Source organism: Tiliqua scincoides, chromosome 2, assembly GCF_035046505.1.
Source record: "Tiliqua scincoides isolate rTilSci1 chromosome 2, rTilSci1.hap2, whole genome shotgun sequence".
Lineage (NCBI taxonomy): Eukaryota > Metazoa > Chordata > Lepidosauria > Squamata > Scincidae > Tiliqua > Tiliqua scincoides.
The window spans coordinates 171304-240664 of NC_089822.1; the positions used below are offsets into that span (position 1 = coordinate 171304).

Here is a 69361-nt window from a genome sequence, read left to right on the forward strand (position 1 = left end):
TGTGCTGTGGCCTGCTTTCTCAGGTATGGTTCTGATGGCCTCCTTTTGTCTTGAGCTGGGCTCTGGGTGGTGGTGCCCCCTTCCTTGGCTGGGAGACTCTCATCCGAGTCACCCTTTTTCCTTGGGACCGGAGAACTCCCTCTGGGGATGCTCACCACCTCTCCTCCCTGTGGGTGCTCCGTAGCCAGGACCTGTGGGTTCCCCCTAGCAATGCCTTCTTCCTTGGCCTGGGGGCCGCCATGCTCCACGCTCCACCTCTCCTTGGCTGCTGGGCCCTTGGACGCAGTACCCGCTCCCCCTGCAGCCCCTGGGCGTGCGTCAGTCAAGCTGCTCTTCTTCGCAGCCTCCAGGCTCTCCCCGGCCACAGCCAGGTCATCTTCAGGAGTGGCGCCTGGTCCCCCCTCAGCCTCTGGGCTCTCTCCAGTGGTGCTCAGGTCTGCTTCTGCTGGGAGTCTGTTGCCCACTCCTCTCTCATCCTCTGTGGCTGATGCCCCCTCAGAGGCAGTGCTCGCCTCATCCTGAGCACCCTGTGGGGGTTCTCCGGTCAGCTTCGGCTCCTCCTCTTCCTCCGTGGCCTGAGTGCTCATGCTGGCAACACTCCCTTCCTCCATAGCTGGCGGACTCTCACTGGCCAAGCGCCCACTGTCTGTGGACGGTGTCGTGTCATCTGCTGTGTTCCTTTCTTCTACGAATGGTGGACTTTCCCCCGTGTCTTCTGCTGCCAGGGGGCTCCTCTTGGCAGCCGCTGCCTCTTCCTTTGCCACCTGCGGATGCTTTCCCCTCCCACCTGCTTCTGCCTGGGGGGTGTCAGAGGCATCACTCAGTTCCTGCGTGGCCAGCAGCCTCTCCTCCTCAGCCTGCAGACTGGCACCAGCAAGACCTGCCCTCTTCGTGGCACTTGCCATCTGACTCCCAGCATGTCCTGTGGCCTGTGAACCAGCCAGCCTGGCTGGTGGGACCTCGCCACTCAGGGCTCCTTCCTTGGCCATTTGGAGGCTTTCTGGAAAACCTTCCACAGTGGCCGGTGGGCTCTCACAAGCAAGGGCTGCTTCTGCTGGGGCTTGTGGGCTCAATTCCTGCGACCTGCATGAACTTCTGGGAATGGTGCCTGCATCTTCGGAGTTCTGGGAGCCTCCCTCTGTGAGGGCCGCTGCCTCGGCCAGTGGTGGGCCATCTGTGGCCATGGGCCATCCTGCAGTAGCTTGCAGGGACTCACTGGTGATGTGTTCTGTGGCCCACGGGCTTGCTGGAGCACAGCTTTCCATGGACTGTTGTTCAGAAATGCTCCCCATCTGGGGGGACCACAGGACATTATCCTCAAAATCAGCTTCCTCCTGTATGGCTTCGGGGGTCTCTGTCCCTGTGCTCTTTTCTGGGATCCTGGGAGCAAGACAAACTTCTTCAGTAGCCCACAGCCCTTCGTCAGAGATGCCTGTTTCTTCTGAAGGGGGTGGGCTTTCGGAAGAGGCACCCTCATCCTCTGTGTCCTGCAGGACCCCGTTGGCAGCACTCAGGGTCTCAGCCCCCTGTGTGGTCTTGGCACCAGCACTGACCTCCTCACTGGCATCTTCAGCACCCACTTGCCCCTTGGCCTGTGGGCCCTCTCTGTAGAGGCCTAGCACCTCTTTGGCCAGTGAGCTCCCACCACGGGCACTGGCTTCCTTTGCTGTCCCTGGGCTCTCGCTGGAGAGACCAGTCTCCCTGGAGACCTTCAATCTGCTTGTTGCCTCCGGAGGAGCTGGACAAAACGCTGCCAATGATCTCTGCACAAGCAGCGGCAGTCCCCACTGGTGAAAGATTTTCTTGCATTGGAGGTGGAATTCCAGAACATTCCGGGCCTCATCTTGACAGGTGACACGTCCACTCCCCTGGCCACTTTCAGAAGCCACTGAGGCCGATCTCCCTGTGCAGGCCCTTTCCTCGGAGTGCCCCCTTGCCTCCTGGCTGTCCAGGACTGTCTGTGCTGACCCCATCCCTGTGGTGACAGCACTACTCAGTGGCCAGGCTGGACTGCTGGGGTCGGCTGTGCTCAGGGACTTGCTGTGCAAACCAGGCAGATGCCAGAGGTATGTCAGGTACTTGTGCCTGATGTTCTGCTTGAGCTTCTCTGCCGCCTGCTGCTCCAAGAAGGGCAGGAAGGTGCCTCTGGGCTTCACCACCCTGTGAACAGGGCCATGCTGTGGAAGCTGGTTGGCTGTGGCCTTGTCGCTTCCCACAGTCTCTTGTGACGTTCTCTCAACAAAATGCTTCCGTTTGCTTATCCTGGAAAGGTTCTGGGGATCTGTCACCGAGGTCGGTGGGGCCGACAAGGAAGCCCTACTAGGCAGGCCTTCTGCCTCTGTTGCTGAAAGCAGCCTGGCAGAACTCCTCATGCTCTCTTTTGCAACTGTCACATCCCCTGGCCCTGCCTGGCAGGGAAGCCGCCCTCCAACTGCTGGGTTGGCAGGGGAGAATGCATGCAGCAAGTCGTGGGCTTTCTTGGGGAGCTGCCATTGCCGGCAGAAGATCATCCTCTTCAGGCTGACCTCCAGGTCCTTCCGGGTCAGTGGGGGGAGAAAAGATGGTCCTTCCATATGGATTCTTATTTCCTGGCCTGTCCCTGCCGGTGAAGGAGAGGGCAGTGCATGGGGAGGTGGTGCAAAGGCTTGGAGGGACCTGAACGCAGCTGCAGGAAGGCGCCACTGGTGTTGGAGGCTCTTCTTTGCGATGTGTGCTTCCAGCACCTCCTTCTGGACAAAGGGAATCTCTGCTTCTTGGAAAGGGGCGCTCTGCCGGCCAGCTGGGACTGGGGCATGGACCACCATCTTGGACAAGGGGCCCAAGTACCGGCTGGGCAGACCCCACGGAAAGGCCAAATTTTTGCGCTTCACGTTCCATTCCAACTTCTTCACAGTCTCTGGTGCCAGACAAGTCAGAGGGTCGGCTCTGGTGGGCAGCTGGTTCTGGCCAGCACGGATCACGGTCCAGAGGTGCCCCCCTTCAGAGCCCTTGGCTGTTTGCCAGGACTGTCTCACCAGCCTGGGCTGAGCCTCCAGTTGCATCTCCAGCTGCTTCTTGTGGAGGTGGCCCTGGACGCCCCTCTTCTGGTCTGCAGAGAAGGTCACTCCTCTCCTACTTGGGTCTGTGGGTGCCTCTTCCTCGTTGCCGGCCTCCTCTGGGAGTGCCCCACCCTGGGAACCCTGGGCCCTTGCCAGGGCAGTTGGAGGAAGAAAGGCCTTCGAGGCTCCGAGGACCCTCCCCAGCAGCCCCCACTGCCGTTGCTGCTTCAGCCGCTGCACGTGCCCCTCCAGCTCAGCATGAGTGTCCAAGGGAAGGAACAGCTGTTTTGGCACCTGGATGTGAACCTTCACCTTGGACCTTTGGCGGGTAACCAGTGAAGGAGCCCTGGGCATAAAGCCTGCGAGGGACACCTGGGCCAGGTGGGGAAGCCCCCATGTGGACTGCAGCCGCTTCTTCTTGACATGCAGTTCCAATGCTTCTTGGCCCCCTTCCCTGAGGAATGAGGTCTGCACTTCTAGGCACTCAGTGAAATCGCCTCTTCCTCGACATTCCTGCCCAGGAAGCAGCTGAGGCCGGCCTAGACCGGTGCGCAGCACCCCTCTCCTTTCCCCAAGGTCCTGATCTGCGAAGCCAGCTCCCACAGGCCGCCTTACTGAGGCAGTGCCGATCAAGCCACGCTGCCCAGGCCCCTCAGCTCCCGGTCCTGGGCGCAGCTGCCGAAGGGAGTGCAGCACCTGCTTGGGTAAGCCCCACTGCCTCTGGAGCGTCGTCCTTTGCACATGAAACTCTAAGCGGCTGAGGATACCCTGTGGGAGGAAAGGCAGCTCCTCTCGTAGAATGTGGACGCTGGAAATCTTGGCCTTCTGGGCCCTGGGCGGAAGGGAGTCGCCTTGCATGAAGGCCTGCAGGGACCTCTGGACAAGGGATGGGAGGCCCCACGTGTGCTGGATCCGCTTCTTCTTGACGTGCAGTTCCAAGACATCTCGGCCCCCTTCACCAAGGAATGGGGTCTGCACCTCCAGGCTCTCAGCGTAAGTACCTCTGGCTTTGCAAAATGGGGCACTTGATCGGGGCCCCAATCCAGCAAGAGTGTTCTCATTCTTTGCCCCCAGGCCCCACAGGGAGGCAAAATGGTTGCGCTGCACAGTCAGCTCAATCTGGCCTAGATTTTCTGTGGATGGGATGCTACGAAGTTGCAGGACCCCACTGCCAGAAAGGTTAAGCTTGGGAAGGGGTCTTCCCTCACTGGGAGGAACAGTGTGTGAGGAGATTCTGGCAACAGGTGGGAGAAGCTCCAGCTGGACCTCCATGTATTTCTTGGCAAGGTGTAGCTGCAACTTGGACTCCAGCCCAGGAGGCAGCTGAGGCCGGCCTAGACCGGTGCGCAGCACCCCTCTCCTTTCCCCAAGGTCCTGTTCTGTGAAGGCAGCTCCCACAGGCCGCCTTACTGAGGCACTGGCAAAGTGATTGCAGATCCAGCCACGGTGCCCAGGCCCCTCAGCTCCCGGTCCTGGGCGCAGCTGCCGAAGGGACTGCAGCACCCGCCTGGGCAAGCCCCACTTTCTCTGGAGTGTCGTCTTCTGCACATGAAACTCTAAGCGGCTGAGGACACCCTGTGGGAGGAAAGGCAGCTCCTCTCGTAGAATGTGGATGCTGGAAGTCTTTGTCTTCTGGGTCCTGGGTGGAAGGGAGCCGCCTTGCATGAAGGCCTGCAGGGACCTCTGGACAAGGGATGGGAGGCCCCACGTGTGCTGGATCCACTTCTTCTTGACGTGTAGTTCCAAGACATCTCGGCCTCCTTCACCAAGGAATGGGGTCTGCACCTCCAGGCTCTCAGCGTAAGTGCCTCTGGCTTTGCAAAATGGGGCTCTCGATTGGGGCCCCAATCCCGCAAGAGTGTTCTCATTCTTTGCCCCCAGCTCCCACAGGGAGGCAAAATGGTTGCGCCGCACAGTCAACTCAATCTGGCCTAGATTTTCTGTGGGCGGGATGCTACGAAGTTGCAGGACCCCACTGCCAGAAAGGTTAGGCTTGGGAAGGGGTCTTCCCTCACTGGGAGGAACAGCATGTGAGGAGATTCTGGCAACAGGTGGGAGAAGCTCCAGCTGGACCTCCATGTGTTTCTTGGCAAGGTGTAGCTGCAACTTGGACTCCGGCCCAGGAGGCAGCTGAGGCCGGCCTAGACCGGTGCGCAGCACCCCTCTCCTTTCCCCAAGGTCCTGTTCTGTGAAGGCAGCTCCCACAGGCCGCCTTACTGAGGCACTGGCAAAGTGATTGCAGATCCAGCCACGGTGCCCAGGCCCCTCAGCTCCCGGTCCTGGGCGCAGCTGCCGAAGGGACTGCAGCACCCGCCTGGGCAAGCCCCACTTCCTCTGGAGCGTCGTCTTCTGCACATGAATCTCTAGGCGGCTGAGGACACCCTGTGGGAGGAAAGGCAGCTCCTCTCGTAGAATGTGGACGCTGGAAGTCTTTGTCTTCTGGGCCCTGGGTGGAAGGGAGCCGCATTGCATGAAGGCCTGCAGGGACCTCTGGACAAGGGATGGGAGGCCCCACATGTGCTGGATCCGCTTCTTCTTGACGTGCAGTTCCAAGACATCTCGGCCCCCTTCACCAAGGAATAGGGTCTGCACCTCCAGGCACTCAGTGAAATCGCCTCTTCCTCGACATTCCTGCCCAGGAAGCAGCTGAGGCCGGCCTAGACCGGTGCGCAGCACCCCTCTCCTTTCCCCAAGGTCCTGATCTGCGAAGGCAGCTCCCACAGGCCGCCTTACTGAGGCAGCGCCAGAGTGATTGCAGATCCAGCCATGGTGCCCAGGCCCCTCAGCTCCCGGTCCTGGGTGCAGCTGCCGAAGGGACTGCAGCACCCGCCTGGGCAAGCCCCACTTCCTCTGCAGCGTCGTCTTCTGCACATGAATCTCTAAGCGGCTGAGGACACCCTGTGGGAGGAAAGGCAGCTCCTCTCGTAGAATGTGGACGCTGGATGTCTTCTGGGCCCTGGGCGGAACGGAGCCGCCTTGCATGAAGGCCTGCAGGGACCTCTGGACAAGGGATGGGAGGCCCCACGTGTGCTGAATCCGCTTCTTCTTGACGTGCAGTTCCAAGACATCTCGGCCCCCTTCACCAAGGAATGGGGTCTGCACCTCCAGGCTCTCAGCGTAAGTGCCTCTGGCTTTGCAAAATGGGGCTCTCGATTGGGGCCCCAATCCCGCAAGAGTGTTCTCATTCTTTGCCCCCAGCTCCCACAGGGAGGCAAAATGGTTGCGCCGCACAGTCAACTCAATCTGGCCTAGATTTTCTGTGGGCGGGATGCTACGAAGTTGCAGGACCCCACTGCCAGAAAGGTTAGGCTTGGGAAGGGGTCTTCCCTCACTGGGAGGAACAGCATGTGAGGAGATTCTGGCAACAGGTGGGAGAAGCTCCAGCTGGACCTCCATGTGTTTCTTGGCAAGGTGTAGCTGCAACTTGGACTCCGGCCCAGGAGGCAGCTGAGGCCGGCCTAGACCGGTGCACAGCACCCCTCTCCTTTCCCCAAGGTCCTGTTCTGTGAAGGCAGCTCCCACAGCCCGCCTTACTGAGGCACTGGCAAAGTGATTGCAGATCCAGCCACGGTGCCCAGGCCCCTCAGCTCCCGGTCCTGGGCGCAGCTGCCGAAGGGACTGCAGCACCCGCCTGGGCAAGCCCCACTTCCTCTGCAGCGTCGTCTTCTGCACATGAATCTCTAAGCGGCTGAGGACACCCTGTGGGAGGAAAGGCAGCTCCTCTCGTAGAATGTGGACGCTGGAAGTCTTTGTCTTCTGGGCCCTGGGTGGAAGGGAGCCGCATTGCATGAAAGCCTGCAGGGACCTCTGGACAAGGGATGGGAGGCCCCACATGTGCTGGATCCGCTTCTTCTTGACGTGCAGTTCCAAGACATCTCGGCCCCCTTCACCAAGGAATAGGGTCTGCACCTCCAGGCACTCAGTGAAATCACCTCTTCCTCGACATTCCTGCCCAGGAGGCAGCTGAGGCCGGCCTAGACCGGTGCGCAGCACCCCTCTCCTTTCCCCAAGGTCCTGTTCTGTGAAGGCAGCTCCCACAGGCCGCCTTACTGAGGCACTGGCAAAGTGATTGCAGATCCAGCCACGGTGCCCAGGCCCCTCAGCTCCCGGTCCTGGGCGCAGCTGCCGAAGGGACTGCAGCACCCGCCTGGGCAAGCCCCACTTTCTCTGCAGCGTCGTCTTCTGCACATGAATCTCTAAGCGGCTGAGGACACCCTGTGGGAGGAAAGGCAGCTCCTCTCGTAGAATGTGGACGCTGGAAGTCTTCTGGGCCCTGGGCGGAAGGAGACCACCTTGCATGAAGGCCTGCAGGGACCTCTGGACAAGGGATGGGAGGCCCCACGTGTGCTGGATCCGCTTCTTCTTGACGTGCAGTTCCAAGACATCTCGGCCCCCTTCACCAAGGAATGGGGTCTGCACCTCCAGGCTCTCAGCGTAAGTGCCTCTGGCTTTGCAAAATGGGGCTCTCGATTGGGGCCCCAATCCTGCAAGAGTGTTCTCATTCTTTGCCCCCAGCCCCCACAGGGAGGCGAAATGGTTGCGCTGCACAGTCAGCTCAATCTGGCCTAGATTTTCTGTGGGTGGGATGCTACGAAGTTGCAGGACCCCACTGCCAGAAAGGTTAGGCTTGGGAAGCGGTCTTCCCTCACTGGGATGAACTGAGGAGATTCTGGCAACAGGTGGGAGAAGCTCCATCTGGACCTCCATGTGTTTCTTGGCAAGGTGTAGCTGCAACTTGGACTCCGGCCCAGGAGGCAGCTGAGGCCGGCCTAGACCGGTGCGCAGCACCCCTCTCCTTTCCCCAAGGTCCTGTTCTGTGAAGGCAGCTCCCACAGGCCGCCTTACTGAGGCAGTGTCAGAGTGATTGCAGATCCAGCCATGGTGCCCAGGCCCTGGGCGCAGCTGCCGAAGGGACTGCAGCACCCGCCTGGGCAAGCCCCACTTCCTCTGCAGCGTCGTCTTCTGCACATGAATCTCTAAGCGGCTGAGGACACCCTGTGGGAGGAAAGGCAGCTCCTCTCGTAGAATGTGGACGCTGGATGTCTTCTGGGCCCTGGGCGGAAGGGAGCCGCCTTGCATGAAGGCCTGCAGGGACTTCTGGACAAGGGACGGGATGTCCCACACATGCTGGATCCGCTTCTTCTTGACGTGCAGTTCCAAGACATCTCGGCCTTGCTCCTGAAGGAAGGGTGTGTCTGTTTCCACAAACTCCACGTCAGGTTTTCTACCTCTCAGGTGCTCAGAGCATTGCCTGGGAACTGCCTCCCCTGGAGCCTCCACATTACCTGTTCCCAGTCTCCACTGGGATTCCAGGTGGTTGCGCCGAACAGCCACGTCAATCTGACAAGCTTCTCCTGCATGGAAGAGTGCCACGCTGGAACCACGGAGCTGCTGTTGCCTGCAGCCAGGAGGGATCACCTTGGGGAGGGAGCATTCCAAGGAGACAGGCATCTGTCCCCAGGACAGGGTGACTGCAGACGGAAGAGCCTCCATCTTCATCTCCAGGTACTTCTTGGCCAGATGGAGCTGCAGACTGTCCATGGCACTGGGCTCCAATGTGGAGAGACTCCGAGCCCATTGTGGGGCGGCGGCAATCGACACGGCGACTCTCCAGCCCCCTCCGCCTGTGCTCACCACATCAACCGTTGAGTGCTCCAAGAGCCTTCCGTAGTCAAGGCAGCTGTGGGGGCCGTGCCCAGCCCTTTCTGGTGCTGCGAGGCCTGCCCAGGGCGGAGGGCCAAGGAGCTTGAGGGACTGCAGGACTCTCCTGGGCAGCCTCCACTGCCGCTGCAGCCGCATCCTCTGAAGGTGGCTCTCCAAGTGGTTGCAGATGATTTGAGGAAACAGCAGCGGCTCCTGGAGGACAACACGGACATGGACTTCGGCCTGGTGGAGGCTGGCTGGTGCAGGGGCCCTTGACAGGAAGCCATGCAGAGATCTCTGGACGAGGGCAGGGAATCCCCACTCACGCTGCAGCCTCTTCTTGCGCAGGTGCAGTTCCAGATCCTCTCTGGCCTGGGCTGGGAGGAACGAGGCCTGCCCCTCGAGGCCTTCTGCGCCCGCTCCCCCGGACCTGGGGCGCCTGGAGGATGGCCTGGGCCTGACTGTGCACACGGCTTCCGTGTGGCTCCTGCCCAGCCCCCACAAGGCTGCCAGGTGCCTGTGCAGGATAGCCAGCTCCACCTGGTCCACCTCCTCTGGCCGCATGAATGGCAGGAAGCTGCTGCGTGGCTGGGGGGGCTGCCAGCCCAGGGGGACTGGTCTGAGGAAGGGTGGCCTCCGAGGCGGCGGCACACAGTGTCCAGAAAGTCTTGTCACAGTTGGAAGCACCCCCAGGCGCTCGCTCACAGACTTCTTGGTCAGGTGGAGCTGCATCTTTGCCAGGGCGTCGGAGCCAAGACTAGCAAGCAGCCGAGTCCCGCCTGGAGGAGGGGTCCCCGCTGCTCCTGCTTCCTGAGCACCCCACCCCTCCCCAGGCCCAGAGTTGGAGGATGTCCTGCAACCTCTTCCCAGTGCTGGAAAGAGTGGGCTGGCAGCATGTTGTCTGATGGCCGCTGTCCCAGGGGGCTCCAGGGCTGTGGGCCTCCAGGCCTGGAGGATCTTCCTGGGCACACCCCATTGCCGGCACAGCTTCATCCTTTGTAAGTGCTGCTCTAGGTGGCCACGCACACTGGGTGTGAGGAACAGCAGGTCCCCCTGCCTTGGAAGGATGTGGGTGATGCCCTTGCGGAGGGGCTTCAGTGTGGGCACCTCATGCCAGAAGCCAGCAAGGGACCTCTGGACAAGAACCGGCAGGCCCCACTCGTGCTGCATCCTCTTTTTCTGGACATGCAGTTCTAAAATCTGCCTGTCCGGGCCTGAGAGGAATGGTGTCTGTGTCTCCAGGAAGTCAAAGCCAACCCCCCTGTCTCGGTAAGACTGGAGGACTGCCTCGGTCACTGGTGCACCAACTGTGGCCACGAGACGTGGGTCCTGCCTGCACAGCAACGTGCTCTGGCTGCGCTTCAGGGTCCACTTGCCGTTCTCGGTTTGCGCAGGGGAGAGTGAGGAGTCCTGGGCCTGCTCAGGTTCATGGCGGGTCCTGAAACCGGGGCATAGCAGCCTCAGGGACTCAACCACCCTCTGTGGCAAGCCCCACTGGTGCTGCTGCCTCCTCCTCCAGAGATGGTGCTCCAGGAGACTGCAGGTGTGCCCGGAAAGGAACAGCAGCTGCTGGGGAAGAGTGCGCACCTGGGCCTCAGGGCTCTGGGGGGCAAGCAGTGTGGGCGCCCCTTGCGTGATGCACTGGAGGGACTGCTGGACCAAGGCTGGTAAGCCCCACTCATGCTGCAGTCTCTTGCTCTTGGTGTGCAGTTCTAAGGTGGCCCTCTCCTGCCCCGGGAGGAAGGGGGTCTCCATTTCCAAGCAGACAAAGGCAGCCTTCCTGGGTCTGAGAGGCTGCAAGGGCACTTTGGGAATCATGCCACCCAGAGCCGCCACACAGCAGGTGCCCAGGCCCCAGAGCGATGCCAGACGCTTGCGCTGGACAGCCAGCTCTATCTGGTCCAGGGCTTCCGTCCTCTCAAAGGGCAGGAGGCGGCTGCGAGGTTGCAGGGGTCTGTGACCTGGAGGGATCGGTTTGGGCAGGGGGGGCCTCCGGCGAAGTGACGTCTGTTGCCAAGACTGCTTGGCCCAAGCGGGAAAGGTCTGCAGCTGCACCTCCACACACTTCTTCGCCAGGTGCAGCTTGATCTTCTCCAGGGCTCCGGAGTGCCATGTGGTGAGAATCTGTGGCCGACACCCAGGGGAAGCGGCTGTCCTCTGTCTCCGGGCCCCATGCTCTGTGGCAGGAAGGCCCACTGCCTCTGGGCAGAGCAGCCTGAGAGACTCCAAGACTCTCTGGGGCAAGCCCCACCTTTGCTGCAGCTTCAGCTTTTGCACATGGAGCTCCAAACCGCTGTAGGTGTCTGGGGGCAGGAAGGAGGCCTCCTGATGAAGGATGTGCACATGCACCTCAGTCCTCTGCTGAGTCCTCGGCATGGCAGGCACATGCCCCACGAATCCTTGGAGCGACCTCTGGACCAGGAGCGGAAGGCCCCACCCACGATGGGCCTTCTTCCTCCTGACGTGCTGCTCCAGAACTTCTCTGTCCTGGGCCTGGACAAAGGAGAGCGGCACCTCTTGGAACACACAGGCGGTCCTGCTGCGCCTGGCAGGCCGGGGGGGAGAAGCAGGTGCCAGGCCTCCGGAAGCCTCACTGGGCCCTGTCCCTAGGCCCCAGAGGGACGCCAGGCGCCTGCGCAGGACGGCCAGCGTGAGGCAGTCCCTGTCTTCTGTGCGGATGAAAGAGAAGGAGCTCTTCCGTGCTTGCAGGACCCCACGGCCGGGAGGGATCTGCTTGGGGAGAGATGGCTGTGTGCACTGCCCGGGGCGCCCAGCGACACTGGCGGGGCCACCCAGCTGCCCCAGCCTGCTTTCCTGAGTCCTGGGCCCCAGTGGGGGCAGTTTGTGAGCCTTTGGTGAGGCTGTCGGTGCCACCCTGACATGCAGCCGTGCCCCAGGTGTCACCCACGTGCCGCCCACAGCAGGGGGCTCTCTGTGCATGCCCAGGCTATGTTCTGGGCACAGCAGCCTCAAGGAGTCGAGGACCCTCTTGGGCAGGCGCCACCGCTGGTGAGTGACTCTCTTCAGCACGTTCTTCTCCAGCGCCTGCACAGTGGCATCGCGGAGGAAGGGCAGGCCGACCAGGAGAACCATCACCTCCCTGTGCCCCGAGGCCTGCGAGTGGGGGGCAGCTGGGAGCAGGGAGCGCAGGGATCTCTGGACGAGGCGTGGCAGCCCCCAGTTGTGCTGCAGCTGCTTCCTTCTCACGTGCCACTCCAGGTCCTCCAGGGCCTCCTGCTCCAGGAACAGGGTCTCTGCTGCAACGAAGGCCGATGCAGGGGCCTTGCTGGGCCAGGGAGCCGGGGGTGTTTGCACCATGGCAGCCTGCAACGTGCCGGAGAGCGACTCGGGCGCCAGGACTTTGTGAGTGATGCTGAGCTGGATGGTGAAGGGCAGCTCTTGCGCTCGGGGCCGCTGGACTCTCAGCGTGAGAGGGGCAGCTGCGGGGAGGTCGTGTGCCCTGCCCCGATGACTACACTCCAGAGGCAGCCGGGTCACAGGACTGCCTAGTTCCAGGTGGATCTCCAGGGCCTTTCTGACTACATGCCTTTGCAAAGCTGGGTTCTGGCTACAACCTGAGCATGGCCCCCTGGAGACACTTGGCTCCTCCGCCACTGGAGACCTTCCCCTTGCCTGTGGGGGCACCAAGGTGCTCTCGTTGTCTCTGAACCTCCTCGTCACTGGGGGGGAGCATGGCGTGAATATGCGGAGACTCTCCATCACCCGCCTAGGGAGGCCCCAGTGCCTCTCTGCGATCTTACTCCTGAGGTGGGCCTCCAGCTGCTCCTGGACCTCTGGGGCAAGAAAGAGCAGGGAGCCGCTGCAAGGGGATACCTCCGCCTGCCCTGGGAAGCGCAGCGTGGAGACCTGGTGGAGCACTGTGGATGGGGCAGAGAAGAGGAACCGCTGCAAGGAGTGCTGGACAAGCCTGGGGAGGCCCCACTGGTGCTGAACCCTCTTCCAGAGGATGTGGGAGTCCAGGCGCTGCTGCTCACCGGGTGTCAGGAGAGGGCCTTCTGCATGGCTGCCCTCCACAGCTGGACGTGGCTGAGGCGGAGCAGCAGCTAGCAGCACGTGGGCACTGGGTGCGGGCCTGGCCAGGGACCCCTGGGTGTCCAGCGTCGGGAGACCCCATGAGGAGTGGCCGTGTTTGCACGTTCTGTCCACTTCCACACACTCTGCCTTCCAGCGGAGACTCAGGCTTGGCCCACTTTGCTGCTGAGGGCAAGGCCTGTGCCGGTGGGCCAGTGGAGGCAGCGGCCTCTCTGTGGTGACCGTCATCTTCTGGGAGTTCTCCACCAGTTTTGGAAATGCCTCCTGGACGATCTCAAATGACTTTTTCACCACGTGACCCTGGAGCCTGCGCTGCAAATGCGTGTCCCTGACTGCAGAGGCTGGGTGGCGAATGTGGCGGGGGGGCCTTCCTGTCCTCTGACCAACCTTTCCTGAAGCTGAGCCCCCTTTCCTGCCCGCAAAAGAGGGCGCCGGGCCGTTGCTATCCAAGGGCTGAGAGCCTGGCTTCAGGTTCCCGAGGGCCCCTCGTACCTTCCCGGGCAGCCCCCAACGCTTCCGGCGGACTGCCGACTTCACGTGCTGCTCCAGCCTCCTCCTGCCTGCCGCACTGACAAAGGGGAGTGCTTGAGGCCTCGTCACCACCACAGTGTCCCTCCGCGGGGCACCCAGCAAAGCAGAGGCTGGAGCCGGTGGCAAAAAGTCCCAGAGTGATCTGAGGACAGTCAAAGGCAGCCCCATGTGTTGCTGAGCCCTCTTCACAGCCACGTGCCTCTCCAGGGTCTCCTGCGCAGCGTTGGCCATCGAGGGAGTGGCCATCGCAGCAAATCCAGCCCCCAGAAGCTTGCTGGTTCCAGGGGAGGGCCACAGAGGCCCGGGTTTTGTCACAGGTGAGGTTGTGCAGGGGCGGAGGTGCTCTCTTAGCTTTGGAAGAGCACTTGGACCCACGCAGTGCTCCCCTGGGCTCTCGGAAGAGACGACTTGCTCACCTTCGTCTTTGTCTCGCCGGTGAAGGGCACCTTTGCAGCAGAGGGACAGCCCAGGGCCCTTCTGGTAGCAGGTGGATGAATCCGACAGGTCCGAAGAAGGACTGTGGTGGCTGCAGACAATCTCAGGGGTGCTGGAAGAGAATCCGAGGGGCTCTCGCTTGTGGCGACTGCTGCTGGAGGAGCTCCCGCTGCACCCCTTCCCATTGCAGAGGGTCTGGCTGTGGGAACCACGGGGAGCCACCTCGTCACCGCCCCTGCAGGTGGTCTCGGCCTGAGGCTCTGCCTTCTGCTCGTTACCTCCGAGCGGCTGTAGCCCGTTGCTGGGTGAGGGGCCTGCTTCGGGGCCCGGGTGCGACTGGTTGCAATTAGGGGCAGGTTCACTGGAGCTCTGCGGACAGGCAGCCCGGCTTCGCGGGACAGAAACAGCTGGCAGTCTGGAGCACCCCGTAGAAGCGGTGGCCCGGAGGGATGGCCTTGGGGAAGCAGGACACCGAAGGCCCTGCCCCTGGGTGTGCGTCGCCTCCTCCGCCTCCAGAGCAGTCCGGTCACATAAGGCGCAGGCCAAGTCATCACACAGCAGTCTGCGGAAGGAGCTCACCTGACTGGCCCTGTCCTGGGAGCTCTCCAGCCTGGGTCCTCCCCGCTGGACGCTGGCGCCTGCAAGGGAAGGGAACTCCAGTCAGCTCAGGGAGGACGAAGCCTGGCGAGGAACAGGCCTCCGCCCGCCCCGACATTCGGCCACAGGGGTCCCTTGGGTGCAGCACTGCCCACCCAGGCACAACACAGAGGAGGGCGCAATTTAGGACCCTGAGAGCGCTCAGGCAGGCGGTTTGGCTGAGCCCTTTGATGTACTTCCCCCCCCCCGCTTCTCCTTTGCCCCCCAGGCTCTGTCCTCTGCTCCCAATGCTCTCTGAAGCTAAAACTGCTTCAATGCCTTCTGATGGGTGAGGGCGAGATTTTAACCCAAGAAATACCGGGAAGCCTCGTGTCGTGCGTGTGATGCCTGGAAAGCAGCCTGCCAGAGGCAATGCTGGGCAGGTTTCTCCCTCCGTGCAGCTTCCGCCTGCTGTGCCCCATCCTCCCCTGCGACACTGGGCCTGCTGGTCTCCGGCTGGAGCAGCTTCAGCCCCCTCACTCATGGTTCGGAGCATGGAGGGCGTGGAAATGGGAATCAGCGGGCTGGAAACAGAGGAGAGCTGGAGGCAGCCAGCCCTGAGCCCACCAGAGGGCACTGCGGGCGCCCCAGACCGCCTGGAAGTAGGGAGGGCGTCCTGCTCGCTCCACGCCAACCTGAAAACCGCCTCTGTTCCGCTACATGGTGGGGTTTGTGTGCTTCCCAGCTCCCTGCACTGGGTGTGACTAGTGATTGCGCCCAGCTTGGTCCAGCTTCTCCTTTGTGGCCACCCAGCCAGCTTCAGGTATTTTCCACCAGCCTGTTTGTTGTGGCTTTACCCGCTCCCTTCCCCCATGTTCAAAAATGCTTTCCTTTGGGGTACCCTGCACACGCCCCGTCTCATCTGATCTCAGAAGCTAAGCAGGTCAGGCCTGGTTAGTACTTGGATGGGAGACCCCTGGGAATACCGGGTGCTGTCGGCTTATACCAGAGTCTTTCCAGACTGAAGGTTGCCAACCAAAAATTCCTTTGGGATTTTTAACAAACTGCTTCTACTTTGACTCCTTGCCTGCCTGGTCCGTGTTCACTGGTCTTGCAGTGAGTTGTCACATTGGATAGTTCATGGGAGCTACTGGAGTTTAGTTTTAATTAAGAACCCTTAAACGTCTGTGTTCCTCTGGGAGGGTTTTTCTTCCCCCAGACGGCCACCCCCTGGCTGGTCTCCTTAACCTGGGATGGTGGCAACAGAGAGATCTACCAATTCCTCCCCCCCACCCCGTCAGCTGCAGACCAAGTGAAAAGAGAAAGCGGAGAGCAGGAAGGGGTGCGTGTGTGCTGACCACCAGGCACTGCTTGCTCCCTTCAGTCAGTTTGCCTTCTCCAGGGTTCCTCCCTGACAGGGCTTATTGTATTGCATTTTTGATTTGAACAACCCATGCAACGGGGGGGGGGGGTGCGGTGTGTGCAGGAGGGAAGAAGGCTGTGTTGCTGCCGGTTAGCTGGCCACTGGAACTGCTTTGCAGGTCAGCAAGTTGAGCTGGCCCTGCCTCCAGGACTCTTACCTTCCTCCTCCACAGCTGTCTCCTGGGGGCAGCCCCGTTGAGGCTCTGGATGACCCTGCCAGGAAGAGAGTCACAGGCTGAGGACCTGATCAATCTGCTGCCCCTCCATGGAAACGAGTGCACAGCCGCGAAGCCATTTATGATGAATGAGCATCAAATAAAAATCCTTATTCAAAGCAACAACAATCACTGTGAAAAACTCACCAGGTGTTCAATTCCTGAAGAAATGAAAGGGCATCAACTCTGGCATCAGGTGAGTCTTGCAAGATGGGGGGGGGGGGTTCAGTAACAGGCTGCTCTGCCAGGCAAGGCCCCACATGCCATTTCTCCCTGAGAAAAACATCCACAGGGCACCTCGCCGACTAAAGACAAGGTTTTTAAAAATCCTGTAAAAATGGCCAGGAGCCAGGCTGACCGAGCGCAGAACTCAGAAGAATCTGTTGCCAGGGCAAAGACTGCTGCCCGGCCCGGCCCTGCCAAGGCTCAGTGCCCAGAATCACCTCCACCCAACATGTCCATTGGAGAAACCTGGCAGGTCTCCATGGGAAGGAGCTCCATGGCCTGGGCAAGTGCCACTGAAGAGGGCCTCCTCTGGAGATGCCTTCCGTGACCAGGCTGGTCCCTACAGGCGCAGGTGGTCCTCGAGGCCCTGCTGCATTCCCTCCATCCCCTCTCTTGGCACTCAGGACCTGCTGATCTCCTTTGTTAGACCACACGTTCTTTTGCCGGGTGACACACCAAGCCAAGGGTCTCATTTCCCGTGCCAGCAAGTCTTTTCCCCCAGCTCCTCCATCTCTGCAGAGCTGAGCCCTGGGGCTGCCACCTCTCTCCTCCCAAGGGCAGCAGCATCCAGCACAGCACAGCACAGAGGGCTCCCTGCTGGACTTTGCATCTCACTGAGCCGCACCAGCACAAAAAAGCCATCCACCAGGGACAGGGCATCAGATGGCACAACATGTGGTTCTGCTCCAATCAGATCCCCCCTGGGGAGACTTGGGACCTCTGTGGACTTGACAGCATCCCTGCTGCGCCTCTGCTCCATGCTCCCCCTCGCTAGCCCTGACCCAGCAGCCCACATCCTGTGGTGGTCTGGGAGGGCCCTGAGCAGAGTGCCGTGGTCTGGCACAGCCCTGAGGGCTGGCTGGCACTTCAGGCCAGCTGGGCCTGTAACCGCAAGCAGGAGAGGAGGGTGGCAAGAAGGCGGCTGCCTAGGACAGAGGCAGGCTGTGTGTGGATCCACCTGGCCCCCTCCCCATCGTTTCGGAGCCCTGTTGCCAGGGAAGCTTCCCTGCAGGAGACAGGCACCTCAACTCAGCTGCATGGAAAGCTTTCCTGTGCAAGCGCCCTCTGGCCATGTGCCTCCCACTCGCCGACTGTGGCATGGCACATCTGGACAGGTCCAAAGAGTAGGCACTTTTCTGTGCTGGTCGGGCTGGGGGCGTGATGGCCCCACATCAAAGGCTGCAACTGGAACTGGACCAGAGAAGCATCTCCAAAGCAAGACGTTCATGGGCAGCCTCGGGTGGCCCTCCCTGTCTTCCGCTTTCCTCCTCCAGCAGCAGGTGGTTTCCCTGAGCTCCCAGTGAGGCTCAGTGGTTTGTCTGGGTATGCACAGCGGCGTTTGCCAGAGCCCCAAGTTCCAAGCCTGGCTCTGCCTGGCCAGGGCAGCGTCAGCTGCACACAGAAAGCCCAAGAAGGCTGCTGTTCTTCAGAGGACGGGGACGCACCTCCAGCAGAAATGTGGAGGGCCCCAGTGGTGTGCTGCAGACCACGTGCTGGAGCAGTGATTCTCCTCTGCACGAGTGCCTGAGGACAGAACAAAGTGTGGCCTTTATTCTGGTTTAATGAAACCAGGGTGAGGGGATGTGCAGATAGGGTGAGGCTCTGGGTGCAAGACAGTGCGATGAACCCAACCCAAATCATGCGCTCTATGTGAATGCATCCTTCCTTAGTGGCTGCTGCTCTCCCCACATGCACATGCGGAGGGCAGCCAGACCCTCACAAGGAGAATCTAGAACTCACCCTCAGACAGCCCCCCACAGGCTGGGAGAGGTGACCCACTGCTGACGCTGGTGAGTAGAGAGTCCCCAGGCCTTGAGGCGTCACTGAGAAGGGCGAGAGGCTTCTCCAGGCCCTGCTGATCCTCTTGTCCCCCACGCCGCTCAGGACCATGCGGGCAAGGGAGAGAAACAGGCCTATAGCGATGGCCACGTAGACGCCAGAGTAGCCCTCCAAAGTGGGGAAGAAGTGATTAGAAGTCGGTTCCATCTTGTTAACATGGACTGGTGCACTTGTGGCCAAGGCACGATTCTGCAAGACAGTGCCTCTCTCCCTCCCTTCGCCTCGGCGCAGAGCAGCATTCCAAAGAGCATCACAAAGGAACAGTTTTCCCAGCATTTCTAGAATCAACAAAAGAACCTTTGGAACCCTGCTGGGTTCTTCCCAGCCACAGATGCTGCTGCCTCAGATGGTTGGTCTGTGGAACTCCTTGCCGCAACATGTGGTGATGGCATCTGGCCTAATGCCTTTAAAAGTGGATTGGACAAGTTTCTGGAGGAAAAATCCATTACGGGGTACAAGCCATGATGTATATGTGCAACCTCCTGATTTTAGAAATGGACTAGGTCAGATGCAAGGGAGGGCGCCAGGATGCAGGTCTCTTGTTATCTGGTGTGCTCCCTTGGGCATTTGGTGGGCCGCTGTGAGATACAGGAAGCTGGACTAGATGGGCCTATGGCCTGATCCAGTGCGGCTGTTCTTATGTTCTTAAACTACAATTCCCAGGAAGCCTTGCAGGTCTCTTGTTACCTGGTGTGCTCCCTGGGGCATTTGGTGGGCCGCTGTGAGATACAGGAAGCTGGACTAGATGGGCCTCTGGCCTGATCCAGTGCGGCTGTTCTTATGTTCTTAAACTACAATTCCCAGGAAGCCTTGCAGGTCTCTTGTTACCTGGTGTGCTCCCTGGGGCATTTGGTGGGCCGCTGTGAGATACAGGAAGCTGGACTAGATGGGCCTATGGCCTGATCCAGTGGGGCTGTTCTTATGTTCTTAAACTACAATTCCCAGGAAGCCTTGCAGGTCTCTTGTTACCTGGTGTGCTCCCTGGGGCATTTGGTGGGCCGCTGTGAGATACAGGAAGCTGGACTAGGTGGGCCTCTGGCCTGATCCAGTGGGGCTGTTCTTAAGTTCTTAACTACAATTCCCAGGAGGCCTTGCAGGTCTCTTGTTATCTGGGGTGCTCCCTGGGGCATTTGGTGGGCCGCTGTGAGATACAGGAAGCTGGACTGGATGGGCCTATGGCCTGATCCAGTGGGGCTGTTCTTATGTTCTTAACTACAATTCCCAGGAGGCCTTGCAGGTCTCTTGTTATCTGGGGTGCTCCCTGGGGCATTTGGTGGGCCGCTGTGAGATACAGGAAGCTGGACTGGATGGGCCTATGGCCTGATCCAGTGGGGCTGTTCTTATGTTCTTAACTACAATTCCCAGGAGGCCTTGCAGGTCTCTTGTTATCTGGGGTGCTCCCTGGGGCATTTGGTGGGCCACTGTGAGATACGGGAAGCTGGACTAGATTGGCCTGTCGCCTGATCCAGTAGGGCTGTTCTTATGTTCTTAACTACAATTCCCAGGAGGCCTTGCAGGTCTCTTGTTACCTGGTGTGCTCCCTGGGCATTTGGTGGGCCGCTGTGAGATACAGGAAGCTGGACTAGGTGGGCCTTTGGCCTGATCCAGCGGGGCTCTTCTTGTGTTCTTATACCTGCTTGGGCTTCATCTGCAACACACTAGGAAGTGCCAAGCACTCCAGCTCTCTTCAGACTGGTGCAGCCCTGCAGGAGTGCATGTCCCCTGGCTGGGACTCTAAGGCTTTGCACGAGGACAGGAAATCCGAGGTTCTGGACCAACCAAATCAATGTTTGCTGCGGCTACTGGATGAAGCTGTCGGGTGGCACATCATGAGCAGGGCCTAGAAGAGGGGGGTAAAGGGGTAATTTGTACCTGGGCCCAGGGTCTAAAGGGGGCCCAGAAGCCAAAGGAGGGGGCCCAGAAGTTTCCTGGGATCTCACATTTTCCTATCTACTCAGACTGTTGCCTGTATGGGATGCTGGGGACACTACTGGTGCCAAATGGGTGGGTAGACCTGGGCTCCAAAGACTTTTCCAGCTGCTTCTACCCTCCCCTCATCCTGATTCGTCCCTCCCTGCACCTGTTCAGCTTGCCCATCACCACACTCCCCAGCTCTGTTTCACCCCTCCCCTTTTGCAAAGGGGACCAAAAGAAACTTTGTAGCCCCTGATAAAATTCTCAGTGGTTCTGATCATGAGGCCTTGTGCCAGGAGGAGCTGTGGATTTCCACCCAGTCAGTGGCGTAGCTAGCGAGGGGCGGGGGGTGATCCACCACAAATTACCCAACATCACAGATGTTATTAGTAACCCCATCGTGCTATATATCATTGGATGTGAAATTTCCAGCTGAATCCAATGCAAAACTCCAGAGGGAAATATCTCCTTTCCATCAAAAGATATTGGCAAAAAAACAGAAACAAAAAAAAATGCATGGAGCCCTATGGAAAGTGAAACTGAGCCATATTGCGCGTTTAGTCGTGAGAAGGCGAACATGCCTTAGTCCATCGGAAAGGGCAGGCTAAGAGGAATCCAACAACACCAGAGTGGTTTTAATCCAATGAAAGCCGCTCCCCCAAAAACACCCAAGAAGGAAGTCCCTCCTTCCAAGCAGGCGAATGTATTGAGCCCTATGGAAAGCGAAAGTAAGCCACATGGTCATGTTTACTTGTGAGTAAGCAAGCCTGCCTTAGCTACTGGTCAAGTCAGGCAAAGGGGAATGCAAGGCTGGTTGCCTGGTCCCAATCTGATGAAAGTGGAGCTCAACAACTGCTCTAGAAGGCAGCACACCCCCCCCCCCCACCGCAAAAGAATAAAACAGAGGCTTGAGCTGGTAAGGTGGGCACTGGGAAGGGCTGAAGATCTCACTGATTTTTTTTGGGGGGGGGGGTGTTATTGCAGGCAGGTTACAGAGAAAATTCACTTGGTGAAACAGGGTTAGCTTCCCCTTATTTAATTATCTGTTTTTCTTTAATTTTTTTATTTTGCTTGATGATGTCGCTTCCAGCCATGACATTACTTCTGGTGGGTCCTGGACAGATTGTCATTCTAAAAAGTGGGTCCCAGCGTTAAAAGTTTGAGAACCACTGCCTTAACTCAAAACAGGCCAATGAGACATCCTGGGGCGGAGGGGAGATGACACCCTAGTGACCAAAATTCTGGAAATGGTGGCTTTTAGGAATAATACCATCATGTTACATACCATTTGATGCAGAATTTCATCCATTGCTTGTGTGGAAATATTCACTGCATTTATTTTCTGGCCATGATTATTATTGATTCCATGTCATGACTATTACTATCTCTGTCTCACCTACCTCACAGGGTTGTTGCGAGGACAAAATAAGGGGAGGAACCATGTACACCACCCTGAGCTGCTTAGAGGAAGGGTGGTATAAAAATGTGAATAAATAAATTAATAATATAATTAATAATTAATTAATTATATCATATCGTGTGACAAAAATTTAGGGGCCCCAGATGTCAAATGACCTAGTTACGCCTCTGCACCCAGTAGTCAGAGAAATAGGTGGCTGTTCCCACCAGAGCTAGAAGATGAAGGCTGGGTACAATTCAGGACAACCCCAAATCTGGAATCCCAGCCAGACCTGTCAAGGCGCTTGCTTTCTGTCACTCCAATTCACCCTGCCGGCTTTGCTACTTTAGAGAAGCGGCACTATAAGACTCCTGGCGGGAGGTGGGCTGCACCTGACCAGAACTGGCAGGACTGTGTTTGGCAAGAACTTTGCAAGGAGGAAAAGCGCCAAATCGAGTGCAGAGACAAGACTGCAAGAGACAAAGGAGGGTGCAGGCTTGGGGGGGGCGGTTGAGCGGAGAATTAAGGTCATGCTCCATTTTGTGGATGCCTTGTGGTGGGGGGTCTTTGGTGTGGGAGCACCAGGTGAGGCTGGAGAAATCCAGAGGCCTGAGAACCTTCCTGCCATTTTGCTTGGTTTGGGGGAGCAGGTGGTCATTTTCCTGACGCATGCCTTGGCCTGGGGAGGGTTGGTGTTCCTTAAGACTGAAACGCCACCTCTCCAGTCCTTGCCCCACATCACTGGTCGGGTGTCTGGTGCTAGAGCAGGAGCTGCCTTTCTCGTCAGAAGGCTGAAGCACCGATCCCACCATCTCGCTGCATGTTTTTGGGAAACAATCTTGTCTAATCTCGGAAGCTAAGCAGGGTCAGGCCTGGTTAGTACTTGGATGGGAGACCGCCTGGGAATCCCGGGTGCTGTAGGCCTATACCATAGTCTTTCGAGACTGCTGCCAACCATGGCTGTGTTAGGTCATGGGTGATGGGCCTTGATGAACTATCTGCCAGGGTAGTGAGGAGGAGCAGGGTAGTGCCACAGTAAGAAGGGCGACAGGTTACAGCAGATGCGGTCCTGGGGGCCAGGCAGGCCACTAAAGGAGAGTTGAGCAAAGACAACCACCTGACTTTCTGCCTGTCCTCCACCCCTCAGCCCGATGGTGGCTCTAACCAGGGCCCTGTGGGTCTGACCCAGCTGCTTGCTGTTCAATGCCAGGTCAGTGAAGAAGACCAGCCTGATCCAGGGTTTAATCCTGGGGGAAGGCGCTGACCTGGCTTGTATCACTGAGACTGGGTTGCTGGGGAACGCGGCGAGTCTCTCCATGCTGCACCCACCAGGGAGCTCCAGTCCTGGACCCAGTTTCTCCTTGATGCCCAGGTGACAGCTGTGGCCAGGGGGAGGGTTTTGTCCTGCTTTGGTTCCTGCTCTGGCTGCAGCAGTCCTGTAGTCAGCTGAATCTGGCTATAGTGGTTCATGCCTTGATGATGTCCTGTTTAGACTGCTGTATTTTGCTAGAGTGAGAGGTGCTCTTTTCCCTCACACGCAACACCAGAACCAGGGGACATCCACTAAAATTGAGTGTTGGGAGAATTAGGACAGACAAAAGAAGTAGCAAGTAGTTAGTCTGTGGAGCTCCTTGCCACAGGATGTGGTGATGGCGTCTGGCCTGGATGCTTTTAAAAGGGAATTGGACAAGTTTCTGGAGGAAAAATCCATTACGGGTTACAAGCCATGATGTGTATCCATTATGACGGGTTACAGGAAGCTGGACTAGATGGGCCTATGGCCTGATCCAGTGGGGCTGTTCTTATGTTCTTATGAAGGGACAGGGACGGGCGGCGTGTTCACAATTCTGGGGCACCCCAAAAATCCCTGCGCGGAATCACCAGTCACTGCTGCAGAGGGTAGCTCTTAATCAGCACCTTTTTTATTAATATGCTTCATAAATAAAGACATAAATAAAGGTGGACACCCTGTTCTAATGCCGGAAGTACAAATTAAATATGGCGCCATTTCCACAAGAGCTCTATGTACACGCAGCAGCAGCCTCTGCAGTGTCAGAGACCCCCTCATGGGGGCCAGGCAGTTGGGCAGATGCCACCTCAGCCCAATTTCTCAACACTTACTGCCAGGCGGCCACAGTAATACTGTCCACAGGCTACAGCAGGGAGATTTTGGTGGGTGGAGGACACCAAGTTCTGGAGCTCCCCACTCCTCCCCCCTAAGTGGGCAAGAGCAAGATACAGGAGGGGATCGTGGTGAGTTCTGTCATGTGGCAGGCAGTTCCACCAGCACTGCCCTCCTTGTGCCTCAGGCTCCTCCTGCTACTGTGCTGTCATCTCCATTAAGGCCTCCTGGGCTGTGAGCAGGGGCACCCCACTGCTGCTGGGAGCCCTGCCTCTGCCCCCAGCCTGCTCCCCCCTGCGGGCAACTCTCACAGACCAGCTACTTCTAACACAAAACGGCCATTAACCTACCACAACACGCACACACGCACACAGAGAGAGAGAGAGAGAGAGAGAGAGAGAGAGAGAGAGAGAGAGCTGGACAACTTTTTTCTCTGAGGTCAGCTTGCCCCCTCCCCCCCACTGAGGGGCCCTGAAGGTGGGTCTGCTCCCACTGGCTGCCCACGGGCTCCTGTGGCATAGCGGAGACAAGACACACAAGGTTGTGTTAGTGGACATTAGCAGAGAGTTCTGGAGATGGGCTTCCAGCAAGACTGCCTGCAGAGGAGAGACCTGCACCAGCACACGGAGACGAAGAAGGAACGCATGCTGGGGCTGTCATTTGGCACAGGCCACCTCACCACAGTCAGGGAGTCCCAGCAGCGTAGTTTGTGCGGAATGAGGACTGGAGGTGGAGCAGGCAGGAGCTCCTGGGGGGGGGGCATGCACGGTGACAGCTGGCCAACACGGGCAAGGCTCCACCGACTGAGTTTGTGTCACAGCGAGGGCCCGGGGAGGAGCCTGCCGCTGCCTGCCAGGCTGCAGGGGCCTGCGCTGCTTCGGCGTCCCCGCCCGTCCGGTCAGTAGTCTTCGTCCTCTGGATGGGTGACATACATGATGGGCACCAGCCCGCTCTCTGTGCCGCGGCTGCACTGCAGCCAGTCAGCCTCCGCCTTGCCCAGCACTCGCAGGATATCTCCCTTCTTGAAGCTCAGCTGCCCGGCCGCAGTGGCGATGTGGTGGCAGAGGGCTTTCACCTCCCTGGGGAAGAAGGGCAAGCCGGTGGAGGGTCAGTCAGTGCTGGGTCTGGCACTGGGAAAGCTGCCTTCAAATCCCCGGCAACGCAGGGACACTCGCAGGGGAGTCCTGGGGGAGCCACGGAGGCCCTCCCTGGCCTGCCCTCTTTGCCTTCCCTCCAATCTCCGCCTGGAACAAGAACAAACCTTGAAAGGGGGCAGGGGGAGGGCTCCAGACAGCGATTCCCCTCCCTTTTGGAGATGCCTCTGGAGTTGACAACTCTAGGCCCCCCTCCCGCCCCGCTTCCTCGGGGGAAGGAATGTAGGCCTTAGACTGCCACCGAGTGTGGGTGCTGCCCCTCTCCTCCCTGGTAAGTGCAGAAGTGGGGGTGAAGGGCCCTTGCAGGAGGGGCTTGCACGGGGCTCTCTGCCATGGTCCACAAGCCTGCTGGCTGCCCACAGGGGGAGCTTCACGGGGGCTGGCCAAAGTCCTAGCCCCGTGGTCTGGAGTGTGAAGGAAAGCACAGTCACGAGTTCAGGCCAAGAAAGGCAAACGGGGCCTGCCCCAGACTCAGATGTGAGGCCCGGTGACATTGGCTCCAGGACAGGCTTTCCCCTGCTCCAGCTTCTCCCCAGGCCAGCCCCCTTCCTGCTCCCCCAGAGGGCTCAGCTCATGCCTCTACCCCGCCCCCCAGTGGGTGTCCTTCCTCTCAGCAGGGCCAGGCAGCTCTTCTGCTCCTCGGGGTCGAGAGAGCTTCTGAAGCGTAACCAAACCCAGCACATGCCGCCCTTTACCCCACCAAGCAGTCCCTGGAGGTCTCTGACAAGCCACTCGGAAGCCCAGCTGACCTCTGCAGGTAAGCAAAGCCTTCCAGTGTCCCACCCCCTCTGCAGCCCCTTCCCACTCACCAGGGTGGCTCCGGGGACAGGCGCCTGGCCACTGGCTTGGGGCGTGAAGGGGGAGGCTCCGAGGGCAGCCTCTTGGGCTCAGCGGCAGCCTCTCTCCGTACGCCGGCCCCCACGGTCTGCGCCACCAGCTGCAGCACGGAACGATCCAGGCTGAGCCAGCCGGAGGGCAGCCTGGAAGAGAGCAGCTGGTCAGGCAGGGGCATGGAAGAGGAGGCCAGCGAGGGCCCCGTCGCGGCCCAGCACCTCCCAGGGCAGGCCCCGCATGGAGGCTGAGAGCAAGAGCTGCACGAGGCTGGAACTGGGAGTCACGCTGACAGGGTCCCCAGAGGACTCGGGCACTCCCACACTGCCAGGCGCCTCCTGCTCCCTGCAGTGCCTTGGCCAAGAAACCCACCCCCTCCCACTCCAGACCAGGCCTCTCTGAGTTGCGGAGGCTTCTGGTCAAAGACGGGGACTCCACTCACAAGGCAGGTGATGCAGTGAAAGGGAAGGCGTCACCAATCCCAGAGGGGCCCACAGTCTGAGAGACAAGTCGGGGAGGGGGCTGCAGGGCATCACCCCTCCTTTCACAGCATCTCAGACCCCCAGAGGCGAGGGGCGGCCTCTGCAGCCTTACCAGCCACCCGCTGCCCTTCGCTGCCGGCTCCCAGTGCCTCTGCCTGTCCCAGCCTCCAGGGGGAACCGACAACCGCCGGCCCCCACCTCCGCCTGCAGACTCCGGAGACCTCCCTACCTGCTGGCCTGCTTGGGGTCCCTGGGCAGCTTCCGAGAGCCAAAGAGGCGACCCCACTTGGGCTGGCCACTCTCCGCTGGGGCCCCCTCCTTCTGGGCTGGGCCGCTCTCGCCCTCGCTGTCCTGGGTGCGCTTCAGCTCGGTGAGCACAGAGTCCGGAGGGCTACCCATCCAGAAAGGCCGGCTCCTCTCCTTCGGCTCCTCCCTGGCCGTGGGTGCTGGTCTCCCTGTGGGCTCTGCTTCCTGCTGGGCAGGCCCTTCTGTGAGCGGGCAGGCCTCTGCGCCATCCACCACGCCCTCCCTGGGATGAGGAGGGGGGCCCTTCACGGACACCGCTGGCCTGCTGACAGCCCCCAGGCCTGCCACCTTCCTCCTCCGCTCACAGCGGGCAGAGCGCGAGCCCTCGGGGGAGCCCTCGATGTAGACCTGGGAGCTCTGCATGAGCTGGAACCACCAGCTTGCCTGCTTGTCCTTCCTCCTGTCTGGGGCACTCCCCGGGTCCTGCTTCGGCCCGACTGCCTCTTCCCTCTCGGCGCTTCCGGAGGGGGCGCCCACGCCCTTGGCCCGGCCCTCTTCTGCTACCAGGCCGTTCTGCGGGGCCTCCCAGCTCTCACCGCCCGCCTCCTGGGCACTGCTCCCCCGAGAGCGCATCAGCTGCAGGGTGGAGTGGGCTGACAGCAGCAGGTCCTGCCGGACGCGGAGCAGCTCCTTCTGCTGCTGCTGCTGGCGGCCCACCTGCAGCAAGTGGTGCTCGAAGAGGAGGTCCACGCTGAAGGGCAGCAGCGACAGAGGCTGCAGCAGGAGCAGCACCTCCTCAAAGAGGCCTTGGCAGACCCCTGGTGCCAGCGACAGGAAGCCCGACGGCTGGTAGTGCAGCTGGATGATGTCTGTGGGGGAGGGGAGGACACCACCATCAGCTCCTTCCCAGCTTGCACCCCCCCCAGCACACAGGTCTCACAGTCTGCCACCTTGAGGCAAGGCCCCCCTGCTTCCTGCCCCATTCCTGTTTGCATGGCCGGGGGGGGGGGGGGAGATGCTACAATACTCTGCCGAGGCTCAAGAAGAGTCCCCAAGGCAAGCCCACCGTAAGATCTGGGGGGCAGGAGGGGGAAGCAGCTGCATCGCAGAGGCTTTCTGGCCACCCACCAGCCCTCTCTCAGGTGGCTGCTGGAAGTCTCCCATCACCACCACACCTGCCCACCCCAGGCAGCCCCAGACCCCCAGGCAGCCTCACCTTCGTGGCTGTAGAGGTGGTTAAACCAGAACTCCAGCGACCGGATGCTGTTGGGGAGGAAAGCAAGAAAGGCAGTCAGTGCAGGCAGGCCGGCCGCGCCCAAGAAGCAGGCACCTCCTGTAGGGAGCCCACGGGGAACGCTGGAGGCCAGATGACCCCCAGGGCTTGCAGAAAGAAGGTGGGGCTGGGGGTGGGCACTGCTCCATTTCCCAGTGGAGAAACCTGGTCCCACCACTGCACCTCCCCTTTCGCACCTGGCTTTTCAGGGACCCGTGAGATGGAAGTTCCTCATGCCCTGGTCACAGTAGTGCAGGAAATGCCAACATAATCCCACTTGGGCGTGGAGAAGAAACTCCTCCCATGTGACATGCTGCAGGAACTCTGCCCAGAGACAGGGGCAGGACCAGGCAGGCTGCTGGCACGGAGACAGTCGGCCAAGAGCAGGGGCTTCTCAGAGTTCCTCAAATGTGGCTTTGCTCCGCAGAGGCCTGATTTCAGGAGTGTCAGGGTCCGGCACAAGCAACTGAGGGGAGTGTTTCCCCTCTGAACTTGGCCAACAGGCTGACTGTGGGAGGGGGGCACCTGCACCTTTGCTCCCTGCCCCGGCATGTCTCTGGCCCCCAGCACCCCCCCCACCAGAAGTGGTCTTGGGACCCTGCCCTGTCCCCGCCAACACTGCTTACTTGAGGAGGCCAAAGATGAAGGCATTGAAACGCATGCGGTGACTGGTGAGCTCTGGGTACTGGCCGACCTGGCTGCAGAGGCTGTGCAGGACCTTGGTGGAGGGACCTGTGGAGCGGAGTGCTGGCAGTCACGGGCGGAGCAGGAAGCCCCCTGCCTGTCCCGAGGGCTGAACAGGTGGAGGTTCGGGGTGGGGACGGGTCCTCCTGCTCCGTCTCAGGCAGCTTCGTGGTTTCAGGACCCCAGAAGGGCAGAGAGGTGATTTGGCTCTTGGGAGGGCGGAGGGTGTTCAGGGGCAGCTGGGTCAGGGGACCAGGTCCCGTCGCTCTCACAGAGTCAGTGGGAAAAGCTCCTTATTGAAGCCGCCAGACAACTAGAGGGTGAGAGTGACAGAGACCCCTGTGGGTCTCCTCAGGAGTAAGTCTCAATGATTCCCATGGGACTTGCTTCCAAGAAACCGAGTATGCAGGGAGTGAGGGACAGCAGGGCTGTGCTTCCCCCCTCACAAACAAGGGGCTCAGAAGGGGGAGTATTCCAGCAGCCAAAGAGAGTTCCTACCCAGCTGGGTGGAGGCCTCCACCACACTCCAGGGGACGTTCCGCCTCTGGCCAACGATCACGTCCAGCACGTAGGCCTTAAGCCCATCACTCAGGACCCCGTGGATGGCTGGGCACAGGTACTTCAGGATGAGGTGCCCCACATTGGGGCTCACCGAGCTGTTCCCCAGCTTGGCCTGAAGAAATGGGGGGGGGGGGAGAGAGCGAGAGAGAGCAGATCACCACCTCAGCAGGCCATGGCTGGTTCTAGCACTGAGTGCACCCAGATCCAGTCCCTGCCGGGTGTGCCCAGGGGCCAGATGCAGGTCTCCTTGGCATCCTGCAAGCTGGAGCGGGGCTCCTCTCTCGGCACAGCTGGGAAACGCCCTTCCATTTCTTCCTTCACCTGCTTGCAGAAAGTGCCTGGATGGGGCAGGTTGCTGCAGGGACCTGAGTGTGCTCTGCCAGGTGCGAGGGGGAGGTGGAGATGGCCCAAGAAGCATGGAAGCTCCTTCCTGAGGGGAAGCACCTTCAGGCGTGGCCTGCCTGGCCCCCTCAAGCCTCCCAGCATTGATCCCTTCTGGGAGACACATCTGAAGGTCCATTTCGGTTTCTGCTTTCAAAGGGACGCGTGTGGCCTCTGGGAACCAAGTGCCTCTGGGAACTAAGTGCCAGGTAAGGCACAAGAGTTTAGCATCTGGGCGGGGAGAAGGCAAGGAGACCTCTGAGTTTTGGAGAAGGAGAGGAGGAGGAGCAGGAGGAGGAGGTAAGTGTACTCATTCTAACGCTTTGTCTTTCTAACTCCCTGTCTTCTAACCTTAACCTTACCTTTAAAGCAACCTTAAATCAAAATTGAAAGTTAGCACCTAAGGGAGGTACATAGGGCTACTCTGAGCAGGAGCAGAGTCCTACTCGTGAGTAAGAGCAGAGTCCTACTCGTGAGCAAGTGCCCAAGGGTCAGGCATTTAAATCAAAATTGAAAGTTAGCTGCACCTAAGGTAGCACTTAATCGAAGGAAGGGAGGAGGATAAAATGAAAAGCAGGTTTTCTACTTGTTTAAATTAAACCTATACTTAACCCAGGTTAAACCTAATCTAAGTTAGAACATAACCTAAACAGGTCAGTAAATTGGGACACAGGATCTAGAGAGCAATAAATAATTAAACAAACCCAAATAAAAACTAGCTTGAGGTTACAAAAACAGTCCAGCCTAAGAGAACAGAACTAGGAGGGGAAGCGCCAATTCCCAACCCATTAAGAGGCCCAATTAGGCTAATCCAAGCAGTCCATTCAGGAGCCTGCAGAGTAGGTCACGCCCATCAGCAGCCATTTGCCTTCCTGAGCTCTTGTAAACTCACCTGGGAAGGCCAGCCCCCTTTCAATCAGGAAGGAAGGAGGGGGGAGGAGCCAGCCAGGAGTATAAAGCTAGGCAGGCCATCGCGTGAGGCTCTCTGCAGACGCGTGTGGCCCCTGGGAACCAAGTGCCAGGTAAGGCACAAGAGTTTAGCATCTGGGCGAGTTCAGCAGCAGGGCGAGGAGGCCAGGGCCCCATACACTGCCCTTCCTCTTCCCTTGAGAAGAGGGCTGCTATCCAGTGTACGGTTTTTAAAAGGACCCCTAAATAAAACAACAACAAAAAAGCTATGCAGTCAGGCAGCCAGCAGCAGAGTGGGGGCTACCCAGTGTTCTGCATCGAGTGCCACATGTATGATTATATGCCTCTGGGGCATAAGTCATGGCTGTGTCCTCGGTGCAAGGAGCTCCAGGCTCTCAGGGAACGCGTCCGCTCCCTTGAAGCCTTGGTGGCCGACCTGGAGAAGCGCAGGCAGCCAGAGGAGGACCGTGGGGAGACTTCTGGGGACGATCAGGCTTCGTCCCAACCTCAGGCGTGCAGCTCCTCGGCTGCCCGGGTGGGAAGTCTCGGGACTGGAGGACGTCATCCTGGAGAGGAGGGAAACAATCCCCTAGGGGGGATCCCTTCTCCAGGGGATGGGCCCGTATCCGAGCGCACTCGGGATACTCCTCGGCGGGAGGGGGGTCGGGGGCTTCTTGTAGTGGGGGATTCGATTATTAGAAACATAGAGAGGGGGGTTTGCGATGGATGTGAGGACCGCATGGTGACTTGCCTGCCTGGTGCGAAGGTTGCGGACATCACTTCTCGTCTAGACAGGCTAGTAGACAGTGCTGGGGGAGAGGTAGCGGCTGTGGTGCATGTCGGCACCAACGACGTGGGCAAGTGTAGCTGGGAGGTCCTGGAGGCCAAATTTAGGCTTTTAGGCAGGAAGCTGAAAGCCAGGACCTCAAAGGTAGCGTTCTCTGAAGTGCTACCTGTTCCACGCGCAGGGCCAGCTAGGCAGGCGGAGATCAGGGGTCTCAATGCGTGGATGAGACGGTGGTGTAGGGAGGAGGGGTTTAGATTCGTTAGGCACTGGGGAACGTTTTGGGACAAGCGGGGCCTGTACAAGAGGGACGGGCTCCATTTGAACCAGAATGGAACCAGACTGCTGGCGCATAACATTAAAAAGGTGGCAGAGCAGCTTTTAAACTGATCCCTGGGGGAAGGCCGACAGGAGCCGAGGGGCACCTGGTTCGGGACTCCTCATCCCTATGGGATGAGGTTGGGGAGGTTAGAGAACAACAAGACAAAGGCAGGAGAAGAAATTGGGAAAGTTAGGGAGATGGGATGTGATAGATGGTTTGGCACAATGAGAGGATGCGGGGACAAAGGAGCGAATAAGCAGCCCATCCTGGGGCATTCCATGTATAAATGCTTTTATGCGAATGCCCGAAGTCTACGAGCAAAGGTGGGAGAACTGGAATGTCTGGTGACAAGGGAAAATATTGACATAGTGGGCATAACGGAAACCTGGTGGAATGCGGAGAATCAGTGGGATACCGCAATCCTGGGCTATAAACACTACAGGAGGGACAGGCAGGGGCGTGTTGGAGGTGGGGTGGCCCTTTATGTTAAGGAAGGGATAGAATCCAGCAAAGTAGAGATTGAAGGTGGGTCCGACTCCACCGTAGAATCTCTGTGGGTTAAATTACCAGGCTTGTGCAGCGATGTAATACTGGGGGCGTGCTATCGTCCTCCAGACCAGAAATCTGATGGGGACCTTGAAATGAGGAAACAGATCAGGGAGGTGACAAGGAAGGACAGGGTTGTAATCATGGGGGACTTCAATTATCCTCATATTGATTGGGTCAATTTGTGTTCTGGTCACGATAAGGAAACCGGGTTTCTTGACGTGCTGAATGACTGTGGCTTAGATCAGCTAGTCACGGAGCCCACCAGAGGACAGGTGACTCTGGATTTAATTTTGTGCGGTACGCAGGACCTGGTTAGAGATGTAAACGTTACTGAGCCATTGGGGAACAGTGATCATGCTGCGATCCGTTTTGACGTGCACGTTGGGGGAAGAATACCAGGCAAATCTCTAACAAAAACCCTTGACTTCCGACGGGCAGACTTCCCTCAAATGAGGAGGCTGGTTAGAAGGAGGTTGAAAGGGAGGGTAAAAAGAGTCCAGTCTCTCCAGAATGCATGGAGGCTGCTTAAAACAACAGTAATAGAGGCCCAGCAGAGGTGTATACCACAAAGAAAGAAGGGTTCCACTAAATCCAGGAGAGTGCCCGCATGGCTAACCAGCCAAGTTAGAGAGGCTGTGAAGGGCAAGGAAGCTTCCTTCCGTAAATGGAAGTCTTGCCCTAATGAAGAGAATAAAAAGGAACATAAACTGTGGCAAAAGAAATGTAAGAAGGTGATAGGGGAGGCCAAGCGAGACTATGAGGAACGCATGGCCAGCAACATTAAGGGGAATAATAAAAGCTTCTTCAAATATGTTAGAAGCAGGAAACCCGCCAGAGAAGCGGTTGGCCCTCTGGATGGTGAGGGAGGGAAAGGGGAGATAAAAGGAGACTTAGAGATGGCAGAGAAATTAAATGAGTTCTTTGCATCTGTCTTCACGGCAGAAGACCTCGGGCAGATACCGCTGCCCGAACGGCCCCTCCTGACCGAGGAGTTAAGTCAGATAGAGGTTAAAAGAGAAGATGTTTCAGACCTCATTGATAAATTAAAGATCAATAAGTCACCGGGCCCTGATGGCATACACCCAAGGGTTATTAAGGAATTGAAGAATGAAGTTGCAGATCTCTTGACTAAGGTAAGCAACTTGTCCCTCAAAACAGCCACAGTGCCAGAAGATTGGAGGATAGCAAATGTCACGCCTATTTTTAAAAAGGGAAAGAGGGGGGACCCGGGAAACTATACGCCTAACATCCATACCGGGTAAGATGGTGGAATGCCTCATCAAAGATAGGATCTCAAAACACATAGACGAACAGGCCTTGCTGAGGGAGAGTCAGCATGGCTTCTGTAAGGGTAAGTCTTGCCTCACGAACCTTATAGAATTCTTTGAAAAGGTCAACAGGCATGTGGATGCGGGAGAACCCGTGGACATTATATATCTGGACTTTCAGAAGGCGTTTGACACGGTCCCTCACCAAAGGCTACTGAAAAAACTCCACAGTCAGGGAATTAGAGGACAGGTCCTCTCCTGGATTGAGAACTGGTTGGAGGCCAGGAAGCAGAGAGTGGGTGTCAATGGGCAATTTTCACAATGGAGAGAGGTGAAAAGCGGTGTGCCCCAAGGATCTGTCCTGGGACCGGTGCTTTTCAACCTCTTCATAAATGACCTGGAGACAGGGTTGAGCAGTGAAGTGGCTAAGTTTGCAGACGACACCAAACTTTTCCGAGTGGTAAAGACCAGAAGTGATTGTGAGGAGCTCCAGAAGGATCTCTCCAGACTGGAAGAATGGGCAGCAAAATGGCAGATGCGCTTCAATGTCAGTAAGTGTAAAGTCATGCACATTGGGGCAAAAAATCAAAACTTTAGATATAGGCTGATGGGTTCTGAGCTGTCTGTGACAGATCAGGAGAGAGATCTTGGGGTGGTGGTGGACAGGTCGATGAAAGTGTCGACCCAATGTGCGGCGGCAGTGAAGAAGGCCAATTCTATGCTTGGGATCATTAGGAAGGGTATTGAGAACAAAACGGTCAGTATTATAATGCCGTTGTACAAATCGATGGTAAGGCCACACCTGGAGTATTGTGTCCAGTTCTGGTCGCCGCATCTCAAAAAAGACATAGTGGAAATGGAAAAGGTGCAAAAGAGAGCGACTAAGATGATTACAGGGCTGGGGCACCTTCCTTATGAGGAAAGGCTACGGCGTTTGGGCCTCTTCAGCCTAGAAAAGAGATGCTTGAGGGGGGACATGATTGAGACATACAAAATTATGCAGGGGATGGACAGAGTGGATAGGGAGATGCTCTTTACACTCTCACATAATACCAGAACCAGGGGACATCCACTAAAATTGAGTGTTGGGCGGGTTAGGACAGACAAAAGAAAATATTTCTTTACTCAGCGCGTGGTCGGTCTGTGGAACTCCTTGCCACAGGATGTGGTGCTGGCGTCTAGCCTAGACGCCTTTAAAAGGGGATTGGACGAGTTTCTGGAGGAAAAATCCATTATGGGGTACAAGCCATGATGTGTATGCGCAACCTCCTGATTTTAGGAATGGGTTAAGTCAGAATGCCAGATGTAGGGGAGAGCACCAGGATGAGGTCTCTTGTTATCTGGTGTGCTCCCTGGGGCATTTGGTGGGCCGCTGTGAGATACAGGAAGCTGGACTAGATGGGCCTATGGCCTGATCCAGTGGGGCTGTACTTATGTTCTTAACTACAATTCCCAGGAAGCCTTGCAGGTCTCTTGTTATCTGGTGTGCTCCCTGGGGCATTTGGTGGGCTGCTGTGAGATACAGGAAGCTGGACTAGATGGGCCTATGGCCTGATCCAGTGGGGCTGTACTTATGTTCTTAACTACAATTCCCAGGAAGCCTTGCAGGTCTCTTGTTATCTGGTGTGCTCCCTGGGGCATTTGGTGGGCTGCTGTGAGATACAGGAAGCTGGACTAGATGGGCCTATGGCCTGATCCAGTGGGGCTGTACTTATGTTCTTAACTACAATTCCCAGGAAGCCTTGCAGGTCTCTTGTTATCTGGTGTGCTCCCTGGGGCATTTGGTGGGCTGCTGTGAGATACAGGAAGCTGGACTAGATGGGCCTATGGCCTGATCCAGTGGGGCTGTTCTTATGTAAAGGGACGTTCTAGAAAAGGGTTTGGTGAAGCGGCTCTACTGCTGAAGCCCCGAGGCCAATAAGGGACTTGCAGGAGGCCACGCAAAAGGCCTGTGCCAAAAGTGGGACTGGCGAGCAGGTGTTGGCCCTGCAGACATTCAGAACAGCCCAAGGCTGGAGCTGCTGCCAGCCGCCTGCTCCAGGGGGTCAAGAAGAACCTCAGATGTCTGCAGTGTATTCCGGCTGCAAATCCTTAGGATTACTATAAATATCCCCCACGGCAGCCGGGGGCTGGAGCAGCCTAGAGCCAATGCCCTGGGCCGCTCCGTGAACGGCTTGTTGACAGCCCAGACGACACTGGGCGCCAAAAGCCTGCCCCCCAGACCCATCCCATCTTGACTGGCGGGGGGGGGGGAACAGGAGTCTGTGGAGGAAAAGGCAGGGCACAGAGCCTTCCTTTTCGAAGGGCTGTGACATCGCCTGGCTGGGCCAGAGGATTCCCAGAGAATACTGCTGGGAGGCAGAGCATTCCCAGGGGCCTCCACCAGGCCTGCCTCCCAGTTGCCTTGACCCTGAGTTGCAAGGGAAGCTTCTCCTCTTGGTGCGCAGGGGGGCGTGTGATCTGGACACCCAGGGAGGGAAGTGCTTTGGGGAGCAGACCCAGGCCTTGCCAAGCCTTGTGACCATTTACAGCCCTACGACTGAGCTCCCAGGAGTCAGGTACCAAGGAGCACAAGGGCAGCCGTGACAGGGGCAAGCACTGCAAGTGCCAAGGAGCCGAATATTGCCACGGATACAGGCAGAGGAGGCCTCCACGCCTGAAAGCAAGGAGGGAGGCACCAGGAAAAGCAGCTTCACTTCACAAGCCCTGCAGTCAGCTGCAGTCACCCCAGCCTCAGCTTACCTTCACCCCGGGGTCTCTGCTGGTCCCGAAATGAGCCACAATCAGATCTACAGCCATGTTGATTGCCTTGACCAGACCTGGGGGACAGACAGGCAGAGCACCAGTGAGGGGGGCTTCCTGGCCCTCGTTTCCAGCAAACCCACAGGAATGGAACCAAAGGGGCCTTGGAAGGGACACTTCAGCCACCTCTCCCACAGAGATGGGGGATCCGCTCACTCACACCCTGCCCAGCAGGGTCCCACCTGGAAGGCTGACAACTCCAAGGGCGAAACCAGCTCTATTTAGGGGGACCAAGCTGAGCCAGCCAGAGCCTGCACCCTCCCTCCAGGGCCTCCGCTCTTGCAGAGCCCTGCCTGAGTCCTGGGCAGCCTCCAGCTACAAGGGTCTTGGGGCCGCTTCGACATGCCTCTTGACGGAGAGCCTGGAGGCCTGCTGCTCACTGGGATGTCTGAAATAAAGTCCTGGCAGGTGCAGATCCATGCAGGCAGCCTGGCCCTTCAGTGCCCCCCTTTGCCCTGGTCCCTCTTCCATCTCTGCACTGATGCCCACGCTGTCTGAGGGGGGCCTGCGAGCAGCTGTTCTGCCTTGTCCACGTGTGGCACGCTGGTGGCTCTTCCAAACTCAGCCGCCCTCCGCTTCATCCCACAGCCATGACTGGTGGGAGGATCTTTACCCGGGCTCCCCTCCCACCCTCCCCTCCCGCACCTCGGGGCCGATCAGTGAGGACCCACCCTTCTTCTGCAGCAGATCAATGGAGATGGACTCGGTGTTTCCATCTGGTGAGAGGCAGAACTCGGCAGGGGGCTTTTCTGCCAAGGAGAAATAGTCCGGGAAGAACTCAGAGTAGTTGAGTTGCAGCTGCTTCACCGACTGTCCTGCAGGAACCAGCAAGGGGCTGAGGGTCAGAGTCGCTCCTCTGAGGCACCAACCTCGGGGCCCACCTCGGCTTCATGGGGCGGAGCAAACCGGGAGGTGCAAACCAATGGCAGGGCCCAGGCTGGCTCCGTCTCCAGCCTTTGGCAAGGCTTTTGGGAGGAAGGAGAAATGGGAAAGGCTGCGGTGCCGCACCTCCCTGCCCAGAAGCCCCGAGAGGAGAGGGGCGGGCAAAGTCCCCCTCACCTTCCAGGCGCACTGAACCTGGGGAGAGGTGGACCCAGGCCTCCACTGGCTTCCAGGTGGCAAACGGACCCGGGGCCAGAAGCCCCACAAGCACATATGCCCACCCACCCACCCGCCCGTGGCAACTGATGGCTGGCATTTATTCCCCTCATCAGGGAGCAGCCTGAGCAGCAACGAAGAGGGAGGGACAAGGGCCAGCGAGGGGCTCAGGCTGAAGGACGGACCGACCTCCGAGCACTGCTTGGGGGGATTTCTGAGAGGAGAGGAAGGCGCGCAAGGCCCTTCATCAGGGCAGGACTTTCCAAGGGTGGAAAGGCAAGGCTGGGGGTGTCAGCCTCCATGAGGGTGCCCTCGCCCCCCGAGCAGTCCAGGAAGAAAGCCCAGGGAATCTCTGTCCAAGAGGGCACTGCTGGGGAACCCCCTGGCCTGCAGCACCGCCTCTGGAGGTGGCTGGAGATGGGTGCTGCAGCCACAGGCTCAGCAGGCTGGCTGCCAAGGGAAGCCAGCGGGATCCCAGCTCCGGCTGCCCTGGGGAGCTCACTCCCCCCGGACAGAGCACATGGCCAAAGGCTTGGCGGTTCCTGCATGTCTGGGGGTGAGCCACTTTCTCTGCCTAGGCTCAGCAGCCAGGTCCGGACTTCTGATCCGTGGGGCCCTCTCTAGTCCTCCTAGGAAAGCAGCTCCATGGTGGGGGCCTGCAGCTGAGGTGGTCCATTTCCTTCCCACACCCAGATAGGCCCTGACCCACGGAAGCATCTCCCCAGGGAAAAGGCGAAGGGCAGGAAGGTGGGGCTGCGGGGGGGGGGGATCTGCAGAGGACTGGGGGGCATGCGCACCCTTCAGCTTGTAGCCAGCGCGTCCTGCATTCAGGGCACCTGGGAGCTCAAAGAGGGGGGTCCTCCAGGGCAGCCTGCCCTCCTGCGGCTTCCAGTCCAGGCTGCCTCTGAGCCCCGCCAGCCCTGCGGAGTGGTCCAGTCCCAGCGGGTTCCTTCGGCGATACTCCCTCCACTTGAGTGCTTGCGGGGAGAGATGGTTTGCTACACAGCCCCAAAGGTGGCAGAACAGGTGGGGGAAGGAAGGCAGGGGAGCAGAAGGAAGGTGGAGACGGGCAGGGACAAGGGGCAGAGACAGCCAGTTAGGGCAACCCAGCAACACAAGCGGCAATTCAGCAAGCGCAGAGGCAACAGACCCAGTGGGGGGGCACAGCATTCGATGGTGGCTCTTCCCATCTTTCACCACTACAGAGCCAGGCTGGGTCACCAGTGAGAGGTCTAGAGTGGGCAGAAGGTAGTGCTTCTTCACACAGAGCATAATTAATCTGTGGAACAATCACAAGATGGGGTGAGGACCACGAGTTTAGATGCCTTCAAAGAGGAGGAGTGGACAAAGGCAGGGTGCCCCAGAGGCCTATCAGTGGGCAAGCACAGCCTCTGTCTTTACTCACAGCGAGTGCAAGGAAGCGAGGGAAGGAGAATCTCTACTCTGCTGGGTCACTGCCAGGCCTTTCTCTGGTGGAAACAGGCTATCTTTCATCAAGCACCCCCTCCCCCCCAGAGCTCTCCTGCCATTTTGGGCACCGTGCTGGCCAAGGGGGCGGTCAATGGGCTCCTGTGAGCACTGCAAACTGAACAGCCACCAAAGGACACCCACAGCGGTGACTCAGGCACCTGCTACTGGGCTGCCCTTCCTGAAGGGGGTGGTGGCAGAGGCTGCTTGCTGCTGGGGGAGCTTCAGCTCAGGTAACGCCTCTGGAGGCGAACACATAGAGGAAAGGGGGAGGAGTGCTCCCCTTGAAAGCCCAGGAGGAGGAGCCTGGCACGGCCCTGGAGAAGGGCTGGCCTCTCAGTGTGCAACTGCTGCCATTCAGTCTGTTCCTGCTCTTGTCCCAAACTTGGAAGCACTCTGGTCCTCACTGCATGGGCAGAGCCGCTGGTACAGATGGCAGCTGCCACGTTCTCTGCCCTGATCACACACAGAAAAGGATCTGGGTCTGCAAGTGAGGGATTCCTCCAGACACTCCAGCTTTGCCACAGAGCAGACAGGGCCTCTTCTTTGGGGAGGCACCCAACCCACCCACCTTCTCCACAATTATCTTGTGCTGGCAAGCATAATGCACACTGACGTGGCTGCACAAGGACATCATCATCATCTTCATGCACAGGCACCAAGCAGAGGTTCTTCCTAACTGCAGCATGGCCAGATGTTCTCTAGCGGCAACCTACCGTTGAGGGGCCGGGGGGCAACGGCGCTGAGCAGTCCCACGCCGAGGGCCTCGCCACAGCCAGCTTTCCACTGGGGCTCCACAGGGTTCTCAGCCTGAGTCCGGCCTGGTCCCGCTGGCCGCACAGCTGCCAGGAGGGCACTGCCATGGTTTGTGCAGTTGCTCATGGCGGGCAGTTGCTCAGGCGGCTCCTCCTTCTCGGGAAGGGACGTGGAGCTCTCCTTCTTCATCTTGTGCAGGGTGGCAAGGCTACCTGTGGCCAGGGAAGGCCTGGTGGGCAGGAGGTTGGCAGAGACTGGGCACGACCTACTCCGGGGTGGGTGGCTCTCGAGAGCTGGGGAGGAGGACTCCACAGTGGGGAAGAAAGGCACGGTGCTGCTGCTGCGCACGGGGGAGTAGCTGCCCAGTGGAGAGGGGCGAGTGGTCTCCGGGACAGGCTTCTGGGCATAGCCCTCACCTAGGGCAGCAGCCCCGTCTGCTGAGCGCTGGCCGTGCACAAGGGCGCCCACCACCATGGGCTGGTCGGCGGAGGTGGTGGAGGCCTGGGAGGTAGAGGAGAGTGGCTGGCTGGCGGAGCGGCTGGCAGCAGACAGGCTGTAGAGCTGGGAGAGGCTGGCAGCAAAGTGGCTGTGCAGGGCCCGGGCCTTCGGCTGCTTGGGGAAGTGGTGCTGGAACACGAAGGGCTGGATGGGCAGCGTGGTGGGTCGCTGGTCCTTGCTGTAGCGCACCACCGCCTTGCTGTCTGCTGCCCCACCTGCAGGGGAGACACAGAGCGAACCCGTGAAGGCTGGCTGGCGGCCCGAGGGACGCAGAGAGCAAGGTGGGGAGGGGCGGGCAGTGCAGGCAGCCAGCGGGCACAGAGCCCATGCCTGAAGTCCAGGGGCCCATCCCTGTGTTCTGCCAAGGGCTGCGCCAAGCGCTGGACTCGCTCTCGCACCCTCAGGCGCAGAGGAAACCAGCCAGCGAGGCAGAGTCCCAACTTCCCCCACTGTTGCACCCCTCTCTGCCTCACAAAGGGCACAGAGTCACTCTCTGACCTGGGAGAAGGGGCCACCCCACCCCACCCCACCTCCTTTGCTGCTCCAGTCACGCCCTCTGGCATGGCCTTGGCATCTACAGTGCTTTGAAGGAGGAACCGAGGAAGGGGTACAGCTCTGCCCTCAAGAACACATCATATAAGCATCCCACAAACAGCAGCAGCCTCCCCCCAGCCCCAATGCCCAGGAGGAGCCACGGTGGCACATCCGCTCCAGCAGCTGTTTTCCGCCTTGTTCGCCTCGTGGCACACAAGCAAAGCACTACAGCTGTCAAAACCTCAGCTTTTGGAAACTGAGGCACTCCACACATTCCCCGATGGCCCTCCTAAGAGATGGCCCTCCCCCCAACTCCCACTGCACACCTGCAGACCATTCGCAGCAGACCTGCTGAACGCTGAGCTGGAGGGAGCTCACAGCTCACCTTTGCCATGAACTCACCAGGGGGTCCTCAGTAAGCTATTTCTTCCCACCCCCAGCTGCAATATGGGGGAAATAATGGGGGTCTACCTTACAGGCTTATTATGTGGGTTACAGCAAGACCGTATGATGTCTGCAAATATTCGGATACACTCAGTGTTAAGAACGATTTTACTGGCATTGAGAAAGGATGGACTGAACAAGTCGGGGGGGGGATGTGCCCCTCCTTAAAGCCTCTGCTGGTCACCACCACATGCAACAATCTGGAGGCATCTGATCAACACTCTCACATTCCACGCACCGTTTCCCCCAAAACAAGACACTGTCTTATATATATTTTTTTGGCTCAAAGAAGCACACGAAATCTTATTTTCAGGGTAGGTCTTGTTTTTTTCAGAAGTCAGTCCCTTTATAGTTAATGAAACTTACTCCCTGGAAGGTGTGGAGAGGGTGTCCCCTCAGCACCCAGGAGGATGCCTGCCTGCCTGTCTACTCAGAAGTCAGTCCCTTTGTAGTTAATGGAACTTACTCCCTGGAAGGTGTGGAGAGGGTGTCCCCTCAGCACCCAGGAGGATGCCTGCCTGCCTGTCTACTCAGAAGTCAGTCCCTTTATAGTTAATGAAACTTACTCCCTGGAAGGTGTGAAGAGGGTGTCCCCTCAGCATCCAGGAGGATGCCTGCCTGCCTGTCTACTCAGAAGTCAGTCCCTTTGTAGTTAATGGAACTTACTCCCTGGAAAGGCCCTCTCCAGACCCCCCCCCCAGCTCCCTCCATCTCCACGCAGATGGAGTGGCAAGAGCTACTCAGACCGACCCCGACCAGCCACAGAGCCCCCTCCACACATGGCAAGGGGAGTGGAGGCTGACACCAGCACCCCCTCTTGGGACCAGGCCTCCTCCTCACCCATCGCCAGCCTCCGTGGATGCCCCACTCCCCACACAACACCCCCAAAACTCTCCAGACCTGCTGGGCTGGGCTCCCGGCAGTGACAGCCTCGAGTCCTCCTGCTGACTGCTGCAGGAATCAGTGGAGGGGGGGCTGACCCGTGGCTGAAACAGGAGAGCCCAGTTGGGCAAGGGGGTGCAGCCAGCAGCAGCTTCTTCCCCTTCCCTGGTTTGGAGGAAGGCGACTCTCTGCAGGGCCAGCTTGCTCCTCTTGGCTTCCTCTCCCCCCTCCACAGAAGTGGCCTTCTGGGCAGGGCCTGGGACGGCCTACAGCCCTGGAACACTGCCCACCACAGAGACAGCGGGTCTGGCCTTGCTGGCAGCTTCCCTGGAGAAAGTGAGAGGCACTCCTTCCAGGCACAGCAGGGATTGCCTCATCTCTTGTGCCCAGAGTGGAGGACGCCCCTCAGAGGCCTTGTTGCTGGGAGGGGGAAGGGCGGGGGCTCCTTTCTCCACCTGCTTTGTGACCTGGTCTGCACTTGCCTCTCTGCGATCCCTTCCCGCTCAGGATAACGAGCAGCGGCAGGCAGCTGGTTGATAGTGGTGTGAGAACAGAATCATAGAATCATAGATTTGGAAGGGGCCTAACAGGTCATCTAGTCCAGCCCCCTGCCTGTAGCAGGAAACTCTCCTAGAGCATCTCCAACAGGTGCTTGTTGAGCCTCTGCTTGAAGATCTTCATGAGGAAAAGTCCACCAAATCCCCTGGCAATCTGCTCCACCGCCTGACCGTCAGGAATATTTCCTGATATCCATTCAGAATCTCTTCTCTTGCAGTTTGTACCTGTTGGATCTAGTCCTACTTTCAGAAGGAGTTGAGAACAAATTTGTCCCATCTTCCCTATGACAGCCCTTCAGGTATTTGAACAGCACTAGCGTACCCCCTCTCAGCCTCCTCTTCTCCAGGCTGAACATACCAAGTTCCCTCAACCTTTCCCCGCAGGGCTTGTCCCCCAGCCCCTGATCCCCCTTGTCGCCCTCCTCTGAACCGGCTCCAGTTTGGCTGCATCTTTCTTAAAGTGAGGTGTCCAGCATCCGGCACAGCACTACAGGCGAGGTCTGACCAATGCAGAGTAAAGCAGAACCACGACTTCTCGCAACTTGGAACTAGTGGTTCTACCAGTGAAGGCTAAAACTGCCTTCTTTGCAGCGGCATCACACTGCTGCACTGCTCATGGTCATCTTGTGACCCACCTGTCACTTCCAGAGTGCTGCGATTTGCAGCCAACCAGACACCAGGGTGGGCAGCAGAGTCCTTCCGCCGCCCAACACAGCACAGAATTCTGCTCACTGGCACCATGGTAAGGATGGGGGGCTCAGGCATCACCCCACAGAGCACTGCCCCTGGGGAAGCCTGCCCCAGCCTCCCCAACGAAGTCACTGGATGTTTGCCAACAACTTCCTAGGGCTCCTGGTCAGCACAGAGTCTCCTGGGGGGGGGAGACTGTCACCATTCACAGGGAGACTTGGCAGGTGGTCTGGCAGACCTGTGCAGGAGATGACTTCCAAGCCCCACCCCCGGCACCCACCACGTGCCCCAACACAGACAGCTTCACACCCCTAGTCTGCTGATAAGCGTGCCCTGAACTGGTGGGAAACAGCTGCTGCTGGCCAGTCTGGCTGGTGGTGGTGGGGCGCCCTGGGACCAAGTTTGGTACAGGAGACGCAGAACATTCCAGGCAATGAGGCGACCGCTGCGGCTGGCCAGGAGTGTGTGGCTGGGGTCCCTCCTTCCCTCTGCTGACCACTGTCAGCCTAGTGACTGAGCCTAGTGACTCCCCTTGCCCCCCTCCCCCGTCTTGCACAACTAACTATCTGGGAAATGCTGCTTTAGAGCAGAGAAAATTCCGTTTAGAGTAGCAATTTTCAACCACTGTAGCATGGCACGTGGGTGTGCCATGAGTGGTCTGCAGGTGTGCCATGGGAGTTTGAGGGTCAGACATTTATTAGTAGGGCTGTTGGGGGGGATGTGAGCCCCCTGCCAGCAGTGCAGAGTGTCTTGTCAATTGTCATGATGTGCCAACTGTAGTGCCCTGTCAGTTGCCTGTCTAGATGAAAAAGACTGCAAATTGCTGGCTTAGTCTCTGCAAACACGCCCCACCCAACACCCCCTACAGCAGGCCCTTTGTGATTCCGCCTCTGCCCCGGAGGAGACTCACCATCTGCTCGGGCGCGAATGTCCTTCTGTCCAAGGCTGCTGGCCGGCCCGGCCCCTGCCTCCGCCAAAGCTGAGAGGAACAACTGCTCAGGGCCCCCTTGTTCTGAGGAAAGCACCTCCCTGCTGCTCCAGTCCCTCCCAGAGGCACTGAGCCCATGGTCAGTGCTGGGGTTGAACGAGCCCTGGCTCTGCTGCCCCCGCTCCTCAAGGAAGACAGAAGCGTCCCTCTGGTACTCCGGGATAGGGGAGAACTCCAGGGAGGAGTCCTGGCTGCTACGGAGGGGGGGAGAGGAACCAGTCTTCTTCCTGCCTTTGGCCAACTCAGCAAAGGAAGTGACCCGCTTGGGTGGGGAGCTCTGGGAGGCCAGGGCTGGGCTGTCGCTCAGCTTGACAGGGCAACTCATCATGCGCTCCAAGGAGCCCAGCCGGCCAGAGGGGCTGCGGTTCAGGTTGCGGTCGTAGCTTCGGGATCGCTGCCTCCCGCTGGCCAGCATGGGGGGGGAGATGTTGACATACACCTGCCCCTGAATGCCATTCTGGTCGGCTGAGCCTTGCGAGTCCTCCCGGGAACAGTCGGGGTCACTCTCCTCCTGCTGGGCCTCTCTGGGCCTCTGAAACAGGTAGTACTCGGCGGGCTGGACAGGGCTGCCTCGGGTGTGCTCCTCCGAGCAGCTGGTGATGGAGGAGCCAGCAGGGCTGGGAGAGGACTGGGAGGACAAGTCACAGGTCACCAGCTTGTAGTAGTTCTGGGTGGCCACCACCAGCCGGGCCTGGCTTTGGAAGCAGGCAGTGAGGTCTGACTCCTCGGAAGTGCACGGATCGCAGAGGGGCGGGTAGGAGTTGCAGTTGGCATCCAGGACAGGGGAAGACGTGTGGGGGCAGCCACAGGCCCTCCCAGAGCCCTCCAGGCGGGGGGGCGACTCACAGGACATCTTGGATTCAACAGGCGACGAGTGCAAGTCAAGGTAAAAGGCCGCTGGGTCCGAGGGACTGCCGGAGGAGGAGCCGCAGGACAGGGCAGCCGAGTTCAGGCTGGAGCGGGAGTGGCTGCCCGCCTTGTGGTACAGGGTGCTGAAGTTGACCAGGATCCCGTCGGAGCTGTTGCAGGAGGAGTCGCTGACGTAGCCCATGTGCTGGTCCAGCGGCTCCGACTGGCTCGAGAGGCTGCAGCACCGGCAGCGCTGCAGCTCTCCGCTGGAACAGCTGCATGTCCGACTGCGGGCTGCCTCCTGCTCGTGGGGCAGCTCATGTGGGTCAGCAGCCCATTCCTGCTCCAAGGACAGGCTGGAGGCTTCTCCCCGCTGGCAGCCATACTCGTCCAGCTCCATGAACTCTGGCGCCAAGCAGCCCCTTCTCTGCCCGTCATCGCCGAGCAGCCTGTCCTCGCAGCCCTCCACCACATCCAAGCGGCTGGGGGCGCTCCAGGGCTTCACAATCAGGCTGGCGTCATGCAAGTGGAACGGTGGCAGCGGCAGCTCCTGCAGGTGGAAGGCAGATTTCCCGCCGTGCAGGTGGAAGGACCTCTGGGTGGGGTCGCCATTGCAGAGCCCGGGGGCCTCAGTGGCACTCCCCAGGAATGGATTGTGCCGCTTGTGGGCACCGGGGGCAGTCGCATCTTGAGCTCTGCTATCCTGGCCTTCGGGACTCTCCACTGGGGCCGGCTCTGATGCCTGGAGCAGGCTGCTGTAGACCAGCGAGTCAGACTGTGCGAGGTCCCGCTCAGGCAGGGAGCTGGTCCGAGCGACTCCCAGGTCGGGCTGGCAGAAGGGGTTGGTCCGCTTGCTGGTGCCGCAGCATTGTCTGTCTGGGACCTGGCAGTGCACCAGGGGAATGTGGTGGACGATCAGCGTTTCTCCAGTGAGCTTTGGGGGGCTATCCATCGTCATCAGCACTTGCCAGGAGAGCTGCTGCACTGAGGCTACCCATGGAAGGGCCTTGGGATGCAGGGGAGTCCCCAGGAGTGCCGCCTCTCCTCGAAGCCTTTAGGGACCTGCACAGAGACAACAGTTGTCACCAATGGGGAAGATGATGAGGGTCAAACATTTGCACAACAACACATGTAAGGCGCCAGCTGACCCCTCCCAGGTCTCTCCACAGTGTGGATGAAGTCTAAACTGTGCGCATTCAGCCTTGGACAGAGAACCCCTCACAAGGCAAAGCATTTCTGCTCTCCTTCCGCACGTATTTATTTTTCACATTTTTAACCCACATTTTTATTCTTCCTCCAAGAAGCTCAGGATGGTGTACACTTATTTATTTCATTCATTTACTGTATTTCTATCCTGCCTTTCTCCCCAAAAGGACCCAAAGCAGCAAAGACACAGGTGGGGCCTCCGTATCCATGAGAGATCAGGGCTCAGGCCGCTCGCTGATACTGAAAATTGCAAACAATCCCATCTGCTGTTTTCTGTCCCCTTCTCCGGAGTCCCCTCCGGAGGGTTTTCTGAAGCCTGCCGAGGCAGTGCGCATCCACCCACTGCCTCTGCAGCCTTCAGAATGGCCTTTTTGGTGAAAAAATGTTACTTGCGGTTTCCAGAAGTGACATTTTTGCCATATTCGGTGCCCAGGGAAGCGCCCGGAGGCCTCAGAATGCCTAATATGGCAAAAAAGTTACTTCCGGTTTCTGGAGGGAAACTGGAAGTGGCATTTTTTTTGGTGTCTCCAGCCCGCAGAGGCAGTGGGTGGATGTGCACTGGAGCGCAACTGGACTGGAGCGCAACTCTGTTCTCCTTCTGAGGGCTCAGGTGGAGCTCAATCTCACTCAATGCAGATCCAGGGGACCCGTTTTGAGCCAGATCTGTGGATGAAAAATCCGTGGATAAACAGGCTCCATCTGTAACTCGAAATACAAAAATAGAAAATCACAATTAAAACACAAATTAAAACATTCAAACCCTTCACAATAAATAACATCTTAAAAACAACAATCAGATGTTAATACAATAGAGCAGTGTTTCTCAAACTGTGGGTCGGGACCAACTAGGTGGGTCCCCATTCATTTCAGTGTTTTATTTTTAGTATATTAGACCTGATGCTCCCATGGTATGTGACTGCATTTGGGGAAATGTTTCAGATCTGTACTTTGAACAGGCTACTATAAACCTGCTTTTAACAATGATAGTCAATGGGACTTATTCCTGGGTAAGTGTGGGTAGGATTGCAGCCTAGGATGGTGAAAAATTTTCCTGCTAGATGATGTCACTTCCGGTCATCACTTCTGGTGGCTCCTGACAGATTCTCATTCTAAAAAGTGGGTCCTGGTGCTAAATGTGTGAGAACCACCGCAACAGAGCAGCAGAAGCAATTTTAAACAGCAGCAGACCTCCCCAGCCCTGTGCCAGGCGCAAAGGTCTGCGATGGCACCCCCTGTGGGCTATTGCCCCCCCCGTGCAGAAATCCACCTGTAAAAAAACAAGATGTTAAAAGATGTTTAATAAAAGATGTTAAAAAGGCCAAGAACGCAGAAGGCTGGCCTAAAAAGAAATGTCTTCAGGTCTCACTGGAAAGTTTCCAAGGAGGGAGCAGTTTGTAAATCAAGGGGGAGTTCTGTAATGTTGGTGCCATTACTAACATAAGAGAAGGTCCTCTTCTGAGAAGGACACCACCCCATGCACCTCATTGTGTGGTAGCACTCATAAGAGGGCCTTCTCCAATGACCTAAAGGGATGAGCCAGATTATATGGAAGTAGGCGGTTTCTCAGATACCCTTGCCCTGAGCTGTACAGGGCGTTAAAGGTCAAAACCAGCACCTTTAATTGGGCCCAGAAATGAATGGGCAGCCAGTCCAGCTGCTGGAGAAGCAGCCCAACAGAGTCAAACCACCTGTCTCTGGTGACTATATGGGCTGCTGCATTCTGCACTACATTCCGCATTCTGCAGAATGCATTCTGCACTACACTTGCTCCCAGTGTGGAAGGGATTGTCACTCACGAATCGGCCTTTTCAGCCACACTAGACGCTGTGCCAGAACCACCATCCAGAGCGCGATACCATAGTCTTCCGAGACTGAAGGTTGCCAACAATTCTGCACTAATTGTAGTGTACATAATTCCTTCCCTCCTTTTGCCCTCACAACAACCCTGCGAGGTAGGTAAGACTGAGAGATAGTGACTGGCCTGTGGACTCCCAGGAAGCTTCGTCACTGAGTAGGGATTTAAAGCTGGATCTTCCGAGTCTAATTCCCAAACTACCAGACCAGTGGTTCTCACACAATTAGCACTGGGACCCACTTTTTAGAATGAGAATCTGTCAGGACCCACTGGATGTGATGTCATGACCGGAAGTGACATCATCAAGAAGGAAAAAATTTTCACTATCCTAGGCTGCAATCCTATCCACTTAACCCAGGAGTAAGTCCCATTGACTATCACTGTTAAAAGAATACGCACAGTAGCTTGTTAAAAGTACAGGTCTGTCACATTTCCCCAAATACTGTCACATAGCAGGGCAGCATCAAGTCTAATACGTACATTAAAAATAAAATGTTGAAATGAATGGGGACCCACCTAGTGGGTCCCAACCCACCAGACCAGTGGTTCTCACACATTTAGTACCGGGACCCACTTTTTAGAATGAGAATCTGTCAGGGCCCACTAGAAGTGATGTCATGACCGGAAGTGACATCATCAAGCAGGAAAATTTTTCGCAATCCTAGGCTTCAATCCTAACCACACTTACCCAGGAGTAAGTCCCATTTACTATCATTGTTCAAAGCATATACATAGTGGCTTGTTCAAAGTACAGGTCTGTCACGTTTCCCCAGGTGCAGTCATGTACCAGGGTAGCAGCAGGTCCAATGTATTAAAAATAAAATATTGAAAGGGACCACTGTCTGAGAAGCACTGCACTCCGGCCATCCTGGCTCTAGTGACGTTCTCCTTATGGGGCATTTGGCTTCAACCACAAATCCTCCTGCATTGCGAGGCAGGCATTTCCCCCCTGGCTCTCTGCTAGACCCACACAGGGCAACAGCAGCCAAGGACGGGAGAGCCCGGCGGGAGCGAGGAAGGCCCGCCAGAAAGCAGCTGCTGCTGGCAGGGAAGCTCCTGCGCCAGCTGAGCTCCGCGTTCGGGCTCGGGCTCCGCACCTGCCAGGCGGCCACGCGCCAGGCGGGACGGGCAGGAGAAGCCTCCGGAACGGGGAGGGAGGCTCGGGGAGCTGCCCCGCAGAAGGCGCGCGAGCAGTCCGCTCCGCCCCCGGAGGAACGCCCAGGCGCCCCCGCCCCGCGGCTGCTTGGTGCCGACTGCGCCCCGGGGACCCCCCTCGCCCCCCTTCTGCACAGTCGCAGCCTCCCGGGCCACCCCCGCCCTGGCACGAGCCGCGCCGCCCGCCGGGGAGGGGCGATTCCGGCAGAAGGCTGCCGGCAGGCCGAGGCACCGCGGCTGTCCCTAGAAACCAGGCCAGGGCTCAGGGCCACCTCTGGGGCGGTCGGACTGCAGAGCTGGGAAAGGTGCGGGGCACCCAGCAGGAGCTGCAGCGCCCCGTTCGCAAGAGTTCTGCCCTGCTGGAAACGGGAGTCAGCGGGGCGGGGGGCAAGCGAGCCTCCTGCCGCCAGGCGCCCGGGGCTGGCTGATGCTCGTCCTGGCTGCGTGGCGAAGCTTCCCGGCCTGGAGAACGGGGAGAGCGCCCTTTGCTGTCGAGGAGAACGCGGCTGCCGAGCGAGAGGCTGATCTGCCTGCTCAGGCTCGAGCCCGCGGCGCCGCACCCTCCCGGCGCTCCGGCCAGAGCGAGGGGGGCAGGCAGGAGCCCCGGCCCGGGCGAAGGCCCTGGACGCACCTGTGCCGTGCAAGCGGTGAGCGGAGCCCGCAGCCTCGGCGCTCTGCAGGCAGCAGGACTGCGGCGGCGCTCTCTGCCTGACGGCGAGGCTGCCTGTGGCCGCAGCAGAGGGAGGCGGCGCTCGGGCCTGGCATCTGGGGCAGCACCAAGCGGCGGCCGGGCTTCTCCCTGCTCCCCAGCGCCCGGGGCCGTTCTGCCAGGGCTCGGGGTCAGCAGGGGCCGGCCAAGCCCGCCTGCTCCCCCGCAGCCCTGACGGGCCTGCACGTCCCCAGCACAGGGCGCGCTGGGGGCCTCCAGAGGCCAGCCTGCCGAGCCCTCTCCGTCGTGCGGGCTGACCAGGCCCCTCGCTGCTGCTGCTGCTGCTGGGCCGCGCCCCGTTCCCTGCGGGAGGCGCCCAGGCTGGCAGGTCCGCCGGCGGCTGCGGCTCCCCGCCCGGGCCCAGGAGAGGCGTCCTGCGCGCCCCCGCGAGGGCCGCGCTTCGCCCCGCCCGCAGCATCTCCCTTTGTCTGGCCGCCGCTCTCGCTCTGCGGCGCAGCAGGATGCGGGCCGAGCGGCGCGCTGCCGCAGACACGCCCTGCGCACACAAAGGCGCCCCCCCGCAGCACCCCTCGCGACGCCGCCAGGAGGGGGCCCCGCCGCCCACTCGCGCCCCCGCGACCCACTCGCGCCCCCCGCAGCCTGGGCCGGCTCACCTTCGCCGGGCGCGCACAGCCCCGCTGGGCCGGCGGGCAGCGAGTCCTGGCCGCTCGCAGCTGCCGCGGCTGGCTATGCGGCGGGGCTGCGCAATCCGCTCCTCCCGCCGCCGCCGTGACGTCGGGGAGCGCGGGCATGCCCGGCGCCGGGGCGGGCAGGCTGCGGGGGGCAGCCGGCAGGGGCTGCGCAGGGTCCGCTCTGCAGCCCCACCAGGCCGCCCGAGGGCTGATACCTTCCCCCCCCCCGCGGAACTCCTTGCCGGGAACAGCTCAGCCCAGCACCGCCCTGCCTCCCCAGCCAGGCAGCCTCCCCAGCGGAGCAGCTGAAGGTCAGGGTCGGGCAGCGGGGGGGGGGCATACGATTGTCACCCCAGAGGACGTAATGACTTGGTTTTTCAAGTGAGCCACCCCCCTGGAAGTGACATCATCAAGCACATTAAAAGAATTAAAGAAAAACAAATAATTAAATAAGGGGGAGCCGGACCTGCTCTGGGGCCTGCTTGCACTCACCCCCCCCCCAACAAAATCCCTGAGATTTCCAGTCCTCCCCAGTGCCCAGTTCAAGGTCAGTTCTTGTATTTCAGGCCCATCCAGATCAGAAAATAAGAAGAGCCCCGCTGGATCAGGCCAAGGGCCCATCTAGTCCAGCTTCCTGTATCTCACAGGGGCCCACCAAATGCCCCAGGGAGCACACCAGACAACAGACACAACCTGAGTCCCGGTGACTCCCCCCCCCCCCGCATCTAGCAATCAGAGGCAGCCTGCCTCTAAAACCAAGAGCTTGCACAGACCTACCATGACTTGTAATCCGTAATGAATTTTTCCTCCAGAAATTTGTCCAATCCCCTCTTAGGCTACTAGGCAAGATGCGATCACTACTTCCTGTGGCAAGGAGTTCCACAGCTAATTACATGCTGGGTAAAGAAATATTTTCTTCTGTCTGTCCTAACACTCCCAACAACTTCTGTGGATGTCCCCTGGTCTTGGTGTTATGCGAGAGGGAAAAGAGCGTCTCTCTATCCACTCTGTCCATCCCCTACATGATTTTGTATGTCTCAATCATGTCCCCCCTCAGGCACCTCTTTTCTAGACTGAAGAGGCCCAAATGTTGCAGCCTTTCCTCATAGGGAAGGTGCCCCAGCCCAGTAATCATTTTGGTTGCTCTCCTCTGCACCTTTTCCATCTCCACTATATCCTTTTGGTGATGTGGCGAGCAGAAGTAGACAAAATATTCCAGGCGTGGCCTTACCATCGATTTGTACAATGGCATTACAATATTAGCTGTCTTATTCTCAATGCCTTTCCTAATGATCCCAAGCATGGAATTAGCTTTCTTCACTGCTGCCACACACTGGGTCGACACTTTCGTCGACCTGTCCACAAGGACCCCAAGATCTCTCTCCTGATCCATCACAGACAGCTCAGAACCCATTAGCCTATATGTGAAGTTTTGATTCTTCCCCCCAATGTGCATGACTTTACACTTACTTACATTGAAACGCATCTGCCATTTTGCTGCCCAGTCTCCCAGTTTGGAGAGATCCTTCTGGAGCTCTTCACAATCTCTAAAACAAAAACATTCACCTTACCAGTTCAAACCTGTTCATTCCTTTTATGGGGGAGGGGGGGCTGCCTTCTGGAGCATCTGTTGAACTCCACCTTCATCAGATCAGGACCATTCCGGTGGCCCCGCATTTTCCTTTGCCTGATCTGACATCGAGCTAAGGCATGTTTGCTTACTTGCAAGTAAACACTTCGTTTCACTTTCCATAGGGCTCAATACATTCATCAGCTTGGAGGGAGAGAACATAAGAACAGCCCCATGGATCAGGCCATAGGCCCATCTAGTCCAGCTTCCTGTATCTCACAGTGGCCCAATAAATGCCCCAAGGAGCACACCAGATAACAAGAGACCTGTATCCTGGTGCAAGTGAGACTTCCTTTTCAGGAGTTTTTTGAAGGCTGCATTGGAGGACCATTCTGGCGTCGTTGGATTCCTCTTAGCCTCCCGTTTCCTATGAACTAAGGCAGGTTTGCCTACTCACAAGTAAATCACGATATGGCTCAGTTTCACTTTCCATAGGGCTCCATGCATTTTTTGTTCTCTGATTTTTCGGCCATAACTTTTGATAGAATCAAGATATTTCACTCCTGTGTTTTTCACTGCATTCTGCTGTAAATTCCACATCCAACCGTATATAGCATGATGATATTATTTCTAACCACCACAATTTTAGTGATTTTGGTCTTTTGTGGTGTCACACCCCCCCCAAGGCTGGTACCTACGGCAAACTGCCCCCCACCCCCTGCCAGCTACACCACTGGGGCAGGCCACTGCCCGGTGATTCACTCCCACTGCTTGGCAGAAGAACAAACAGCGCTCCCAGCCCTGTTGCCAACTTGTGCTTCACATACCCAGACAAGGCAGGCCCAGAGCTGGCAGCAGATCCGCAAAGCACCGGCCTGGGCCCACTCGCTGGCCACAGTGGTGTCGCCCTTGAACCCGCAAAGACAGCGCGAGGTTTGTTACCTTACTTTGGTTGCGCTCTTCTGCACCTTTCCCTTCTCAAAAACACTCTGAGGGAAGGTATAGCAGAAAACAGCTTGTTTATTGCGGGTACCAAAGCACGGCAGCAAGGAGGCCGTTGCCTCAGATCAGGGGTGTCCAAAGTTTTTGGCAGGAGGGCCACATCGTCTCTCTGACACTGTGTTGGGGGCCGGGGGGGGAAGAATTAATTTACATTTAAAATTTGAATAAATTTACATAAGTTTACATAAATGAATATATTAAAGATGCACTTATATGAATGAATGAAGGTCTTGCAATAGCTCATGGCCTATAAAAGGCCTTGCACAAAGCAAGGCTGGCCTTTCCTTTGCTGCTGCTGCTGCTGCATCACAGACGTGAAAGAGCAAGCAGTGGAGGAAGCCCTTGTTGGAGGAATCTTAAAAATTGGTTTCCTCTTTTGGGGGGGAAGCAGAGTAGCTTCAGCAGCAGACCCCCCCCTTTGCTGGGAGGCAACCCAGGGAAGCTCCCACACCCGGCTGACTGCTAATTTAGAAAGACAAACGACAATGGCTGGTTGAAGTTGCAAAAGAGAGTCATTTACTCACTGTTCCATAGAAGCATGTTTACAGCATCTGATTATGATCAGAGGTTCACTAAACTTGAGACAGCAAGGCCCTAAAGCTGCCTCGCCCTGCGTGCCACGTGGTCAAGTTGGCGTCACCAGCAGAGCCCTGCTGGGTGCCACCTTGTCAGGTCAGTGTGGAAGAGAGCAAGAGAGGGCGTGCAGAAGGGAAGGTTATAGGGTCTGGGCCACACCCCCACATAGGTCACCAAAAGGGGACAGGTAAAGTGTAGGGTCACTGGGCCATGGCTTAACCCTTTCAGGACAGTATTCTGCCACCTCTGGACAGCAGACGGAGTTGCTCCAAACTCCAACAGCCCTCATCCCACAGCTCACGCGAGAGGTCAAACAGTCACCCTCACACTGAGAGCAGTTGCGTTGGGCCAGTGCAGGCTCCAACAAATCTCCAGAGGGCCAGAGGCTCATTGGAGACTGGGGGCTTCCTGAGGGCCGCATTGAGAGGCCTTGAGGGCCACATGTGGCCCCAGGGCCAGGGTTTGGGCACTCCTGCCTCAGATCATGCGCAAGTGTAGCGAGATGCAGCTAGCTTTTTATGCTCATTTCGACTCATAGGCGTGGCTAGCAAAGCTGAGACAAGGGTCCAGTGACTGTCTACATTCACTGCCCAGTCAGTCACCCACCCACTGGCCTGTCTCTCCACCCTCTACCATAGCGAGCTGGACCATGCTGGAGAGATAAGAGACCACAGGCACTTGACGTAGGTTGCCCTTGCTCTGAGGTATTGTTGCAGACGGACTCTTGAGGCCCAGCCATCTCCAGGATAAGACACTGGGTGGGGGTGGTTTGCAGCTTCTTGCTAACAAGCATCTTTAAGGCCAGAGTCAGAACTGATGTTAAAATGGCGTTACTTTGGCCAGAGTTTAGTGAGAGCTCTTGGCTCACGGCATCAGTGGAGAGCCTGCCAGGCCTGAACCGAAGCCAGACGAAGGCAGACTCTTACACTCTTACAGAGCAGGCCTGTAAGCACCACCACCCTTGCTCTTCAGCCACCGCCAAGAGGCAAAGGCCCCCCAGAGCTCCCCTACACCCCTCTCAATCCCTGGCAGGGGCTTCTTCTCTCATTGGGGCTGCACGGGGGTTATTTTTAACCCTCACTCAACTACGACTCAGAATGAAAATAGCCTCCTATAGAGAGCTGGCCCTATTTATACCCTGCGGCAGCACTGGGGAGCCATTCCTCTTCCAGCATCCTGTTTCCCTACATAAGAACATGAGTCTGGTCATGCCTCTCGGAGGCAGCCCACAAGCACCCCTTCTCTGCACAAAGCAGAGCGTTGAGGAGAGGAAGAAACTGTCCACCCCCATCGGTTTCGCAACATGCCGCACTGACAGCCAGCGCAGGGACCCAAGATGGGCGGGGAACATTTTTTTTTGAGGACGTCATCCCCACCCACCAGGGGCTCCCACAAACTCCACCTCAGTTCTCCATCAGTAACAAGGGAGTAACAGTGACCTAAAAATAAAATGGGAGCACAATGGTGATAACAGTGTTCCAACTACAGCAGTTGTGGAGGACAATAACAAAGATCAAAAATCAAACTTCATATATAGGCTGATGGGTTCTGAGTTGCCTGTGACACATCAGGAGAGAGATCTTGGGGTGGTGGTGGACAGGTCAATGAAAGTGTCGACCCAATGTGCGGCGGCAGTGAAGAAGGCCAATTCTATGCTTGGGATCATTAGAAAAGGTATTGAGAACAAAACGGCTAGTATTATAATGCCGTTGTACAAATCGATGGTAAGGCCACACCTGGAGTATTGTGTCCAGTTCTGGTTGCCACATCTCAAAAAGGACATAGTGGAAATGGAAAAGGTGCAAAAGAGAGCGACTAAGATGATTACTGGGTTGGGGCACCTTCCTTATGAGGAAAGGCTACGGTGTTTGGGGCTGTTCAGCCTAAAAGAGACGCCTGAGGTGGGACATGATTGAGACATACAAAATTATGCATGGGAAGGATTAAGTGGATAGAGAGATGCTCTTTACACTCTCACATAATACCAGAACCAGGGGACATCCACTCAAATTGAGTGTTGGGAGAGTGAGAACAGACAAAATAAAATATTTCTTTACTCAGTGTGTGGTCGGTCTGTGGAACTCCTTGCCGCAGGATGTGGTGATGGCATCTGGCCTGGACACCTTTAAAAGGGGATTGGACAAGTTTCTGGAGGAAAAATCCATTACGGGTTACAAGCCATGATGTGTATGTGCAACTTCCTGATTTTAGAAATGGGCTATGCCAGATGTAAGGGAGGGCACCAGGATGAGGTCTCTTGTTATGTGTTGTGCTCCCTGGGGCATTTGGTGGGCCGCTGTGAGATACAGGAAGCTGGACTAGATGGGCCTATGGCCTGATCCAGTGGGGCTGTTCTTATGTTCTTAACTACAATTCCCAGGAGGCCTTGCAGGTCTCTTGTTATCTGGAGTGCTCCCTGGGGCATTTGGTGGGCCGCTGTGAGATACAGGAAGCTGGACTAGATGGGCCTATGGCCTGATCCAGTTGGGCTGTTCTTACGTTCTTAAAGATGTATGAACGACAAGCAAGCAAAGCAGACTATTTTTAACGTGGGACAAAAATGGATCCAAGTCTGAATTCTAACTACTCGATTACTGACAGAAACTGCAGCACATTCCTTTAACCCAGGACTGTTTCAAATATTTTTAGTTCTCAAGAATGCCAACAGCAGCAACAGCACAGCGACAGGGCAGCCAAGCACCAGGAGGCCCAGACACAAAAACCAGACCGTCACTGGCAGTGGGTGGAGGGCCTGGAGTTCTGGGGTTCAGCAGGCACAGAGACAAAGGGGGGTCGCCTGCCAGCTATTGCTCTCCAAGGCTGGCTGGAGCAGAAGGCAGAGTGCCTGCCAGGACAAGAGGAGGAAGTGCAGGGGCAGGCATTTCACAGAGCAGCTCCCTCAAGGCACTGCAGGTGCCCGAGGCGCAGGCTGCACAGCCAGAAGCTGCAGGAGAGAGCCTAGGAAAGCGCTGGGGAGCAGTGCACACGCCGCTCTTGGGTTGGCTGCAGAATCAGCACATGCAGGTCCCTTCGCAGATGCCGCCACTTGCTCAGGCCTTGCCAGACTGTCCCATTCTGGCTGCCCCCTGCTTGCCCCAGTCTCTTGCCACTGTTCCCTGGGGCAGCTGCCAAACTGGCTTCTGTTTCTGGAATATTGCTTGACTGAAAGAAGCAAACAGAAGGGGAAGACCAAAGTCAGCCCAAGATTCAGCCACCTCTGGGCAACAGCTGGGTCGGGGGGGGGGAGTGGCTGTCAAGCACAGGCCCTCAGGCCTGTGGCTCAGCCTTTCCAGCTTCTGCTCTCTTGAGCTCCTCCCCTTGCAGAGCCCCAGTTCAGGAGAGAGAGAGCCCCTGCTGGCTCCCGAGAAGACCTCGTGTCAGGAGGACAAATGCTCCAGGACGGAGCCTGGCACGGGCACAGCTGGGTTTGCAGGGAAAATGGCCACCAGAACTTGGTGGCACAGCTACAGGGCACCCACCACCACTTTCAGGAGGATGACTCCTCTGGCTGACCAGGTGCCCACCTGCGTATTCCTCCCATGGATGCTGCTCCAGTGCTGCAGCTGTGTCCAGTGAGGAGCACGACCAGCAAGAGGCCTGGCATGCCCAGCGCCTTCTCCTCTCACTCAGCTCAAGACACGGGCTTCCCCTGAGCAACTCTGTGGACAGCCTGCAGATGGTCAGGCGACAGCTCACCCCATCTTGTCCTGAACAGTGCCCAGAGAAAAGGAAAGTTGTGCTGTGTGGAACAACACTGGACTTAAAACCAGCAGGACTCTAAAGCGAACTCCACCGTGCAAAATGAGGATTCAACAAAAATCTCAGTTTAAATCTCTCCCTTGCAAAGTCCCTTAGAATCCAAGCCTTGCTTTTTTTTCCTGTAAGAAAATGCCCCCTTCAGGAAAGGTGACACCTCCACTTATCCCCAGACTAATATGGGGCCTCAGTCTTCTTGAATCCATTTAATCACTTTGAATTTCCTTGGGGGGGGGGGCGGGCGGGAAGAGACACCATGTGAGTCTGTTGCAGCACAACAAAGGCTCTGGTAGCACCTCAGGGGTGGCTCCAAAGGGCAGTGGGTGCCTGAGTGCAGGCAGAACACTCACTGGTGATTCACAGCAGCACTCATGGTGTGACAGAGTGGTCCTGGGAACGGCAAGGTTATTGGCTGTGGTACGGGGGGGGGAATAATCATGGTTTCCTATGAGAGCCATTTGTGGCTCCATCTCACTCAAACACATAGCTGATGCTGGGGGGGGGGGGTGGTGATGGGCTGGAGGTGAACTAACAAGTGGAAGGTGGAGAGGCTGACAGGCAGCAGAAGAACTCGTCAGGGAGCAGACATCCAGCCTGTTCCTGATGGGGAGGCACCAGGGCCAGCCCACCCATGAGGCCCACTGAGGTGACCTCCTCAGGCAGGGTGGGAGGACACCCACTACCACTTGCCCACTCGCCTCCAATGCTGCTCCCTCCCCCAGACTGGGAAAGAAAGAGCAAAATGGAGCAAGGAAAGGGAGAGAGAAGCACAAGAGGCACCACCTGAAAGATTCAGCACGCAGCTTGGGGGTGCTCCTGGGGGAGCCTCAGCTCTTGGGGGGAAGGTGGTAATCGGAAGCACCTTCGCCCAGCTGCAGCTGGTCCTCCACACTCTTTTACAGGCTGTGGCCTTTCCTGGAGACTGCAGACCTGGTCAGGATCATCCAAGCCTTAGTCACCTCTCTCGGTCAGGCTACTGCAACACTCTGTACATGGGGTACCAGAGCAACAACTCAGCCAGAGATGCCGCAAACAGATGCCCAATATGTTTGTGGCTAAAGGGGCAGTGTGGGAGTGCCTCTTGCGATCTTGTCTGATCTCAGAGGCTAAGCAGGGTCAGGCCTGCTTAGTACTTGGATGGGAGACCGCCTGGGAATACCTGGTGCTGTAGGCTTATACCACAGTCTTTTGAGACTGAAGGCTGCCAACCAACCTATGCAACTTGTCCCTTAAAATGACCACAGTGCCAGAGGACTGGAGAATAGCAAAAGTCATGCCAATCTTTTAAAATGGATATTATATATCTGGGTATTCAGAAGGTGTTTGATATGGGCCCTCACTAAAGGCTGCTGAGAAAACTCCATGGTCAGGGAATTAGAGGGCAGGTCTTCTCATGGATTAGGAAATGGTTGAGGACCAGGAAACAGAGTGGGTATCAATGGGCAATTTTCACAGTGGAGAGAGGTGAAAAGTGGAGTGCCCCAAGAATCTGTCTTGGAACCAGTGCATTTTAACCTGTTCATAAACGGAGACAGGGTTAAGCAGTGGCCAAGTGGATGACACAAGAAGTGGTGAAGACCAGAAGCGATTGTGAGGAGCTCCAAAAGGATCTCTCCAGACTGGCAGAATGGGCAGCAAAATGGCAGATGCGCTTCAATGTCAGTAAGTGTAAAGTCATGCACATTGGGGCAAAGAATCAAATTTTACATATAGTCTAATGGAATCTGAGCTGTCTGTGACAGATCAGATCTTGGGGTGCTGGTGGACTGCTCGATGAGAGTGTCCGCCCAATGTGCGGCGGCAGTGAAGAAGGCCAATTCCATGCTAGGGGTCATTAAAAGGGGGATTGAGAATAAAACGGCTAATATTATCATGCCGTTGTACAAAAAAGGAAGACAGTGGAGCTTGGAAAGGAGCAGAAGAGAGCGACCAAAATGATGCTGCTGGGCAGGGGCTCCTCCCTTCTGAGGAAAGGCTGCGGCGCTTGAGGCTCTTCCGTCTGGAAAAGAGGCGCCTGGGGGGGGGCACGATCCTCAGGTTGGAACAAACAAGAGAAAACGCTTCTCTGCCCGGCGTGTGGAACTCCTTGGCCTGGACAGGCTCTGGAGGAAAAGCCCGCCGCAGGTCAAAGCCCCGAGGGGCGCTGCAGCCGGAGCCTTTCTCCGCTCGTCTGCACGTCCCGGGTGGCGCTTCTTCCCTCCGCACTGGAGGGGGCTCCCGCCTCGGGAACTGGGCCCTTCAGGCCCGGGCAAGCGCGGTCTCCGGTTCGGCCCTCCGCGCCCAGCACGCGCGCTCCCTCCCGGCGAGGCGCCCACGTCCAGGGCCCGGCGGGCGCCGCAGGAGGCTTCCAGACACCCGAGCCGCGCGGAGGAGCAGCAGCAGCTCCGGGGCCGCTCGAGCGCACGAGCCCCGCGCCGCTCAGGGACGGACTGCCCTCGGCGCGAGGCTGCCTGCCCCGCCAAGGACACCGGGCCGGGCTGCGCGGAGGGCCTGCCGGAGCAGCAGCAGCAGCGCGCCCCGCCCCGCCCCGCAGGGCCCCGCTCAGCCTCCCGGCCCTGCCCGCCCCCCGGCACTCACCCGGCCTCGCTGCTCGCCGCGCTGCCGCCGCCTCTGCCTCTCCACGGCGCACTGACGGCAGGGCAGCGCAGGGCAGGGCCGCGCCGGCGCCCTGGGACGGGGCGGCGCAGGAGCGCGGCCCGCGGTGGGCAGAGCCGGCCGGCCGGCCGGGCGGGGGCTGCGCCGGCCCGAAGGGGGTCTCCTGGCCTCTCAGCCTTGCTGGCCGCGCGGCGCCTCCGTCCGGTGCTGCTCGCCTGCTTCCAGGGAGCGAGCAGCGTCCCCGCCGTCTCCGGCTGCCGAGGTTCCGAAGGCCTTTCCAGCGGGCGCCCCCCGCCCTGTTCCGCCCTCCCCCGAAGGAAGCTTTGTTTCCTGCCCGAGGCGCCCGCGCCCCAGAAGCGGAGCCCCCCCCCCCGGCGTCTTTCGCGTTCTCGGGGAGGCCTGGCAGGAGGAGCTGCTTCGGGGCTTCGCGCGGCGCCCGTCCCGGCCCTAGAACGGGGCTCGAGCAGTGCTGCCGGCCTCCCTGGTGGGTGCTGCGGAGCTGGTGGGCCGGCCGGCCGGCCAGGAGAGAGCGCTGCCACCTGCCCGTGCCCGCCATGACCCCCTCAGGAGGCGGCCCTCCAGCGGCAGCAGCACAAGCTGCGAGAAGCCTGGCGGCCTCCTGCCGACCCCAGGCTCAGGAGGTCATTTCGGGCAAGGAAGAGGACCAGTTGCACCAGCAGCACTTGCAGGACATCGCAGCAGCTGCAAGGCCCTGAATGTTCCCCTCGCCCAGCCATCGCTTTGCCTGCCTTTTGTCTTCCCTTCCGTGCAGGGGAGGAGCCTCGGCCCGGATTCTTTAGGGCAGGGGTCTCCAAACCCCGGCCCAGGGGCCAGATGCGGCCCGCAGCAAGCCTCTTTCCGCTCGCGGCCCACCTCTTGTCCCCTGAAAGCCTCTGGCCCACTCAAATGAGCATCACCAGAAATGTGCACTGATTGTGCCTGGAGGGTGTTCTGAGGGCCAGAGAGGTGGAATGAAGGAGCCCATTCATTCATTTATTCACTCATCTAAGTTCCATCTCTAATTCATTTATTTAAATTTTATATTTAAAAATTTTTTCCGGCCCTCAACACCACGCCAGATATTTGATGCGGCCCTCTGGCCAAAAAGTTTGGAGACCCCTGCTCTAGGGGCATGGATTGTGAGCAGCAAGGAGAGGCTGGGGCACTGTGGAGGCAGCATACAGGCCGTGCAGGCGCGAGCAATGCCGCAGGTGAGAGTGTGTTCCAGGGCAGGGTGGTGATGTGTGCCAGTAAGTGCCACCCAGGCACTGGAAAGGCTTGGCCACCACGGTGCATCTTGCAGAAAGAGCAGTCTTGTGTGATGGGTGGAGGTAAGGCCTGGATCGCCCAGGCCGTGTGACTGACCCTCCTGCAAAGAGGCTCCTTTGGAGCCTGGCGTCTGTACTACCAAGTGACTCAAGGGAAGGAACTGCAGGATTCAGCGGTGAGCAATGTGGAAATGTTGCAGTCAGAGAAGTTCATGCATGAGCCACTCAAACACATCAATGCATCACTGTCAAGAGAAGCAGCTGGGGGTCTCTTCTTCACTGCTGCCTGTTGGGCAGCGGGAGTGAGAGCTTACTGGGGAGTGCAAGCCGAGCCTCTTTTGTGTTGCTGGGGTTCCAAATGTCGCAATGGTTGTTGCATCTCCTCCGACCTGTAGGCCCCACAGCTGGTGCCAAGGCCACTGTGCCAGCGCTGCATGGCTTCTGCCTTGACAGTAGGCCTGCCTCCCTGGGGGTTTACAGCCCCCAAGCTTCTGCCCTCTGAAAGAAAGAACTGCTGCCCTGTGAGCTGGTGCCAGCCTCTGTCTCCACTTCTGGTCCTCTCCCTCCCTGCATTTGGTTCCCACATCCTGGGGAAGCTGGAGAGGAGCATGATGGGCAAGACAGGCTGCTGTGCCTGAAGGGTGGGGAGCAGGGCGGGGGGAGGTCTCCTGTGCTGTTTGTTGAGGTAATCAGATCCACAGCGCCAGCCTGCACATGTCCACAGTGTCCTGTGGATCTCACTGCCAGGTAAGGGTCAAAGGGTTGCAGCCAGGGAGTCCAGTTGGCACAGGGGCACTTGCACTCTCCACACGCAGGAGACCATCATCACAACCAGATATTTTTGCCCTGCCTTTGGGGCTCAGGGCAGCAGCCAGCATTTACAGCCACAAACACGACCAAAATAATGTTGCAACCCTAAAAAAAGGCCAGCTGCATATTTAAAAATCATTCAGACTGCCAGAAGACAGCAGGCTGATGACTGCAGCTCAGGCATAGCTGGACAGCGAGCAGAGCTGGCCACACGCCTGAAGGAGACTGAATAGAACAAGAGAGAGCGAGCAATGGCTGGCCAGAGAAGATGGGTGGCCTGACACAATGGGCGGGCTCAGGAACAAGGCTGCAGCTTGGCCTCAGGTGGGGGGGGGGCTCCCAGGCTGGGGCGGCTGTTTCTCAGTCAAAGGTGGGGAAAGCAGCAGCCACAGTTCCAGGCAGGAGGTTGTGCCCAAACGCAGGACAGGAGGGGAGGCCCCTCTCCAGGCAGGAATGCAGCCTCACCCCCTTTGTGCTCCCAGGCCTGGACCTCAGAGCAGCATCTGGAGGTGCAGTGTGCTTAGCGGGTCCACACGCCTGGCTTCTGAGCCTCAGCGACGGGAGGAGCTGGAGACCCAGGGATGGCCTTGTGTGGTGGCAGTGGTCAGGGGCCTGGGCGGCTCGGCAGCATCCCTGGGCACGGCAGCACAGTGTGGCTTCTTCCACCGAGGGCACTGCACACGCAGCCTGTGTTCTCAGGGCTCCCCCCACAGCCCAAGACAGAGCAGAACTACTGCACTCAGCCCTTGGTGGCCCTTTGCTTAGGAATCGGGAAGCAGTGAGACCCAGCAGAGGGAGGCCTTGTAGGCCCACTCCCTTCCCTCTCTCCCACCCTTTTGGGATTGGTCTCGCTAACAGTTTTGGTCGCAAGAGTGGACTGAATTGTCCTCTGAGCCCGTCAAAATCCAGTCCTGAAATTCAGAGCAGGCATCTGACTACCCGTTGCTTCAGCACCAAGCGTCCCAAAACAATGCAGTCACCTTTGCTCCCAGCCCCTGCCGCTTCCACCTCCTCCTCAACCAGTTTTTCTGCCCTGCTGATGAGGATTAGATGCAGGGTAGGTGACTCCCTTGCAGCCTTGCAAGAAGACTGAGGCCCCATATTAGTCCCAGAGCACCTTCTGAGCAAATGGCAAAGGACGAGGAGTGGATTGGAGCACCCACGGCGAGCCCAGGGAGATTGCCTGTGGCCAGCCTCCCAGAGCACCTGGTCGTCTGCCTCAAGCAAGCACCACTACTGCTGGACCCAGAGGTCTGGACTCCCAGGCTGACATTGCTGTCCTTCAGCTCTCCTCCCTCTCCTCCTTCAGCCTGTCCAGTTTCCATGCTCCGATTCTGGGGTCTCTGTGCAGGTGGGCCCCTGCCCGATATGCAGTGCTACCCCCTCCCTCTCTGTCAGGCCTGCTCCCTTTGGATGAATGACACCCTCCCTGCCTCTGTTCCTTGTGGGTCTTGCCCCACCGGGTATCCTGATGCCTTCCTGGATTCAGATATCAATTTGGTCCTGTTAGTTTCCCTGTGCATCTGTATATGGACACTGGAGACCACGAGCATCGCCTCCTGCTGCTTTCCCTGGTACCTTTTCTTTTTTTTTCCTTAAATTTTATTATTTTACATAAACAGAACAAAACAAAAAAACAAAAAAAGAGAATATAACATCAATACGTGCTTATGAATTGGTTAAAAAAAGGGAAAAAAAATTTATACATATATATGACTAGAATGGCCTCAAATAAATCCATACGCAGTTGACGCCGATAGGCCATTCACTCGAATACTGATAAATGTAAAATATTGTTCGTCCATTGGGCATATGTAGGTGGGCATCTCTCCTTCCAATGAAGTAATATGTCTTTTTGCTACCGTGAGGGCACAGAGTCCACTTCAATTGTCCAGATGTGAGTCTCCAGATAACGGGTAGATAATTAAGAATTACATACATATCCATAAAAATTAAAGGTTGCTGTAGCACTATCTTTATAATATTATTTCATCCCAAAAGCTTACAATAACAGGACATGACCACAACATAGGTGTAAGTGTAGCATTCAAATTCAAACATCTCCAACATCTAGGTTCCTTACTAAGTCCTTTAAGAAGTAGCCTCTGTGGTGTCCAATATATTCTAAAGAGTATTTTTTGCTGTATTAGGCGTAATTTAAGATCTCTAGATATTGCCTGTATAAGAGTTCCATTTAATCTGAAGTAAATGTGTATCAAACTTACTACACGATATTAGATATTTATAAACAAATTTTACTGGCTTCTTCATATCAACAGACTGCATAAGTATGTCTAGAAGTGGGGGAGTTTGTGAAGCAGATAATACAGAGGGACCAAATATAGCAACTAATAAATGTTGCAACTGTAAATATTGCCAACTAGCAGACTTTGGAAGGTGATACTGTTCACTAAGTCTATCAAATGAAAAAAATTCCTGATCCTGATCAATAAGTTGATCTAATGTAAAAATTGCCCTATCAGTCCAGCTCCTCCATAAAAAAGGTTCCCTATTAATCTCTAAAGTTGGATTCATCCGTAACGTTAATCTACAGTGGGAATAGGGATCAAATTCAAACTTCCGTGCCATCATATTCCAAATATACCTAGCCGAGATTACTGTCACAGGTACTTGTCGATTATTAACATGTTTAGACCCCAATGCTACCCATTTACACAATGGAGCTAACACAGGCATTTCTAACACCACCCATGTTATCTCACTCTGCTGATTATTCCATCTATTACAGAAAGTTAGCAAGTATGCAAAATGGTACAGATTAAGGTTGGGAAGTCCAAACCCTCCCTCTTTATGTGACAATTGCATCCATTTTAATGAAATCCTTGGTGTTGCAGAACCCCATAAAAACTTCCTAAACAAAGTGTAGAACTTATTAAAATAACTTTGTGCTATATATAAGAAAATTGCACGTAGTACATATATAATACGAGGAAGAATATTCATTTTTAAAGTATTCACTTTTCCCTATAGAGACAGATTTAGGGATGCCCATTTATCAAGATCCAATGAGATACCAAGTATCAGATTATCAAAATCCAATTTAATCATCTGCTTGGTATCTCTAGGAATAAGAATTCCCAAATACCTAATAAACTCAGGACACCACCTAAAATTCCATAAACTAAATATATCTTAGAAAATACTGTCTCCAAGAGGCAATACTTTGGATTTGCTCCAATTAATAGTGCAACCAGAAATATTACCAAAAATGTTAATGAGTTTCAGTAATTCAGGTACAGACATGAGGGGGTCTGCAATAAATAACAATATATCATCAGCATACAAAACAATCTTAAATTCACTATTATTATATTTAACTCCTTGAATTCTGGAGTTTTGCCTAATTGCACAGGCAAGAGGCTCTAAACAGAGATTAAAAATTAGAGGAGAGAGTGGGCCACCCTTCCTGGTTCCTTTACCCAAATATATTTTGGGAGATATACAACCATTTATTATTTGTGATGTGGGCCAAGAGTATAAAATCTGAACCCACTGTAAAAACTCTTGAGGTATTCCAAATTTTGTGAGGTTAGATAGAATAAATTGCCATTGAACCCTGTCAAAAGCCTTCTCAGTGTCCAATGAGATAATAGCAGACTGATGGGTTTTTTTTTATTCCAAAGTAATCAGATTTACTACTAATCTTAGGTTATCAGCCCCTTGTCAACCATGTATAAATCCAACCTGATCAGGATGTACAAGTGTTCTGATAACTTGCTGCAATCTACTAGCCAGCACCATAGATAGAATTTTGGCATCCACATTCATTAACGATATAGGACGGTAATTAGCACAGTCAGTGTGATACTTATCTGGTTTTGGAATCAGTGTAATATAGGCTTCTGTGATAGAAGGGGGTAATATACCTGATGCAAAAATCTCGTTATAAAATAAAAATAACCGTGGGAAGAAAACATCCTGTACCATTCTACGAGGAATCCATCAGGCCCTGGCGTTTTTCCTAATGACAACTTAAAAATCGCACTTTTAATTTCTTCCAACTTAATTGGTTCAGCCAAGATTTGTTGTTGGTCCACACTTAACCCAGACAGCTTCATGTCTAAAAAAAAGGATTCTATATCCTCATTCAAAGGTTCCCTGTCACATCCATATAACTTAGAATAGAATTTGAAAAATTCATGTATTCCTTTAGGATTAGAACAAAGATTACCATCCTCATCCTTTATAATAGGAATATGTTTGTTAAGACCTTGCTGCTTTAGTCGATGAGATAAAATTTTGCCAGATCTCTCACCACTCTCCCAATATGTCTGACGTAAACAAATCATTGCACGTTCCACCTTCTCGGAAATTATCTCCTCCAATTCAATTTTCACTTTTTGTAATTGAACATAAGTATCAGGTGAAGGTAGTGCAGCCAACTGGCAAGTTAGATATTGCAATTTGCTTTTTAATGTCTCCTCTTGCATTGTCTTTAATTTTTTCTTATAGGAAGAAAAGGAAATAATTTTACCTCTCAATGTTATCTGATGTGCCTCCCACAAAGAAACTTGTGATGAAACACTTCCTTCATTAAATTAAAAAAATTCTTTAGTTTCATTATTTATCATATATTTGAAGCTTTCATCATTTAAGGAGGATATATCTAAACGCCATGGTTTAAGAACATAAGAACAGCCCCACGGTCAGGCCTGGTTAGTACTTGGATGGGAGACTGCCTGGGAACACTGGGTGCTGTAGGCTTATACCATAGTCTTTCGAGACTGAAGTTTGCCAGCCACTGGATCAGGCCATAGGCCCACCTAGTCCAGCTTCCTGTGTCTCACAGCGGCCCACCAAATGCCCCAGGGAGCACACCAGACAACAAGAGACCTGCATCCTGGTGTCCTCCCTTGCACTGGCATTCTGACATAGCCCATTTCTAAAATCAGGAGGTTGCACAGATACATCTTAGTTTCACCCAAAATTGTAAAGGATATCGAAACTGGGAAGTGGTCTGATAAAACAGCAAGGTCAATATCAGTTTGTGTAATCTTAGATAGAAAGGACTTGGATACCAAAAAATAATTATTCTAGAACAGGTATGATGGACCGGGGAAACAAATATATATTATCTAAAGGATGCAGTGCCCACCATGGGTCAAACAGACCTAAAACTTCCATATATATTTTAAGTGTTGACCTAACACTTAAAATATATATGGAACCTAAAAGTTGACCTAAAAGAGACCTAAGCTTCTGTCAAGATAAGGATATGTGACCATTAAAATGACCTGAGAGCCAGGGTGGTGTAGTGGTTTGGGAGGTGGACTTAGACCTGGATGATCCAGGTTCAAATCCCCCCTCAGCCACAAAGCTTCCTGGGTGACCTTGGGCCAGTCACTTTCTCTCAGCCTCACCTACCTCACAGGGTTGTTGTGAGGACAAGAAAGAGGGGAGGAGCAGCTGTGTAAACCACCCTGAGCTCTTTGGAGGAAGGGCGGTATAAAAATGTGAAAAATAAATAAATAAATAAAATCCCAGCACATATCACATGATGATAATCTATATTGATCAGGTGACTAAAACAATTATGAAACACCTGCGGATTATCTTGATTAAAACCATATACATTGATAATAGTGAATGTTACGCCTTGCCACTTGACCACTGATATTATATATCTACCTTCTGCATCTGCTATGACCTGAAGTGTTACACATCGATGAATCAAAATAGCCACACCTCTTGAGCTTGTAGAGTCACCTGTAAGATAAGCCTCACCCACGCATTTGTGAGTTAAGAGGTTTTCCTCTCCAGGCAATAGATGTGTCTCTTGGAGTAACACAATTCCTGGTTTCATTTCCCCAAGCCTGGAAAGTACTTTCCAACATTTATGTGTATCTCTAATGCCCTTCACATTCCATGAGATTATTTTAAACCTAAGTATTACAATATCATTGATATAATCTATCTTGGAGTTGCCCCTAGTATTATTGTATAATAATAATTTTAAAAAATTGCCCTCATTCATATTGGTACATATTAACTTTGTATCTAGGCCTGCAAGAAAATAAACTATTCCAAAGAAAAAGAACCTGCAAATTACGCTGATCGCTATAATAAACTTCATATTAAAAATGTAACGAAAAGAAAAAACTAATGTGTGTACAAAAAAAGAAAAAAACCCTCAAAATAAAACCGAATAATGCACCACCACCCAATATAGAAAAAGAAAAAAGGAAAGAAAAAACTAAAAAACTTTGATGACTTCCGGTGTGATGGCGGACTGACTGGTGCACTTAGTGTGTATCTCCTGTTGGAATTGCTAATATGTACTGAAGAGGACTTCTTGTTTGGTCTTACTATCTCGCTAAATGCCTTTTAATGACTATTTGGTTCATTTTTTACTCATTTTCATGACTTTCGTGCCAAGGTTGCCTTCAAAAATGCCTTTGAAAAAAGATAAGCTCGCCTCCGTTTGGACAGCTTCTCCCCCCCCCCCACCAGACAGACGTCTGCTGCTGCCTCTCCAGTTTCACTTCCAGCAACAAAACTGGCCGAGGATGTCAGCAAGTTAGATAAACTTTTGGAACTTATGAAAAATTCCCAGGAGCAAACTTGGAACTATCAAGATCAGTTATCGAATCAGCTTAAATTGCAAATGCAGGAGCTGAAAAAACTCACTGGAGCTATTCAGGAGGTGCAGGACAATCTTTCTGCTCTTCAGACTAAGGTAAACAAAATGGAAACTAAAATTAATGTTTTAGAGGACCAAGTTAATCATCAGGGAACTGCTATGCATGCTTCTCATTCTCTCATAAATGCCTGTGTGTCCCTGTTGGAAACTAATGCTAGGGCAGGCAACATTCATGTGCTGGGCATTCCAGACTCTGGGCTGGGCCTGGGGAGGCTGGAGTCTCAATGAAGAAATTCCTTCATCCATTGTGGAAAATACCAGATGATCCTGAGCTCTTCATAGAGAGTCTATTCAATTCCACGTCGGGCAACCAAGGCTGTGGCAACTCAGTCTTCTACTAAGATATGGATTGTGCAATTTCTGTGACCATCCATGTGCAACCATATTCTATCTGTTGCAAGGCAAATGGGCAGCCTGGAATGTCATATTATGCTCTTCCCTGATCTGCCGCCTGAAGTTGCTCAGCAAAGATATAAATTCAGGAAAGCCCGTCTCATGGCGAGAGACCTCAAGATAAAATATTTCACAAAATACCCTGCAACACTCTGCATTGAAACCGAAGAAGGCATCAAACAGTTCAGAATCCCAGAATCAGCTGAATCCTTTCTCACTGGTCTACGTCAGGATATGCAAAAAGATAACTGAGTCTCTTCCATGATGAGTCACTGGAGAATTTTTTTCCCTCTTTTCCCCCATTATTTGGAACTTAGCACTACTGTCATATTACGGCTGTTGTGTTAGTTTTATCTCTTTTTATGTTGTGTCAATAATATTCTGGGCGTTTTGCCAAGAAGACACTTCAGGAATCCTGAAGGCCACAGACCTTTTTTCCCCTTTCTTTTCTTTTCCTCCCTTTATTCATCCTAGCTTTTATATTTTCTTATTTTTTTTATACAGATAGATGACCATTTAAGGTAGTTGGTTTAGAGTATAATAAAACACGCAGCAGGTAACAACCTATTTTGTTTTTTTAGATTACATTATTAGTTTTTATTTTTTATTCTTGTTAAGTAGTACTCATACTTCCCCCTTTTTAATATCTGTCCAACAGAGATGACGCCCTGTGCAGGCCTGTACAGATGCCTCACACAAGACTTCCACATTAGTTTTTTCTTCCCTGGTACCTTTTCTGGCAAGTCTCCAGT

General features: G+C 56.3%; 1 protein-coding gene across 6 annotated transcripts; it reads right to left on the reverse strand.

Moving 5' to 3' along the window:
- Positions 1-23197: 23197 nt before the first annotated feature.
- RUSC2 (RUN and SH3 domain containing 2) lies at positions 23198-59550 on the reverse strand. Of its 6 annotated transcripts, none has more exons than XM_066613773.1 (12): positions 59460-59550; positions 43495-45483; positions 38940-39692; positions 37554-37754; positions 36330-36473; positions 35599-35675; positions 28581-28755; positions 28025-28130; positions 27342-27388; positions 26109-26994; positions 25376-25546; positions 23198-24491 (listed from the first exon to the last, which is right to left on the reverse strand). In XM_066613773.1, the coding sequence occupies exons 2-12, from the start codon at positions 45377-45379 to the stop codon at positions 24311-24313; spliced, it is 4626 nt and encodes a 1541-aa protein (XP_066469870.1). In that variant the 5' UTR covers positions 45380-45483; positions 59460-59550; the 3' UTR covers positions 23198-24310. The 6 variants fall into 6 exon arrangements, with proteins under 6 accessions (XP_066469870.1, XP_066469871.1, XP_066469872.1 ...); XM_066613774.1 differs by lacking the exon at positions 59460-59550 and adding an exon at positions 51453-51808; XM_066613775.1 differs by lacking the exon at positions 59460-59550 and adding an exon at positions 49961-50203 and having other exon boundaries at positions 37593-37754.
- Positions 59551-69361: the final 9811 nt, after the last annotated feature.

Bases quoted from the DNA above. Each gene is read 5' to 3' on its own strand.
- RUSC2 (XM_066613773.1), bottom strand. From the start codon at position 45,379: ATGACGATGGATAGCCCCCCAAAGCTCACTGGAGAAACGCTGATCGTC. The intron at 28,756-35,598 runs GTAAGCTGAGGC...CCATTTCTTCAG, and splicing joins GCAGAGACCCCGGGGTGAAG to GCCAAGCTGGGGAACAGCTC. The intron at 28,131-28,580 runs GTAGGAACTCTC...TCCGCTCCACAG, and splicing joins GGAGGCCTCCACCCAGCTGG to GTCCCTCCACCAAGGTCCTG.